Raw genomic sequence first — 72,089 nt, forward strand, 5'->3', positions numbered from 1 at the left:
AATTACGGATGGAGGGCCACAATTCATAGGCCATAAGATCACTGCAACATTAAAGAATTATCATATCACGCATAGAATCATCACTCCATACCATCCATAGGCGAATGGCCAGGTAGAAAGCACCAATGAAGTGATTGAGGCAATACTCACAAAGACAGTTGCATCACATAAACGTGACTAGGCTACCTAATTTCCAGAATCAATGTGGGCATACATATGACATGGAGAAACACCACGGGATATTCCCCATACCAATTAGTGTTTGGCAAAGAAGCTATCTTCCCAATTGAATTTGAAATCTAGACATTGAGGATAGCTCAGGAGGTAGGCTTGGACTTAAACGAGGCATAGACTAATAGGCTACATGAAATTAATGAATTGGATGAAATCCGACTATTAGCTCCTCAAAAAACTGCATTAATTCAGCAACAAAGAGCAAAATGGCATGATGCCCTTGTTAAAAGATCTTGCAAGAAGGAGATTGGGCACTCCTGTATGATACTAGGTTCTAGGATTTCCTCGAAAAACTCCAAACTAGGTGGTTAGGACCTTATGAGATACAAAGGTGCATGATAATGGCACCATCACATTAGCCACCATTGATGGGTTTAGCTATTCTTTTAAAGTGAATGGACATCGAGTAAGACTTTATCACAAACTTCTTATCGGGGAGTCCTTTTGCCAACAGTTATGGGAAAATTCCACCATACAAATTATCACTGAGGAGGACAACCCATCGTCAACATTGACCCAGTAAATAATTCTTTTGTTTTTGAATTTTGTATATAAATTGTTGTATCTATTTTTGATTGAATTTTCTTGTATAAACTGTAAATAAACTCTTTTTTTTATTTTTGTTGTTCCTCCTAAGGAACAACAATTTTGTGTATAGATTTTCACGTTGTTCCATATAAGGAATAGTTGATGTTCCCTCTATGGAATAGTCGTTGTTCCCTTTAAGGAGCAACAATTCCTTGTGTGCTTACTTTTGTTGTTCCATTTAAGGAATAACTATTGTTCCCTCTAAGGAACAACTGCCATTCCATTTAAGGAACAACAGCCTTCTTTCTATTTGATTTTTGTGCTGTTCCATTTAAGGAACAACTGTTGTTCCCTCTACTTAACAGTTGTTGTTCCCTTTAAGGAACAATAGTTCCGTGTGTACTTGTTGTTGATGTCCCATTTAAGGAACAACTATTGTTCCCTCTAAAGAACAATTGTCGTTCCATTTAAGGAACAACAGTCTCCTGTCTATATGATTGTCGTGTTGTTCCATTTAAGGAACAGTTGTTGTTGCCTCTACAAAACAGTTGTTGTTTCCTTTAAGGACCAACAGTTTTGTGTGTACTTGTTTTTGTTGTTCCATTTAAGGAACAACCATTCTTCCCCCTAAGGAATAGCAATCATTCCATCTAAGTAATAGCAGTTCCCTATATATTCGACTTTTTGTTGTTGTTTCCTTTAAGTAACAGTTGTTGTTCCCTTTAAGGAATAGCAGTCGTTCCCTCTAAGGAACAACAGTGTTGTGTGCGTTTTCTTTTTGTTGTTCCCTTTAAGGAGTAGTTGTTGTTCCATTTAAGGAACAATAGTCGTTCCCTCTAAGGAACAACAGTGTCATGTGCATTTGTCTTTTGTTGTTCCCTTTAAGGAACAATTGTTGTTCCATTTAAGGAACAACAACCATTCCCTCTAAGGAACAACAGTGTGGTATGCATTTGCTTTTTGATGTTCCCTTTAAGGAACAGTTGTTGTTCCCTTTAAGGAACAGTTTTTGTTCCATTTAAGGAACAATAGTGTTGTGTGTGTTTGTATTTTTCTCTTCCCTTTAAGGAACAGTTGTTGTTCCCTCTAAGGAACAACAGTTCTTCCCTCTAAGGAATAGCAGTGTCGTGTGTGTTTGTTGTTCACTTTAAGGAACAGTTGTTGTTCCCTCTAAGGAACAATAGTGGTTCCCTCTAAGTAACAACAACCATTCCCTCTAAGTAACAACACTCTCTTATGTATTTTATTTTTTGTTGTTCCCTTTAAGGAACATCTGTCGCTGCCTCTAAGGAACAATAGTTTCATCCGTATCTGCTTTGTTGTTCCCTCTAAGGAACAACAGTTTCGTTTAGGTTTGTTTTAATGGTGTTCCCTCTCAGGAACAACAATTTCATTTCTTTCTGTTTCTCCACTATTCCATCTAAGGAACAGATGTTGTTCCCTTTAAGATAAAACAATTTTGCGTCCAATTATTTCTTTCTTTTCATTGTTCCTTATAAGGAACAACTGCTGCTCCCTCTAAGGAACAACAGTTTCGGTGTGTGGTTTTGATTCCTTTTTGTTGTTCCTCCTAATGACCAGTTGTTTTTCCCTTTAAGGAACAACACCTTTTTCGTGTGTTTTTCTTGTTGTTCCCTATAAGGAAAAACACTTTTTGCATAAGGTTTTCTCTAAAAAATAAGCACCTTGTGAATACTATTTCACTCTCTATGATCCTCTAAAGGGCAAAAATACAAACATATATGTAAAGATACAAAATTTCAAGGTTACTGGAACAAGCAAATCAAATATTATCATATTTAAAGAGATCGCTTTGTATTTATTAAAAATGGGAAGGGCACAACCATATATATCACTTTGTTATCCTTATATTCACTATAAATCAAATGTATTGATTATTTGTACGATGTTAGTTCTTCCTTAACCCCTATAATTCTCTCTATTCATTATCATTAAATAAGAGTAATGGCATATTGTTTTCTACTGGTATGTTCAAACTTCTTCCACCATCCCTACCCTTAAGGAGTTTTGAGCCACCCTCTATATATAAATAGGAACTACTATCTAAAAAAAAAAAAAGTAAAGGAAAAGAAACAAACATACATATGTTTACTAAAATTTCTATGATTTGTCAGATGGAGGATAGGGGGTCTCATCATGAACCAACCTACCATGATCATAAGGGAGCCGTGAAGTGGCATTCGCACTATGGCCACCACACCAGGGATATGATTCAATGGATGCATCAGAAAAATAAAGTCCTTGGAACAGGAGGTCTCACCACAAGCTGACCTGCTCACTTTTCGCTCCACCTTAGTGAATGGCATTGTGATTCATCGGTTACCAAGCCTGCGCAATGGCCTCCATTTCTGGCATCATAAGGCACTTTCCTACTTATACATAAAGGATTGTGGTTCCAAAGGATGAAAAAGCAACTTTGTCAAGGTTATAAACAGTTGTGGGCAACAGAAGCTCTACTGATGGTATTGGAGTCATATTTTCAACAACAATAGTAATTATAACTCCCTTTTCTTAATCTTTATCTTTATTATATAATTTTTATGCTCCTAATTTATTTGAACCTTTATGCAAGAGATATCTTCTATAAAAAAAGTCAATCATAATGGTTTAAGTGGAATAATGACCGTAAAGCATCTTTCCCGTGTTAGATGTCCTTTATCCCTTTTCGAATCATTCGACGACATCTCCACATTTATTCATAATTTTCATCCTATGCATCGTTTTCAACACCCCGATATTTTTTGTGATCCTATCATAAATATGTATATCTTGCCATCTGTACCACTTCTGTACATCTCCTTTAGTACATCATTCCTTTATTTAACTGGTCAAAGGTGACCTATCATTTTAAGGGGGGCAAGGGTGACTCCCAAAGCACTTATGCATGCATGTCAGTCCTTTATTTGGTTATATCGGAATATAAGATATTCCACAATAGCAAGTCTTTAATGGTGTCTATGCTGAAAACGTATTATCCGATATTAACAGCTTGTTGTTCCATTGATGGCTTTGTCTATTTTTATCTTACCTGTGTTAAGACTAACAGTGTGTAGAATTCAGGAAAAATGGGAGGAGGAATAGTGCATAAAGAGCCATTGATACTAGTTGTTTCTGATGTTTCTAAAAAGATTCTAGTCCAAGCCAGATGGGTTGCATATTTCACATGACTATAGGAACCCAATGAAGCCATTGCTATCGAATTATTACAAAATTTACAGAAAGAACAATCTACGGTAAGAGGAAGGCAAATTAGAGTGATAGAAACAGTAATAGCTAAAGTGTCCAGATTACCAGCAGTCGGACCCATATGGACTCGTAAAAAATTGAGGTTTCAGGACACTATTGCAGTCTTTCAGGATGAGAGACAGAATCTGATTGTCAAAGACAAAGGAGTTCAACCTTCATTCCTTGGAGAATAATGGAAAAATGCTGGTCAAAGTCATTCAGAGCTATATCACATGTGATGGAAGAAAAGATGTGGTAAGGCCATGTCACCTTAAATTACTAGCATTTATGAAACAAAAATGTTTTGTAAACTTGCCTGCGTATTTGAATTTCTTATTGCATGATATTGCTCGAAGCTTAAAAAAATCCCAGCATATAGAGACTTTCGTGAGTCATCATTGCTTAATTAGGCTCATAGTAAGCTAAAACATTGCCTAGCAACACACAAGTTGGGAAGAATTAGTATATACCATAGAAGGGGGGTTAGCTTTACCTACTCCTAATACTATTCCAAAAAGGAAGAGAACTACCAGCATAACAAAGATTCCACAAAAATGTAGACACTCTTCCAGATTAAAAACAATCCTTGGCATAGCTGAAAATCCCTAGGGTAGCAACAGCCAACCGATAGAACTATCTAGTCCAGAAAATGGGCAATATTTACAGCTAGAAGAATGAGATGACCGAAAGTCATAACTTGAGGAGGAAACAGAGCACTCTAGTGAGAAAGACAGAAATGAAATGGAACTCCCCTTGGCATCTAGCACAAGTCCTCCGCGAGACTTATTACATGATATTGAATTGGCCCAGATTTTGGCCAATATGAATGAATATATACAACCCAGAAGCCCGCTCAAATTTAATGTCGAAGCAACAGAATTGGAACAAAACTCTTCCAATAATAGGAGTATATAAAAAGATGTAATCAGTGAAGAAGAAATAGGGGCAAAAGTCACTCAGGAAGAGGCAGACCAAACTAATAACACACCTCTAGAAGAACCCAGTTGGGTCAGTTTAAATATAGAAGATGTCGGCCAAACAGGAGAAATAGGAACATGGTTGGGTAAGGACATAACTCTGGTAGAACAAAGCCCAGTTGAGCAATTGAGCTCACTAAGAACAGAAACAATGGGTGGAATAGTTGTTCCTTCTGAAAAGAAGAAAAAAAAATAAAACGCTTTGAAAGAAACAACAGAGACTGCAGAAACTAGTAAAAAGACTCAGGGAAAAGATAAGGACATTAGCAAAGGGGAAAGTTTTAGGAAAAATCTCAGAAACAATAGATGCAGCCAATCAAATTGAATTTCATGATACAAAGGATAATGGGACTCAAACTGAGCCTATTTTCACCAAAATTGCTAAGGAAAAACATACAACTGTTGCAGAAGTAGTTGCCCAAATAGAGAGTGTACATTTTTGTAACATAGCTATTCAAACGAAGATGATACCCTCCTACAGCATGACCACCCAGACAGAAAGGCCGACTTCCCATAATAAAAATACACAAACTATAAGTATTCAGTTCCATAATAAGGACACACAGACGGTAAAGGTCCCCTCTCATAGCAAGAACACACAGACATATATGCAAGCCAAAGATATTATGGCAAGCAGCGACCCTAGTATAGTAAATCTTCAAGAAAATCTAGCACATGATCGAGTTACCATAAAACAACTTGAGGAAGAAAGTATCCCCCAACATAGATACTAGGAATTACAAAAGTAGCTTTGGGACATGAAAATCTCAGAAACTGAGGCATTTGATCAATACATAAAGGCAGAAGAGAGCACTGAGAAAATAAAGCTCAGATTGGAAAAGACCAGGAGACAAATGCATACTATTTGCTCCTTATATACTGACATATTACCATGCAGATCTCCTGCCAATTACTATGCCCTATGCTTGATGGAAAGATACTTACAATTAAATATTAAAGTTGTCAAGGCTGGAAAACCGATAGAGTTGAAAACAATTTATGATTTTATAAACTGTTGTAAGCATTATGGGATAAAAGTACAAAGGTTGTTGTCTAATTTTTTTACACGATTTTATATTAGAAGAAGAAATTGAAAAACAACCCCATTCCTTTTATAGGAGATGTGTAGTTCTAGGCTTTCATTTCATTTGCTATTAATCAATTTAAATGGTTCAAGGCTCATAACACTTTCCAAAGGTTAGAAAATGGACTAGACCTGTGGGTCAAAGGTGAACCAAGGCACCCATTACAAATGTTGGCGAGTCACAGAAATCTGATGAAGAAGGAAGGAGTTATCAAAATCTTGGGGCCCATTCACAAAGAGATTGTCCAGAAGGGAGTAGAATACTTCCTCTCTATTAAGGAAAACTCCTTGGCTACAGCCAAGTTTAGATGCACAGTTTCTAATAGCAATGTTATCTTAAGGCAGGGTCCTTATTGGCTGGCTATCAGTTTCGTATCCCTATTGTTTTGTACCCTGGTGAAGGTTATAAGGGTTATATGAATTACCTGAAGGGTAGACATGGCCCATCCTTGACCTCTTGGCCAAAATTCATGGTTTGAGACCACTCAATGACATTCCTTATCCAGATTATCCCTTGAATTCTCTGCACACAAACTACATGGTTTTCATGAGGACATGAAAAAGGGTAAGAAGGGGAATATGTTGAGTCATGGAAAAGGTATGCATATGTTATTTATTTCATCATCATTTTCCTTTAGTTATATCCCGTTTATATCCTAAAACGTTAATATATTAAAGGATCATGCTAAGAATGAGGAAAATATCCGTAATCACAATTTAGCAGATTGTTATCCTTCTTTGTGTATGAAAAAGACGAAAAGGGACAATTGTTGTTCCCTAACCAAGGAACAATAAAATATCATCAAGCCAAGGAAGGAGCACGAAAGTTATAGATAAAGACAAAACAGATCACAGGGAATAGCACAAGAAGGGAAAGATGACTGACATGGAAAATTGCGCGAATCCCTCAAGATTTCTTGATCCTGCGGGATCGTTGTTACTATTTATATTTTTACCTCTTTGCCATTATAAAAGACAATGATTATAAGCAGAGTATATGAAAAATATTAGAGGATATTGAGAAATTGTAACCTTGATCATCAACTCTCATTGTTGAAGCAGAGCACGAACTTGCTATAACGATTATGCGATAATTAATATATAAAGACAGTTGTTATTCCTTTGCATATACTGAAGTAATCTGGCAGTGTTCACTGGCGGCTAAGGGCCTGGCCCTGGTGGATTCACTTGTTGTTCCTGTATCATTCATTTATGATTCTTACCATGTGATGGTTTGATTGATTTCTTACTTTCTACAATTGTATCGCTTTGTTGTTTCTTCTTTTCCAATCTTAACAGAATCATTCTGCTTTGTATAAATTCGTAGTAGTGTTGTTGATTCATATTATTGTTATTTCACATTCAGTTGCTTAATTACATATTCTGTTTGAGATCATCAACTGTAAAGAGTACTAACTACTATTTTCAAAGCTCTCAACTTGAGATCATCTACTGCTCATATTAAGAATTGTGTTTGATTGAGAAGAAATCAGTTAAAAGAGGAATGGGTTATTATTGCTATATTCTTGACTCATGATTGTTGTTACTTTTATGAATGTCTGATTTGATTTCATTAGAGGATTGAGTTTTTTTTTAACTGCAATTAGAGTTTACTTGTAGCATCCATTTACTCTTGTATTTGAAAAAATTGTACTACAAGTTAGAAGCATTACTCTTTGAGTTAAATAGCCGCCACATACTGTGTACACTCTTGAAATAGAAAGACTTGTCCGGATTGATAATTAATGTGAAAATAATTAGGAGTTAAAAAGACACCTTTTATCACTCAATAGCATGATAGTCTTAAATACATTTTAGAAAAAAATTATCTTCATAAGAGCAGCAAAAATGGGTCATAAAGTTGCTGGGCTATGACTTTGAAATCATCTATAAAAAAGGGAAGGAAAATGTTGTGGCAGATGCACTCTCAAGGAGGGATGAGGATGTGGAAACATTTCTTTGTGCCATTTCTATTATCCAACCAGATTGTACACAAAGCAAAGGATAAATGGAAGAATGTTGAGGAAGTGTTAGCACTCATTCAAAATCTACAACAACATCCCAGTGCATCTGATACATTTAGCTGGAAAATGATTCGTTATGGTACAAGGATTGGTTATACCTATGTAAGAATTCCTAAATCAAACAAAATATTCTTAGGGAATTGCACACCTCTCCCTTAGGAGTTCACTCAAGATTTTTAAAAACCTACAACAGGTTTAAGAAGAAATATTTTTATGATGGCCTTAAATTGGACATTCAAAATTTTGTGGTTGATAGGCCAACGTTGGCAGGAGGTTTCAATGGACTTTATCATAGGTTTATTCATGTCCAAAGGAAAGAGTGTTATCATGGTGGTAGTTGACATACTTACCAAGTATGCACACTTTTGTGCATTATCGTATCCACTTAAAGCGAGTACCATTTCTACCATTTATGGAAACAATTAAAAAGCTACATGGAAACCCAAACATTATTGTAAGTGACAAAGATCCCATTTTCACTAGAAATTGTTGGGTAGAATTATTTTCTTGTCCTGGTACTCATTTAGCTCATAACTCATCTTATCATCCTCAATCCAATGGGGGAACTGAGATAGTAAACAAATGTTTGGAAGGATATATTCATTGCTTTGTATCTGATAAACAGACATAATGGGTCGAATGGTTGCCTCTAGCTGAATGGTGATATAACGCTTCCTTCCATGCTGCAACAAAATAATAACACATCTATGTCACTTTATTGATATCATCCACCATACATCACATCATATATAAGAGAAACTTATCAGGTTCAAGTAGTGGAATATCACATCGAGCATTAGCAACAAGTTCTCCAACTCTTAAAAGATAACCTCACCTTGGCACAAAAGAGAATGAAACATCAGGCAGGTCAACATCACAACAAAACAAGTTTTGATGTAGGTGATTGGGTATTCCTACGGCTACAACCATATAAAAAAAAGTCCATCAAGAAAGAAAATAAGGATAATAAATTATCACCAAAGTATTATGGTTTGTACAAGGTGTTCCAATAGATAGGTACTATGGCATACAAATTGGAGCTTCCTACAGCTTCCCGAGTGCAACCAATTTTCCATGTTTCATGCTTAAAGAGGGTTATAGGCAATAATTTTCCAGTTCAAACAATATTTCCAGAAAATGATAACGAAGGGAAAATCATATTGGAACCTCAAGCAGTTAAAGAAACAAGAACTTGATAGCTACCAAACTGATCAATTTCAGAGTATCTAATTAAGTGGAAGAACTTACCCGTTCAAGATTCCACATGGGAGGATGAGAATCTTGTACAGAAGCATCCAGAACTACTCAAGCATTGAGGACAACAATTTTTTGAAGGGGAGGGGCATGTTAGGTCCCTATAATACTAGTGATTCCCCTATTACTATTTTCATTGTATCCCTTATTATTATTATTGTGCACCATAAAATCCCACTATTGTTAATTTTGTTCCTTTATATTATTATTGTTATGTTGGCTTGGTTATATTGTGATCCCTTCGACTCCTATATATAGAAAGGAGTTTTTCTCACTTGTATCACCCAAGAATTCTTCATTTGTGTAACGTAAAGGAGGTTTCCCCCTCGAAGAGGCTAAATTCTAAGGCGTTGATCTTTTTTTTCTCTTTTTGTGTGCTGGTTTCATAACATAAGATTTCTCGAGTAAGATTTTTTATCAAACTCATCCGTGATGAGGCTCCTTAGATCAACAAATTTAGGCACATACTTTATATTTTTGAATAGTAGTGTACTATCATCACTGAGTCATAGCTCTTGCAAAAAAATCCTTCTATTTCATTATTCCATCATTTCTTCACATTTTGGTAGTGGTCATCGTGAGGTAATTTCTCTTTAATACTTTTAGTGATCTCAATTGTGGAAGTTTCGAAGGTTTCATAGTGGTCCTCTTATAGATCAAAACTAATTTTCTAGCTTATTTTTTTTCCCTTGATGTGTTTTATCCCAAAATAAAATTTGTTGATCAAAGTCAACATCTACCTTGTTTCAAATTTAACTTAGGGTAATCAAACAAATATCTGAATCCCCCATGGTTTCTCATCAACAAAAAAAATTCCACAGTAAATAATGCCTCCACATTCTTAAAATGTGCATTATTCTCTCAAGTTCTAAATCATGGGTTAACATGCTTTTTCTTTGTCTGTAGTTTTCTTCCGGAGTTCTTGCATCCATGATTGTTTGAATCGACATTTCGAGCCATCCACTGTGGCTCATCATTAGTATAGATCAATAATTGTGTAAAATAAATCTCATTAGATAGAATAAATAGGGTTAAGAGATGCAAAGGGACTGGAAGCCAACCTTAACATTTTCATTATTATTATTATTTTTTTACATACTTAATTATAAGGTTCTCATTTATTTTTATTTTTATTTTATTTATAATTAATTAATTAATTGGTATTTGTTTTTATTTTATTTTATTAATTTTATTTAGTTTTTGTATTGTGTTAACATGTTTTTTCTCATTTTCATTTATATTACTTGATTTCATATTAAATAACAAGTATTTTTTGTATTAGAACTCCTTTGAGCACTTCCTTACATTCACCCATTCAAACTACATAGTCTTTTGTTGCATGTGATATTTTTAAGATAGGTGCATGTGTGATTAGTTTCTTAATTTGCTCACAACTAGTTGTAGAATCTAGAATTGGGAGGAAGTTTGAATGGATTTTATTATTTGGAATCGTGATTTCCATTAGACAAAAATCAACTGGTGTTACTCAATGACCACATCACTAGAGATGTTACATAGATCCTGAAGATTATCTTTTATTAGCTAAAAAACATTCCTCATAATGTCATCATTATAGGTGCTAGCCTCCTGTTGCAATAGGGTATCATCTTTCATGATTGACATTTTTACATGCCAAATATGTCATACTTTGCAGGCTACAGTGTTCCATATTTCCACGAGGTGCCATGAAGTATGCTTAGTCCAAATGCACTGCTGTATTCCAATTTTTGATGAGTAGTTCCAGTTTTTGAAGAGTTTTCATTTAAGGGAGGTCCAAACAGTTTAATCTTGGTCTCTCTAGGTTCCAATTTCCTGTTTTAAAATATAGAGAATGATATCTGTCCAAACAGTTTAATCTTGGCAGATTTGTAGATAGGTAGAGAATCAAAGGGACCCAACTGTTTAATCTAGGCCCTGGCAGAAATAAGTGCAGAAATAAGGGTTTGCAAGTCTAAGTGCACCCAATTCAAAAGAACAAAAAATGCTAGGAAGGTAGGCTGGGTAGGTAGCTGTGTGGTTGCAGAAAGGAAATTTATGATCAATTTTGTGCTACAAAGTGATTTATCTTTAGAGATCACAGTATAGGAAGTTTTCATGCAAGGGAGCTCAAAGGTGGACATAACTAACTCCCCCTTCTTTTAATTCCCCAAGTCACTTACTAACTTCCCAAAGAGGTCAAGATCTGCTTGATTCCTCTTAGTTTCATCATCATCCATATCAGTTGCCTTGGTGAAGATCTGCTTCGCTCAAGGATTTTATTTCTTTTCAAACTATTTTCCCCAAAATTAGCCTAAGGTCCCTGACCTTGGCACCTTCTTATCATCTTCATATTAACTACTAACAAGTATTATATAACTCCCTATCAATTTTCCCCTTTCCCCTACTAAAACTTTGTATATAAAATTCCCCCATGTAACTATCCCCTCCCTGGAAATATAGCCATATTCTTTCTAAGTCAGGGAAAGAAGAGTCTATCTGGCACTGCTTTTAGCCCATCCGTGTCCAAGAAGGGATTAATCTGACACCTGGCCAGATTAATAACCTCTTCCCTCGCCCTAAAAACCCTCAAAAACACACTTTTTTCCCCCTTATCCTAAGTTTCGGGCATAAATTGCTAAACCCGCACGCAAAAACCCATGTTCTACCCCTTTTCCTAAGTCCTAACTGTAAATACATTAACCTGCATTCGTATTAACCCCCAAAACCCACTAAACCTAAGTTTAAAACCCCACCTCCGCGCGTTATTAAATTTGGAATATTCTGCGCATATTCCCCGCCCATATACCCCGCCGACTCGCCATCGCCGCCAGCTGTTGGATCATCCACCCCGCAGATCTACGGCTGACAGGCCCTCCCATCCCCGAACTGCCTAAGCTTTAGCGTTTGGGAGATGGGCGGTATTACCGTCGTACTCCCGCCACACGTCAAGCTCTGGGGTGTGGCGGAGCCCCTGCGCCCAAAACCGCCCAAGCAGTAAGGCGGTGCGCCCAAAACTGCTTACCGCCCTCCCCTGTGACGTAAGCCCCACGTCACCTGCCGAGTCACTTTCCACGTGGCCTCCTGCCACCGTACCCTGCCACTTTACATGCCACGTCACCGTCCGTACATGATGATGTCACCCGCTGACGTCATCCCGCCACGTCATCATGCTGAAATCATCGTTGACATCACCCACCGTAGGAAGTCACATCTACTCACGTCGTGCTGACGTCATCACCACTTTTTGGCGCGAAGGGAAAAAATCGTACTTCGGAGCCCCGAAATTAGTTTCTGAGGCAGTTTTTGATGAGCGATTTGCGCCTAGCACAAATCACTCATTGCTAGATTTTTTGGGCCATAATGGGGAATCTTTTCATTCTGCAGCCCCCAAGAAGCTCGAAAGGCGTGAAATGAACCATTTTTCTTCGCGAAGCACTCAGAAAGGAGAAGAAAGCAGTTTTGAAGAAAACAGAGGCCGAACAACGGCCATTAAATGATGATTTAACACACAACATATCAAAACAGCATCAGTTTATTGCCAAAGAGTATTAGAGGAAGATGAAGAGCCAAAGAGTATCAGCCGAAGATGTTTTAGGGGCTCGAAGCACCTGAACATTGATGAGCCCCCCCAAAAAGTCAAATCAAGAGGCGTAAGCCCATCCTTGCCCTCAAATCACAGTTAAAGCTTTAAATGCAGATAGACAGCAGAGATGTAGAAACCCATACACATTTATTTCAGAAAACACTGCATCAAGCCACGAAGGACAACATCATTTACTTAGTTTTTGATACGGCGGCCCTGAGCGCAGCCTGAGATATTTTCGCATTTATTTCTGGATAGGATTAGGTTAAGTAGTCATCTTTCTTTCATACCTGATTAGGTCAAGATGTAATAAAGGAACTCTGTAGATAGTTTTGCCTGATATATACCGCCCTCTACATTGTTACAAGGGTTGGTTGATTGAGAATTTTCACTAGAGACTCGCATTGTATACCTGAGTTTTTCTATAATCAAAGATTGTTGAAAGCTTGGAGAGCAAACTAACTGTTGTAAATGAATGTTTTTGGAGATATGAAGATGGAATTCTTGTGCTGCAGCATGAAGCAATAAGTGCATCTTACCTTTGTTTATTGTTTACCACTATCTAAATAATAGAAAGAAAGAATAACTTAGAATTTGTTTAAATACTCTCTATGCTCAATTTCTGCAATTTCTTTATGTTTTCCTCTTATTGAATTGGTTATGAATATGAATTCTTTGTAGGAATTTACAGGGTAAGTTCCTCAGAAAGAATACCAAGAGGACACCGCTCACAACCAGATCTCAAATCAATACACCAGTATTTTTGACGTGGTTAAAACCCTCAGAGTGCAAGGAGGGAAACAGTCCACGGCCTGTCCCAACGTGGGTACAGACAATTTATTAGTCAAAGAATGAAAATTTACATAAGCTTCTCTCATGCACGGATTACCCGAACAATGACCCTCCATGCGCTTTAAATAGAACTCATGGACCAATCGGGTGTCAAGCCACGGATCAAGTGTCGGTAATACCGAGGTGAGAGTGAACCGTCGGATCACTACATATCGTGACCGTCGGATTGTAAGTTACAAAATGTACAACGGTAAAGAAACACACTTTACCTAACTCTAACCTAACTCTATACTAGACCAAGTTGAACTTAACTATATCCTATGTGTCGGAATATCCTAACATCCCCCCTTAAGAACAACTTGGGATAGGATTGAAGGATTTACAAATATGACACAATAGGAGAAGGAAGGAGGCACTAGAGCCTATCCCCCCTTAGTGACAACTTCCTGAACTCCAAGCATATATCGAAGTTTAGTGAACTTCGCCTCTGTGAGAGCCTTTGTGAAGATGTCTGCAACCTGATCATCTGTTGGACAATATTGCACTTCAAGAACATGGTCATGAATGAGCTTTCTGATGAAGTGCATGTGTAGTTCAATCTGTTTGCTGCGCTGATGCTGGACTGGATCTTTGCATAGCTGAATGGCACTTTGATTATCACACCAAAGTGTGGTTGGATGCTGCTGCTCAAAGCCAAACTCTGATAGGATCTGACGAAGCCACAAGGCTTCCTTACTAGCTTCCACGGCACCACGATACTCTGCTTCTGCTGATGAAAGAGAAATGGCAGCCTGTTTCTTACAAGCCCATGTAATAGGTCCTGAACCAAGAGTGAAGACATAACCGGCAGTAGACTTCCGATCATCAAGGTCACCAGCCCAATCAGAATCAGTGAAACCAACTAACAGAGGAGCTGCTTTGGCACTGTAATGAATCCCAAACTGTACTGTACCTCGAACATAACGAAGTATTCTTTTAGCTGCTTTCCAATGACTTTCACGGGGGTTTTGCATAAAACGAGCAACAAGGCCAACAGCAAAGGAAAGATCAGGACGAGTATGGGTTAAATACAAGAGTTTTCCGACAAGTTGACGGTATAAGGTAGCATCAACTTCAGGAGAAGTACAAGAGACTGAAAGTTTGACTCCAGACTGAAAGGGAGAAGTGGCTGGCTTACAGTCTTCCATGTGAAAATGACGAAGAATATCACAAGCATACTTGGGCTGGGAAAGGAAAATACCCTCTTGGGATTGCAAGACTTGAAGACCGAGAAAATAGTGTAAGTGTCCTAAGTCTGTCATTTCAAATTTCTTTTTAAGGCTGGACTTCAAATGGTTTATAAGGTTGGGATCACTACCAGTAAGAATAAGATCATCAACATAAAGAACAAGGATGATGAGAGAGTTGCCCACTTTCTTGGTGTAGACAGTATTGTCAGAATGACACCTAGAAAAGCCAGATTCTAAAAGAAAGCTATCCATTTTGGCATACCAAGCTCGAGGAGCTTGCTTGAGGCCATAAAGGGATTTCTTAAGTCGACAAACGAGGCTGGAGTCTGTTTGTATGAAGCCAATGGGTTGTTCCATATAGATTTCTTCCTGCAAGTCACCATGCAAGAAGGCAGATTTAACATCCATTTGATGGACTTCCCATTTTAAAGAGGCAGCAAGGGAAAGAACAAGGCGGATAGAGTTCATTTTGGCAACTGGAGAGAAGGTTTCAGTGTAGTCAATGCCTTCAACCTGTGAAAAGCCCTTAGCAACTAGACGAGCTTTATGTTTATCAACTTTCCCATCTGGTCCATACTTGGTTCTGTAAACCCATTTGCATCTAACAAGTTTGCGTCCCTTTGGTAGAGGAACAAGATCCCATGTATCATTTGTCATCAATGAATGATATTCTTCATTCATAGCTGTTTCCCAATGTGGATGGCCTGAAGCTTCTGCAAAAGTGTCAGGATCATGATTTACTGGAGCTTGAGCCAGTAAAGAAGAGGCTCTTTCAAACTGAGAACGTGTACGTCGCTGATCTGTAGGATCACCGGCAAGATCACCTGCTGCATCCCGAGTAGCACGGACCCATCTTGGAAGTTGAGGATCCTGAGAAGGTGGGGAAGGATTATCATCCTCGCTTTCATCATCAGAAGAAGAAATGTTTTCAAAGATAGAAGAGATAGGAAGAGGTGGCACATCCGCCGGACTAGGCTCGCAGGCCGATTTATTTTCATCAAATTTTACATCTCTTCTAATGATAACATTTTTGGACTTAAATGGAATAAGTCTATAGCCTTTTACATCTTCAGAATATCCAACAAAAGTACATTTCTCACTCTTAGGTTCTAAGGCTTTATGCTTTTCATCTGGAATATGGGCCCATGCTTCACTTCCAAACACACGAAAGTGACTTACATCTGGTTTAATGGAACTCCAGGCTTCTTCTGGAGTGATATTCTCTAGAACCTTAGTAGGAGTGCGATTGATTATATAATTTGCACAATTAATTGCTTCGGCCCAAAAACTAAGACTGAGTCCTTTAGATTGCAGCATACAATTAGCCATTTCCTTTAAGGTGCGATTTTTCCTTTCAGCTACACCATTTTGTTGTGGAGTGTATGGAACAGTATGTTGCATTTGAATTCCATTTTCGGTGCAAAAGTTGATGAATGCATTTTTAACATATTCTCCACCATTATCAGTTCTTAGCTTAAGAATTTGATGTCCAGATTGTTTTTCAACGAATGCTTTGAAGGCCAAAAAGGTGGTAAATACTTCGCTCTTGAGTTTTAAGAAGTATACCCAAGTGCGTCTGGAGAAATCATCAATGAAAGTTAAGAAGTACTTGCAGCCAGAGAATGAAGCAACAGGAAGAGGACCACATAAATCACTGTGCACAAGCTGTAAAGGGGCTGAGGCGTGCCAAGAGGCACGTTTGTCAAAACTGTCCCGATGATGTTTTCCGAGTACACATCCGGAACAAACACCATCTTTGCAAGATACCATAGGAAGACCTGTCACCATGTTTTCTTTACATAGATGCTGAAGGGAGCGATAGTTTAAGTGACCATACCGCTCATGCCAAAGTTTGCTCACTTCATCATTATGAGCAACAAATACTGAGGGAAGATGGGATGACCCAAAGTTGTGAAACTTATATAACCTTTTGGAATCATCAGCAAGACCAGTAGCTAGAATCTGTTTAGGATCTTTTAGATCCTTGATTACAACATCATGAGGTGAAAATTCAACAATTTTACCTTCACCTGAATGAGTTATCTGATAGACAGATAGAAGGTTGCAGGATAAGTTTGGAACACATAATACATCATTGAACTGACCATTGTCTAGATGAACAGTTCCAGTCCCTACAACATTAAGAGATCTATCATCACCAACATATATATTTTTGGTGTTACAATCATTTAAAGAAGAAAACATGGCTTGGTTTTTGGCCATGTGACAAGAGGCTCCAGAATCAATGAGCCACTCATGAGAATGAGAAGAAGAAGAAGATACATTTAATGCATAACCAGACTGAGATGATTGACGATGACATGCAGAAAATGCCGTTCCGGAAGTTGAAGTTGAAGTAGGCTCCAGATGGATGTTATGTTTCTTCATTGCGGCTTCCAAGGCTTCCATCTTCTTAAAGCATTTAGATTCTAAGTGGCCATCTCGATTACAAAAGTTACAATGTCTGTCAGTCTTCTTCCATTTGTTTTTATTGGTCTTGTCATATTGCTGAAATGATCTTTCATCTTGAGGCTGAGTTGGTTTAGGACCATTCCTTTGAGGATAAGACTTCTTAGGATTCTTTGAATTTGGTTGCTGCTGGGCGGCTAACGCTTTCGAGGAAGAGTTTCCAAGATTAAGAAGACCAAGGTGTAAGAGTTTTTCTTGTTCTCTTATTAAGGAATCACAAAAGGAGTCAAAGGAAGGGGGCTTGTAGTCTTTGCCTTGACAAATGAAAGCTTCCCTGGTAGAATGGAAAGTGGAAACAAATACAGAGTAGGCTGGTCCCAACTTAGTAAGGATGGAATAAATAAGGTTACCATCTTCTTTCTTAACTTTAACACCTTCCAAGAGATATCTAAGGGTCTTGAATTTGGACAAGAAATCTTCAATGCAAGAAAAATTATTAGGATCCAAAGTAAGCAACTCATTCTCAAGTTGATGGGCTCTAATTTCATTTTTAATCCCAAAAACTTTAGCAAGTTTTTCTAATGCTTCATGAGGAGTTTCAATTTCTGCAATGTGGAATCTAAGATCAGGAGAAACAGACATTCCTATCAAACCACGTGCTTGATCTTGTCGATTTTCCCATTTTTCGGCCTTGTCTTCATCTTTGGGTTTCTTCTCTTGGTCTGTGGCTATTCTGAAGAGACCTTTACTTCTAAGTAAATCTCCCATGTAGGCTACCCATTGGAAGTAGTTAGTGCTGTCAAGAATGACTTGGCATGGACTTTCCATTTTTTGAAAAACAACTGAAGCTGAAGATGCTGAAAGTAAGTGGTCCAATGGATAGATCTCGAAAAAATAGGCGGTTTTAAAAAAAACGGCTCTGAAAAAGGCTTCCGGATGAAGAAGTTATGGCTTTTTGAAAAAAAATTGTTGACGTTGCCGGCAAAGTGCGCGAATGTGCGGGAATGAAAAAATCCGCCCCCACAAAATGGAGACTTGAACCCAAGACCTCTACTCTCTTAAAAGGTCTTTGAACCAATTGATCTATACAAAATATTTGAGAGAGAGAGAGAGAGAGAGAGAGAGAGAGAGAGAGAGAGAGGGGGGGGCTCGATTTGCGTGCTTGCCTTGGGAAGACTCTTTTCCCCTACAAAACACAAAACACAAAACCCAACACGAATATCCAAAGAAAAACGAACCTTACGGCTCGAAGTTAGCTTTAGCCAAAAAACTAGAAATTTTAAAAAAAAATCTCAAAGTTAGCTTTTAGCCGAAAAACTAAATATTTTTCTCAATGTTTCTGATTTTCCGAGATCACACTAAGGTGCAGGGAAAAGAGCATACGCATGAGAAAAATCCTTTCTTTCTGTTTCTGATTTGCCCAGATCGCACAGAGTCGCAGGGCAAAGAGCATACGCAGAAATGAAAGGTATAGATCCGGAAAAAAAAGGCTAAATAAACCGAAACCGAAATAAGTAGAGAGAAAATGACAGTAAACTGCAAAAAAAACACTGTATACCTCCCGATCTGAAAAATGACGCAGCTAGGGCTACCGGAAACCTTTTCGCGTGAAACGAAAGGGGTTCCTCACTGAAACAGATGCTCCGAACGCAACAGAGCAGTCCTCTCGGCCCGAAAGCAGTCAGAAACAGCAGATCTAGGAAACGACAGCCGCATGCAGTTCTACCGGCTTCAGATTTGGATCACCAACGGACGCGGCCCTCAAATAGCTCTGATACCATGTAGGAATTTACAGGGTAAGTTCCTCAGAAAGAATACCAAGAGGACACCGCTCACAACCAGATCTCAAATCAATACACCAGTATTTTTGACGTGGTTAAAACCCTCAGAGTGCAAGGAGGGAAACAGTCCACGGCCTGTCCCAACGTGGGTACAGACAATTTATTAGTCAAAGAATGAAAATTTACATAAGCTTCTCTCATGCACGGATTACCCGAACAATGACCCTCCATGCGCTTTAAATAGAACTCATGGACCAATCGGGTGTCAAGCCACGGATCAAGTGTCGGTAATACCGAGGTGAGAGTGAACCGTCGGATCACTACATATCGTGACCGTCGGATTGTAAGTTACAAAATGTACAACGGTAAAGAAACACACTTTACCTAACTCTAACCTAACTCTATACTAGACCAAGTTGAACTTAACTATATCCTATGTGTCGGAATATCCTAACATTCTTCCTCACTCATGTTTACCCTGATTCACTTGTGTTGGCCAATTATCTAGGGATTCTTCACTGCCCCTAGGTAGAGCTCTGTTACCTCCATCTATTAAGTTGATTGAGAGATTCTTAACTGCCTCTCATTACTTAGCATTCTTCCCATCATTTAAACCGGAAATATTGTTTCATGCTTAGCTATCTTGCTCCATTTGACCTCTCTTATGACCGAAGAAATGCACCAGCAATTCTCCTCCTCAAATCCACGCCCAATGGTTTGAAACTTCCAGACTATGCCTTTCCTCTCTATCTGAAAACATCAATTTTCCCACCAAAAACAAACAAAACCCCGTGAACTCAAAACCTAGCCTAAAATCCTTTTCAACAAAGCTAAATCATAAAGAGAGAGCCCTCTCTGATTGCAGGTTGGCTAGAACCTGCAGTCCAAAGTTGGTGTGTGGTTACCTCGACTGTATCCTTTTCCGGAGCTTAAGGAAAACCTGAGTGATAACATAATGGCGACTCCACTGGGGAACTTCCTCAGATAGTTTCACGAAGAAGGTAAGAAAGCTCCGCTGAGACCATAAATCAAATTTTCCAACTCCTGTTTATCTCGTAAAACTATAGATGAAACCTGAATGTCAGCCAGGAAGCCTTTGAAACTATTTTTTGCTTTGCATTAACAGGAGTAAATAAATGCTGCTTTAGTCAATCTTCATGCTAGTTTTAAGTTACAAACAAGCTGTCCCACATTTTAATTAGTCCCTTGTTGATTACAAAAATATTCCCAGGAAAAATACCCAAAAAACAATTCGGAAGCTGGCTCCCAAGAAAAATCCACGATATACCAGATCAAATCCAGATCCCAACCCTCCAGCTATTTTTGAAAACCCTAACATAATCTCGAAAAACCTTAGGAAGTAATAAAGATAGGAAAATTTTGCTGATTTGAGCCCTGAAACAGCTTACCCTAGCAGTATTCCGACTCCTGTCAAGGTTTTGTTCCAGTCAACCCCAATTTCCCTTAGTTCATCATCTACATCTCGTAGTACTTCTTCCACACCTTCATTCACTGTACATACTAACACTACTGTTGTTTCCAACATTCCAGTTACTCCTGTGATCCCCGTTACTCCAGTTGTTCCACTTATCCCCGTTGTTCCACTTATACTTGCCAATATGGCTAATAGATATGCACCCCTGCAATTACCTGCTAATGCTGGGGCTTTACCTCAAGAGTATCAATCGAAAATCACATATTTTGATTCCACCAGCCCTTTCACAGCCCTTCAGCACACCAAAAAGATGCAAGACTATTTTGAAAACTACGAAATAGATGATGATAGTGTGAGGATGAGAATTTTTGTTCAGAGTTTAACAAGTGATGTAAGAACTTGGTTCACATCACTTGCTGCAAATTCCATAACCACCCCAGATGAGCTTTACCAATCCTTTATCAACAGATGGGAGAAAAAGAAAGACCCCTTGCACATACTAGCAGAATATGATACGATCAAACGAGGTCCTCAAGAGATTGTTTTGGAGTACTGTGTAAGATTCAATAATGTATATAACACAATACCACATAACCTAAGGCCTCCACCTGACCTTGACTTGTACAAATTTCCCAATGGATTCGACCCGGATATGGCATACAAGTTAAAAGAAAGAGCTCCTCAAAGTGTTGCGGACATGCAAAATGTTGTTGTTAGCGTAGAAGCCAATTTAATTGCCAAAATAAATAGAGCTAGAATGGAAAGAAGAACCACCTCTAAGGAAGAACCCTCAGCTTTTGATCAAAAGCTTGATGCTATCATCAGTGGCCTACAAAGGCTGGGAGAAAGAGTAGAAAATGTTGAGAAAAAAGCATCATGGGAAGGACAACAGTCTAATAACATAAGGAACCCAAATTTTAGAAAAACATAGAACACAAATGCTAGTAGGCCTAACCAAGACCATGATATAAGACCCCCTTTCCAAGATAATTATGTCGAAGGATCTACTTCTAGTGAACCCATAGAGGACACTCACATGAACTTAATGGATCTACAGGGTGAGCACCAAACTGTCCTGTCCCAAGAAGACCAAAATGAGCTTGATTACAATCAGTTTTGGACTAGGTCTGGCGAGTCTTTTTATTTTAAACAAGGTTATGACACCGCTGTGTATGAAGTACAAAAACAATATAATATGAGAACTAGGACCATTGACATTTCCGAACCTAGTAAAACGAAGGGTAGCAAATAGCCCAACAAGATCAAAGGCAAGGTTGTCATAACAAAACCAGCTGATATACCTATTCCAAACCCGCGTCAAGTGACTGTAGAAGACATAACAGAAATACAGTCTTCCAAATATCAGCGTTTTCCACCTTCTTCCTCAAAAGAAAGCTCGAACATGGTCCCAAAAAACTTTCCTGAAGTTGAGAAACCGCAAGCAAAAACTTCCCATAACACGGATAAACAAGAGCAAAACGCAGACAATTCCAATGAAACAGAAAAAACTGCCATTATCAACACCAAGACTCCACTGGAAAAGCCATTTAACTTAGAGACATAAATAGCTAAGTTAAAAATATCCATTCCCCTCTCAGAACTTGCAAAACACGATGTATATAGGCAGCAAATTCAAAGATCACTTCAAATGCCAGAGGTTAAGGGTGATGTAAATGTTTTAGATGACACCCCAGAGCTACTATTTGGCCCAGAAGTTAATGGAAAATCAACACATGGACCTGTCCCACCCTTTTATGTCAGTTTGCATATACACGACAAAGTTTTGCACAATGCTATGTTTGACTCAGGGGCATCACACAATCTTATTCCCAAAGCAGTTATGGAAAAACTGAATCTTGATGTTACAAGACCTTACAAAGATTTATACTCATTTGACTCAAGTCAAGTGAAATGTCTAGGCCTCATCAAAGACTTGTGTGTTTCCTTAGTCCAATATCCCAACAAGACCATCCTCATGGATGTAGTGGTTGCTGACATTCCACCAAAGTACAGTATGCTCATGTCAAAATCATGGGGAGAAAAGCTCCAAGGATCCCTTCAATTAGACCTTTCCTATCCCACCATTTCAGTCTTTGGGCAACCAAAGAGACTGTATAGAGAAACGCTCATGAAATATGTGGTAAGTAGTGAGAGCAAGCCTGAAAATTTTCCCATTTACTCAATCCACTCTGATATGGATTCCTTTATTTTGTTTAATAATGATACAAATGTTCCAATTGATAACGAGCCCTTCACTTTAGAGCAACAAGCACACATCAACGAAGAATCAGTTGCACACACTGACAAAACTTGCACAGCAGTTGATGCAACCAGTCTACCGAAAGAAGTTCCCCAAATAGAAATTTTATATATGCCCAATCCTAAAACAGCTCAATCTCTTGATACTAACCATAAGCAAGAAATCATATGGTATTTAGAGTTTGATGGCTCTGTTAACAAGTTAGGAGCAGGGGCAGGTGTCTGGATTCACAACACATATAACAACCATGCAGAAGGTCATGCCTACAGACTGAATTTTAAATGCACAAACAACATGGCAGAATATGAGGCTCTGCTTTTAGGCCTTAAACTCCTCAGAGCTCTGGGAGCTGCAAAAGTGTCTATTTTAGGAGACTCTGACTTAATCATACAATAGATGAAAGGAAATTTCGTAACCAATGACAACAGAATGAGAGCCTATAGGACCGCTGCTACTAATATACTCCAGGCATTCACTGAATTCAAGCTTGACAAGATTTCCAGAAATCACAACATTCATGCACATAGCCTAGCCACCTTTGCTAGTACATGAAAGCTTCCTTTTGACCCAAACCATCACTTCACAGCTGAAATAAAACATAGGCCCGCTGTCCTAAATAACATTAAAGATTGGCAAGTATTCGAAAACGATGCCCAGATTAATAATTTCCTCACCCTTGAGCATGAGTTTTCGAATATTAACATCGACATGGATGCTATGAAAGATCCAAAAAACCAAATAACTGAAAATCATCAAGATCTAACAGCTGCAACAGCCAAGCAAATCTTGAAACCAACTATTTTTGACAAAGACAACATAGAACAGCTAAAACAAATACACTTGGAAGATATAGCCAAAACAAAGGCAGACATCATTGACTTAAAGGATAACTTTCTGCCTGCTGGCCTAACCCCATTAGAAGACATGTTTGATGCTAATGACGTGCCAAGAAAGCAAAAACTGTAGCCTATAAACACTGATATAGAGGAACATAACATTGGGACAACAGAAAAGCCAAAAATGGTCAAACTATCCATAAATTTGCCACCTGATCAAAAGCCCAAGTACATTGACTTATTCAAAGAGTTCCAAGATGTATTTGCTTGGAGCTATGAGGATCTGAAATCCTATGACACCTTGGTGATCCAACATACCATTCCTTTAAAACCAAACCAGAAACCCTTCAAGAAGAAACTTAGAAGAATTAACCCTATGCTTCTTCCCCCGATTGAGAAGGAAGTAAGGAGGATGTTTGAAGCAGGCATCATAGCACCCATCATATTTTCTGAATGGGTGTCCAATCTTGTTCCTACGAGAAAAAAGACAAGCGAAATCAGACTTTGTGTAGATCTTAGAAATTTAAATCAAGTCTCCCTAAAAGTTCATTACCCTTTGCCTAAAATGGACCACATCTTGCAAAGAGTAGTGGGATCATCTAGAATCTCTTTGCTAGATGGTTTTTCAGGTTTTTACCAAATACTTGTTCACCCGGACGACCAAGACAAAACAACTTTTACTACACCTTGGGGAACATTCAAATATGTAAAGATTCCATTTGGTCTTAAAAACGCTGGTGCTACCTTTCAACATGCAATGGATATTGCTTTTGCCAAAGAAAAACATGACTTCCTAGTTGTCTACCTTGATGACTTAACCCCGTTTTCCAAATCTGATGAAGAACACCTCAAGCATCTCAGGAAAATTTTCATGACATGTAGGAAATATGGCATTTCCTTGAACCCCAAGAAGTCTCTGTTTGGCCTTGAAGAAGGCAAATTACTTGGCCACATCATATCAAAGGATGGGATCAGAATTGATCCTGAAAGAATACAAGCCATCCTCCAAATCCCATTTCCAAGAAACGTTAAGGAGCTACAAGCATTCCTTGGGAAAATCAACTTCTTGAGAAGATTTATTCTAAATCTAGCTGAGCTGATAAGATTGTTAAGAAACATGTTCAAGAAGGATGCCAAGGTAAAATGGTCTCTTGAAACCAAGCAAGCATTTGAGAGTATCAAATCGGCCTTAACGCAAACCCCTGTCCTAAATAGCCCACAGTTTGACAAAGATTTTATCATATTTTCGTTTGCATCTGATCACACTATAGTCGCTGTCCTTTTGCAAAAGGATGAACAGGGAGCTAAAAGGCCAATTGCTTTTTTCAGCCGAGCTCTAAGAGACGCCCCTTTGAAGTACCCAATAATGGAAAAGCAGGCCTACGCACTTGTTAAGGCCATCAAGGATTTCAGAGTGTACATATTATATTCACACGTGATTGCCTATGTCCCACGTGATGCTGTAAAGGACATATTGACTCAAGAAGGATTAGAAGGAAAAAGAGGCAAGTGGATTGCAAATATCCTTGAATATGACATAGAAATAAAACCAACCAAGCTGATAAAGGGACAAGGTTTAGCTAAACTGATGTCTGAAACAAATTTTCAAGCCTTAGAGATTAACCAGCTGGACAATGAACCGGAGCTGGCGACTCCACAGATCAGTGAAATATTTTTACAATCCCCATGGTACGCTGATATATGCTTTGTATTGTTAAACCTGTGTGCTCCCCCAGGATTGTCCAGAACCAAGAAAAGATTTTTGACAATGAAGGATTTAAAGTTTTGTGTTATAGATGGTGCATTATTTTGGAGAAATCATGAAGGTATATTTCTTGATTGTTTAATCATGAATGAAACTAACAATGTCATGAAAGAATTCCATGCAAGTGACTGTGGAGGAAATCTATATTGGAAGTCCACTGCTGATAAAATTTTAAGGGATGGTTTTTATTGGCCCTCCCTTTTTGCAGATGTAAAGAAGTTTGCCATGTCATGTCACAAATGCCAAATTTTTGAGGGCAAGAGAAAGTTATTTCCCTGCCCCTTAAACCCATCTCAACCGAAAAACCTTTTCAACAATGGGGTCTTGACTTCATTGGAGAAATCAATCCCTCTTCCTCAGGCCAGCACAAATGGATCCTAACAGCCACCAACTATTTCACTAAGTGGGTTGAAGCCATTCCCTGCAGACAAGCCAACGACACCATCATTATCCAATTCCTTGAGTGGAATATTCTTTCCAGATTTGACTGCCCTGAGAAAATCATCACTGACAATGCTGCTGCCTTTAAGTCCAAAAAGATGATCAATTTTTGCCACAGATTTCATATTACCTTGGGCCACTCCACAGCCTATTACCCTCAAGGTAATGGCTTGGCCGAGTCATCTAACAAAAGCCTCATCAACATCATAAAGAAAGTGCTGGAAGAAAACAAGAAGAACTGGCACAAAAAACTGGTAAATGCCCTATGGGCAGACAGACATTCAAGTAAAAGATCAATTGGGATGAGCCCTTATGAGCTAGTATATGGCATGGAGGCCAAATTTCCTTCATCCCTAGGCATTCCTACTATCAAGCTGTTACAAGAGATTCAAGCTGAACCGAATGACATTCAAAGAAGAATCAACCAGACCATCCATCTGCAGCAAACCAGAGAACAAGTTTATGACAGAGCTCAAATTGTGCAAGAAAAGCTCAAAAAGATGTTTGATAAGAGAGCTAAGGCTGAGGATTTCAATGTTGGTGACAAAGTTCTAAGATGGGACTCAAGAAGAGAAGACAAGGGCAAACATACCAAGTTTGATTTTCTATGGAGAGGTCCATTGGTTATTTCTGCTGTTCAGGGAAATAACACTTATTTTATCATATCCGTGGAGGATTGTTCTACTGAAGAAGGCCCTGTCAATGGCCGTATATTAAAGCATTACCATGACCCCTTTTAAAGGGACACAATGCAGTTTTGTATATATCTTTATACAGTCTTATTTGTATATATCAGTACTTTGTTTTCATTTTTATAAGCAAGCCGATTGTTTAAGAAGCAACGGTAAATCTGTGAAGATCCAGCCGATGCAAGTAGTCCAGTTTTAAAGGCCCTGTCTCCGCACTAATTTTAGCACAACAGCGAAGAATAGCACAGACACATCACAATATATGATGGTAAAGGCAAGCTGTTGCAGATTATAATCTTCAGCCAAAAGAATGTTGACAAGCAAGAAGAAATTGGTAAGTAACTGTTCAGGACTAGAGTCAGAGGAGATACATCAGTTTTGGCCCACGATTTTCAGACGCATAATGCTCAAACAATGTTGTACATAATTATCAAGCACGCAGAAGAAAGCAAGCGATGCTGTACAGTTCACAGTAATTCAGTTGAGGAGGAGGTTGTTCATAGTTCAAAGCTTATATTTTCAGCAGCCAGAACAAAGAAGCGTTTTCAGTCTATAGCAACAAATAGAAAATCAAGGCAGTCTGACATGCTGTTCTTGGCTTTTCACAAGGAAAGGCCATCTCCAAGTGGAGCCACTGTTAGCCTCCTATTGCAACAGGGTATCATCTTTCATGATTGACATTTTTACATGCCAAATATGTCATACTTTGCAGGGTACAGTGTTCCATATTTCCACGAGGTGCCATGAAGTATGCTTAGTCCAAATGCACTGCTGTATTCCAATTTTTGATGAGTAGTTCCAGTTTTTGAAGAGTTTTCATTTAAGGGAGGTCCAAACAATTTAATCTTGGTCTCCCTAGGTTTCAATTTCCTATTTTAGAATATAGAGAATGATATCTGTCCAAACAGTTTAATCTTGGCAGATTTGTAGATAGGTAGAGAATCAAAGGGACCCAACTGTTTAATCTGGGCCCTGGCAGAAATAAGTGTAGATTTAGATAGGAAAAATTCAAAAGAAAATTTACAAATCTGGGTTTCCAAGTCTAAGTGCACCCAATTCAAAAGAAGAAAAATGTTAGGAAGTTAGGCTGGGTAGGTAGCTGTGTGGTTGCAAAAAGGCAATTTATGATCAATTTTGTGTTACAAAGTGCTTTATTTTTACAGATCACAGTACAGGTAGTTTTCATGCAAGGGAGCTCAATGGTGGACATAACTAACTCCCCCTTCTTCTAATTCCCCAAGTCACTTACTAACTTCCCAAAGAGGTCAAGATCTGCTTGATTCCTCTTAGTTTCATCATCATCCATATCCGTTTCCTTGGTGAAGATCTGCTTCACTCAAGCATTTTATTTCTTTTCAAACTCTTTTCCCCAAAATTAGCCCAAGGTCCCTGACCTTGGCGCCTGCTTATCATCTTCATATTAACTACTAACAAGTATTATATAACTCCCCATCAATTTTCCCCTTTCCCCTACTAAAACTTTGTATATAAAATTCCCCTATGTAAATATCCCCTCCCTGGCAATATAGCCATATTCTTTCTAAGTCAGGGAAAGAACAGTCCATCTGGGGCTGCTTTTAGCCCATCCGTGTCCAAGCAGGGATTAATCTGACACCTGGCCAGATTAATAACCTCTTCCCTAGCCCTAAAAACACTCAAAAACCCACTTTTTGCCCCCTTATCCTATGTTTCGGGCATAAATTGCTAAACCTGCGTGCAAAAACCCATGTTCTACCCCTTCTCCTAAGTCCTAACTGTAAATACATTAACCTGTTCTCGTATTAACGCCCCAAAACCACTAAACCTAAGTTTCAAACACCACCTGAGCACGTTATTAAATTTGGAATATTCTGTGCATATTCCCTACCCATATACCTCCGCCGACTCGCCATCGCCGCCAGCCGTTGGATCATCCACCCCGCAGATCTACGGCTGACGGGCCCTCCCATCCCCAAACTGCCCGAGCTTTAGCATCCGGGAGATGGGCGGTATTACTGTCGTACTCCCACCGCGTGTCAAGCTCTGGGGTGTGGCGGAGCCCCTGCGCCCAAAACCGCCCAGGCGCTAAGGCGGTGCGCCCAAAACCGCTTACCGCCCTCCCCTGTGATGTAAGCCCCATGTCACCTGCCGAGTCACCTGCCGAGTCACCTGCCGAGTCACTTGCTGAGTCACCTGCCACGTGACCTCCTCCCACCGTACCTTGCAACTGTACATGCCACGTCACCGTCCGTACATGATGACGTCACCCGCTGATGTCATCCCACCACGTCATCATGCTGACATCATCGCTGACATCACTCGTCGTACGAAGTCACATCTGTTGACGTCATGCTGACGTCATCAGCAGTTTTTGGCGCGAAGGGCAAAAATCGCACTTCGGAGCCCCGGAATCAGTTTCTCAGGCAGTTTTTGATGAGCGATTTGCGCCTCATCGCTAGATTTTTTGGGCCAGAATGGGGAATCGTCAGGGAACCTTTTCATTCTACAGCCCCGAGGAAGCCCGAAGGGCACCGAATGAACCATTTTTCTTCGCGAAGCACTCAGAAAGGAGCAGAAAGAAGTTTTGAAGAAAACAGAGGCCGAACAGCGGCCATTAAATGATGATTTAACACACAGCACGTCACAACAGCATTGGTTTATGGCCAAAGAGTATTAGAGGAAGATGAAGAGCCAAAGAGTATCAGCCGAAGATTTTTTAGGGGCTCGAAGCACCTGAACATTGATGAGGCCCCCCAGAAAGTCAAATCAAGAGGCGTAAGCCCATCCTTGCCCTCAAATCACAGTTAAAGCTTTAAATGCAGACAAACAGTAGAGATGCAGAAACCCATACACATTTATTTTAGAAAACACTGCAGCAAGCCACGAAGGACAACATCATTTACTCAGTTTTTGATACGGCGGCCCTGAGTGCAGCCCGAGATATTTTTGCATTTATTTCTGGATAGAATTAGGTTAAGTAGTCATCTTTCTTTCATACATGATTAGGTCATGATGTAATAAAGGAAATCTGTAGATAGTTTTCCCCTATATATACCACCCTCTACATTGTTACAAGGGTTGGTTGATTGAGAATTTTCATTAGAGACTCGCATTGTATACCTGAGTTTTTCTATAATCAAAGATTGCTGAAAGCTTGGAGAGCAAACTGACTGTTGTAAATGAATGTTTTTGGAGATATGAAGATGGAATTCTTGTGCTACAGCTTGAAGGAATAAGTGCATCTTGCCTCTGTTTATTGTTTACCACTATCTAAATAACAGAAATAAAGAATAGCTTAGAATTTGTTTAAATACTCTCTATGCTCAATTTCTGCTATTTCTTTATGTTTTCCTCTGATTGAATTGGTTATGAATATGAATTCCTCCTGGCTCATGTTTACCTCGATTCACTTGTGTTGGCCAATTATCTAGGGATTCTTCACTGCCCCTAGGTAGAGCTCTCTTACCTCCATCTGTTAAGCTGATTGAGAGATTCTTAACTGCCTCTCATTACTTAGCATTCTTCCCATCATTTAAACCGGAAATATTGTTTCATGCTCAGCTATCTTGCTCCATTTGACCTCTCTTGTGACCGAAGAAACGCACCAGCAGTTCTCCTCCTCGACTCCACGCCCAATGGTTTGAAACTTCCAGACTATGCCTTGCCTCTCTGTCTGAAAACATCAATTTTCCCACCAAAAACAAACAAAACCCCGTGAACTCAAAACCTAGCCTAAAATCCTTTTCAACAAAGCTAAATCATAAGGAGAGAGCCCTCTCTGATTGCAGGTTGGCTAGAACCTGTAGTCCAAAGTTGGTCTGTGGTTACCTCGGCCGTATCCATTTCCGGAGCTTAAGGACAACCTGAGTGATAACAATAGGGAAGCATAATTGAACTTATTCTAATAATCTCATCGAGACAAGAGGCTGCTATAAGTTTCACCCCTTCAGAACGGTGTTCCATGAATCTTAATTGACTCAAAGCAATCATTTTTGGTTTGAGCACCGTATTTAGGACCCTTAAATCTGATTGGATTACTTTAGAAAGGTGTGAATCTAGCTTCTCGAGATTAAGGAAAGTACTTGTGGTAATATTTAGGTTATTTAAATCATATTCAATTGCAAAGGTCCAATTCCCTACCTCCCTCTCCTTGTGCAAATCCCTTATTTTCTCCAATCATATGATGCCATTCACCTCCTTTGGAAAGGCCCTTTTTTTCTCTTTGATACAAGGAAGGATTATAGCCCCAAACACAATCTATAAGTGATTTCTCAAATTGTTATTAGTACCGACTTATTTCGAAGTCATTAAATGTTTTTTCTGAGACTTTCAGAAGCGTCATCAAACCCCTTCATCTTGCAGCAAGAGTGTCAATGTTGTACATAATCTCAATCAGCCTCTACTCATCTTTGCATGACATCAATAATCAACATACCTTGACTATAACTATATCATGCACATAATAGTGGAGGGTTTCTAAAACATACCAATATAATCATTCAACTAACACATGCAACCTCACATTGCTCACAACAATACTCTACCCTAATAGATAAATCTGGCTATAGAAAATAAATTGGGCTCTAGTAAATAAATTTGGCTTGAGAAAATAAATTGGGCTCTAAAATAATTTTGACCCTCCAAGTGAAATTCGGCACAACAAATTAAATTTGGCCCACCAAAAACTTCCGTCCTAGAAAAATAGCCTAAATAATTAATTCACATTGCTCATAGATTCTGTTGTTTCTGTTAAATATGAAATGGTGTTTCTACCCTCAATACTACCCCAAAAATTTTGAGAATTTAATTTGAGGCTTCTCAGACAAAACCCATAAAAAATTACAAATGGTTTGGCTTGCCTCCAAGCTAAGACCAAGCCCACTAAGTGGTGTGAATTACCACATTTACTCATAAAATCAGTATTGAAAGAATTTTGTTTTTTCATCTCCAATAATGCCCAAAAAATTCTAAAATTTTAACGACAAACTTTTCATATAAAATTCATAAAAATCTTGGGAAGATTCAAGCCGCTCCAAAAAGCCCCCATTTAGTGCGAGTTTCGGAGTTCTAATTTAAATTTTTCTTTGATGCATTTTTTCAAGAAATTTATGAGGAAACATATATTGGAACACTTTGAAAAGAGGATTATAAAATTGAAGGGAAGTATTAGTCTCATAAAAAAAATACAAGAAATATATCAAATCAAGAACCTTGATGTTGTCCTCAAGATTACCTATCAACTAGTGGCTCAACAACACATAAAATTCTAATGCCAATAATAAATAAATCATCTCTAATTCAGCGTTTGAGATGATAATCGAACCTCCTTCTTGGAATAATTATTTTTTCCTTCATGTATTGATGATTAAACTTGACCCCGATAGATAATCTCAACACGATAGATAAATTCGCGTTTTGGCCTTGTAAGAAAATGGATTTTGGCCCAACAAATCAACCTGCTATTTTTTTTCTTAGCTCTGCCAAAATTCTCTATCTCTAGCGATTGCAATAATTATTCTGTAACAAATATATTGAAAATTTTAAACCACAAACTTATTTTCCAAGAACCATATGGAAATATATCAACCTTCGTTTTAAACCACAGTTGGGAAAAATTTGGGCTCCAAATTTATAAAAATATCCTTCTCCAACAAATTGTCGTAACAATAGTGAATTCAAAATTGACCTACATAATAATAAAATCTAGAAAATAGAATATGGGACCAAAATAAACCCTTGAACAATCTATAATTGAAATTGAAACCCTCTAGGCTCACAAGAAGAACCAACTCGGATACCACTATATTGTCCCAAATACAATTTTTTTAGAAATTTTCTTCAAAAAATTATGAGGTTAATTTTTCCCAAAAATATCATGATAATCCACCAAAGTATACAAGAGGAATTATTGTTATAAAACCTACAAGTTAGTCTCTCTTGCTACCCCTCAATTGTTTTGATCTAGATTTAGAGTCTCAAATTGGAATTGCACTGACGCCCAAATTGAGAATTTGCGTGATCCTCACTCCAATCTTCAGATATGTTGTATATCTCATCTCCAGTAACATTCTTGAAGCTCTATTAGTTTTCTAGGTGAATTATCCTCAATGGTGGGTTGGATTTTCATCCAAATCGTAATCAATGGAAGCCAAAGGGTTTTTACCATAGGGCTGTTGTTGAAGTTGAGAACTCCAATTTTTCCAAACCTCTCCACAAGAAAATATCACAACTGAAGGATGTCCCAAATGATATCCTCCTCCTCCTTCTAAATACTCCATAGATGGATCTCCAAGTCTCTAGAAGCATCTTATATTCATTATTTTAATATTATTCTAGAAACTCCTTTCTGACTCCATGTAAGTAACTTAGTTTTATTTTATTTCATTAAGTCACTTTTCACCATTTTTTCTTCTATTAGTTATTTTCCCCTTTTTTAATTTAATTAACTGACTAATTAAAGCCACCTTTAATCTATAAAATTGTCAACCACCACCATACTCTCTTTAGCCACTGAAAGTCACTTGTAAGCATCCCATTGTATAGAACTTCTCATTCTCATTCCAATGAGATATTACACTCATGTATTCCATCAAATATTCCTACCGGAATCCCATTTGAAGCGTAAATAATTACGTCAGAACCATTATTAACTCTTTTTTTTAAGTTGTCTAAATGCAATGGAATGAAAGGAAAATTGTGAAAATCATGATGAAGTGATGTGAATTCCATCCAGTACCATAAAAATCCCTCAAAACTCCTCTAAAATGCCTGATGACATAATCCTGCCCCTACGAACTCACCATCACATACCTTGGAAACCCATCATGGCTATACTATAGATGAAAATAAGAATGGGGACATGATAACAAACCTTCAAAGGAAGCCTTCACTTCCTTTGTATACAAATATAAAAAGTTTTCCAAGAGCTCCAGTGGTCGAAATTGAGATACCTCTACTGGGAGGCCAGATTACTCTCGGGGATGAAGGTGTCATTTGTGTGAAGTTCCTCACATGATATTTCACAACTCGGGAAGAGACGGGTATCGAGCAACATTGTTCTTCCATTTTCGCATTCGAGGAAAATTAGAAAGAGAATGTTTTGGTAGTGCAAAATCAAAATTCCTATGCTCTGCAAGCTTAGGTTGTGTTGACTTTGATGTTGTTATTGTCTCCACTAATATTACTCTCTCCATTATTGTTACATTGGTTGTTCCAATGTATTCCTACAAATTCTCTTGCTCTTTCAATTCTTATGCTTTCTATTTGATATGTACTACCTAAACTACAAGTTCTTGTGTAGCAATAATATCATCGAAAGGGTTCCTATGTATCATCACTTTTATTCCCATTAGGCCACTCTCCTTCAACTACTTGTTCATGTTTCATATTAGTATTGTTAGCAAGTTCTTGTGGTGCAACCAAGACTCCTCAGACTACTCTAATTAAACTATTGGTTCTTGTGTTTCTGTAACATCTTTTGCAGACTCTTGTGGTGCAACATGAAATTTCACACTCTACACTTCAAATTCTATTTGTACTCCCACTGAAGAATTCATTAGATTATGAATTTATTCCTTTGCGTGACTTTTCATAATGGTTTCCAAATTAAACTAGTCCCAAACAATGTATCTAGCATTTCCTCTACGCCAACTAGGGTTTCCAAGCCTAATTGTTTCTTAAATTGAATTATCTCCTTCAAGATAGAAAGTTTATTTCTTAAATTTTCATTCTATTTTCTAAAATAATTAATTTGTTGAGATAGCCAATCAAATTCAAATTTAACAGGTGGGGGGGCTATCCTCTTATTTTTTCCAAAGTTCATCATCTTTCTCCTCTCTTCCCTAATCCTATCACCTTTTTAATTCTTTTTGAATAGCGAAGATACTAGGTGATGGATCAAATGATGATGTAACAACAATTTCAAGACTTATCCTTGGGAATTTTCTCCCAAAATATTTCTTCATTGGCTTTTTATTCACCTTATTTTTAAGGGGTTTTTATTCCTCTGTAGGGTATGCTGCATATTTAGAACCTCCAAACTGTCCACTGACAACATCCACTAGTGTTCCAGCATGCATTTCTCTTTTAGTGTAGAAGTCATAAGTTGGTGCATCAATAAGAGAGCTTTTTGCAGGGACATCCTCCTGAGGCCTTAGTTTCATCAGAAGAAAAGCTCCCTCTACTCAAATCTGCCTTCTCTATTTCATTACCTTCATCTTCATCCTCAGCCTTACTCTCTTCTACCTCTCTTCTACCTCTTCCAAGGCTAGACTAGAACTCTCAATCCTATCGACAACCTTGCCCTTGCACTCCCTTGTTGTTCCAGTGAATCAACAATAATTAACACATAATTTGTCACACATTTTTTTTGGATATTTGGAATATTAAAAAACATCGACCATGGATTGTAATGATTTCATAAGATATTAGCACATGTTTACTAATTTCATGTTATGTAGGTGTTCGAATAACTTGAAATGATAATTAAAAACAATTCCAAAGGATCCTTCACAAGTCAGAAACTTTGAAATAAAGTAAGCTAAATATTCCTACGGTCATGAAAGGGAAGTACTATCCACTCCTCTCCCTTTGTAGCTAATCTCATCACCTTAATGTAAAAATGTAGCTTTCGTCACTTGAACTACAATTTTCCTACTAAACCATTACCAACTCCTCTAAGGTAGGGTTGTTACTTTGGCACCAGCACCCTTTGTAGTAGAAATTTTTACTCCTCTTAGCACCAAGCCCTATGCATTCTAGTTTTTTTCAAAACATAAAGCAATTTCCTCATTTAAAACTTGAAACATATTAAGATATACTAGCCATCCGTCAATTTAAATATCATGTAAGATCTTGGGTAATCCATGAATAAATCATTGTAGTTTGTTTCATGTTGGACTACTACTTTTCCCATGGCTTTGACAATCAAATAAATGGTTACATCTACAAAACATGTTCATGTATATTCTTGTTGAAAGGATAATGTGGAGCTTAGTTGATCGACCTATATACTTTTAATAAAGAGATAGTGTCCTAGTACAATTCCCTTGTTCATCATCATATAAAACTTTTCAATGCTCAAAGAGAGATGGGTCTGTTTAAAACACTTAAGTACCTTTTCAAGATTATTTAAATATTCATCAAACTCATCATCATAAGGCATGAAATCATCTATGGATATCTTTACACAATCATTAACCTAAAAAAAAACATTCCTAACACGCACGTTGGAAGATTGTTGGTGCATTATAGAGTTTAGATGGGAGGACTCTATAGGAAAATGTACCCCATGGGCATATGAAGGTAGTATTGTCTTGATCTTTAGTAGTAATTTGAATTTGATTATAGCTACTAAACCTATCATTAAATGATAATTTTTTTTACAACACATGCCATCAAAGACTTGGTCAGTGGAAAGTAATGGAAATTGATCCCTTTGAGTGGATTTATTAAGCATGTTATAGTCAACATAGATTTTCCACTTTCCATTATTTTTAGGAACTACAACAAGTAGAGACACCCATTAACTATATAAAATTTGGTAGATGAAATTTACATTCAATATTTTCTGAGGTTCTTCCTTAACAACATCTTTCAAGGCATGGTTCATTCTTTGCTGAGGTTGTTTTACATGCTTGGAAAATTCCTTCAAATAAATATGGTGAGTGCATAGACCATCGAGAATACCCTTTATTTCATTATAGTACCATGTAATACATGCTTTATACTTTCGCAACAATTGTACCATCTTATATTTTTGCATAGGCAATAGGCTGGGATTAAATATTCATGGCCTTTCAAAGATTTATTTCAGTTGGAATACTATTAAGACAAGGAGAAATATTTATTTCTTCCATAATAGGATCTTTAGTAGTTTCTTCCTCACTCGATTTACCACTGTAAAACTCACTAACTGATATAATGGTTGTGTAACAATAGAGGGATCATTAATAAAGCTAAGAATGACATCATCATTCTCATTTTTGAAATGTAACGCTTTTGTAATAGTGAAAAGTGGATCTATATCGTCTTCTTATGGTTCAAATTCAGACCATAAAGGATTCTGACATTCAATAATTGGATTATCTAGGGGGTAGAGAACAAAATTATTGGTAGTAGTCTCATCAAATATGGTCATAAACCCAAATATACAACTAAGAAAATAATTTGTGGTGGTTATCCAAAGTCTTCCTACAATCAAAGGATTCCCTCCAAGTCATGCCTCTGGCTGCAACTCTACAAATCCACTAGGTACTCAAAGGAATGAGCTAAAATCTATTATTCCTTTAGATAAGATTATAGACCTTTCGACTAATCCTAGCATAAAAGGGGTCATTATTAAATTGGCAAATGAATCATTTCAAAAATATCCCTACTCATCATATTAATTGTACCTCCCAAATCAAGAACGGTACTTTGAATGGTTAGTGCCCCAACATGGAAAATCACGTTAGGATCTTAGGATCCTCATATTTGGTAGGTGGAACCTCTCCTAACATTAGTTCTGATATTTTATCTACCACATGCATAGCCAAGTGGATCTGGAGTTTTCCTACCAGGTTCTTCGACACACAATTCCCTTACTATTTTTACTTAAATTGTATCATTTAATTGCTTAAAGTAGCAAGATACAGACATATGCATTTTTCATATTTTTTTTTAATTAGACTTAGGTTGGGGGTAGCCTTGAATATAGTTAATCACTCCGGATATGGTATGTGTAAAGTGGTCTAAATACTGACCATAATTCTAATTGTTGTAGGCCCTGAATTAGTAGTGACACTAATTGTTTCAAAAGATTCAAATGTTACAGTGATACTAGTTATTACAGTGGTATCAACTATAGAATTAGTATTATTGGCTACAATGGAGGGTTCAACATATTTTTCAAATCACCCTTGAATCATAGTTTCTTCCTTAAGAAAATTGATTTCTTTATTTTTTATGATAATAGTGGAGATTCTCTGATTTACTATTCTCCCTGATCATAGTCTTACCTTGTTACATTCCACATGAGAGATAAAATAAGTGAGGATAATTGATGTTTCAATTTTTTATTCTACTTTATTACTAGTATTCAGGTTAGCTTGTACAAGTAAATAAGGTCACATAAGAGGACCTCTTACCGATTCATTTTTATGAAGTTACAATTGTTGTTGTTGCATTAGTAACTGTACATGTAGATGATTAGGGAAAGTGGTTTCTTGACATGATTAAGGACATAAACATGATTGTTTAGAGGAGAAGCCCATTAGGGCCATGAAATTGGATATTGACCTAAAGGAGGATTAGGAGGGTACCATGGAGTTAAATGGTATTATATTTGTTGAGAAATTTGTTATGGATAATACATAGTAGATCAATAATTAAAACAAGAGAAAGAACTTTGGACCATACCTAGTGGTTAAAGTTTCCACTGATTCTTGGAACCAATTAAAATATTTCAGCCTCTTATCCTAATTCCTTAAAAAATTCCTTTGGTCCTAGAAATGGTGGGGATTGTGCAGTAGAATTTTCTCATTCAAAATTGTTACATGTTTTTATAATATTATGTGGGAATTCCCTGAGAGGAATCCTTTTTCTGCTTCTAGCCAAGGATATATAATAAGCTTTATTTCCTTCAATGAGCCTTTTTTTTTTCTTGTAACACATCAATCAAAGAAAATAGGCAACATATCCTAACATTAGTTCTGATATTTTATCTACAACATTCATAGCCAAGTGGATCTCGAGGATTCCTACTAAGTTCCTTGAAACACAATTCCCTTACTACTTTCACTTAAATTGTAACATATTTAATTGGTTGGAGTAGCGAGATTCAGACATATACATTTTTCAATTATTTTTTAAAATTACACATAGGCTAAGCGGTAGCCTTGAATATAGTTCATCATTCAGGATATGCTATGTGTAAATAGGTCTCAATACTGAGGACAACTCCAACTATTACACGCTTTGAATCAGTAGTGACACCAATTGTTTCAAAACATTCAATTGTTATAGTAGTAATATTTGTCATAGTGGTATTAGTTGTTACAAATATACTAGTTTTTATGTTCGTATCAACTATATAATTAGTATTATTTGCTAAAATAGAGGGTTCAACATTTTGTTTTTCATATCACCCTTGCTCTAGAAAATTGTTTTCCTTGTTTTTTATGATAACAAGGGAAACTCTCTAATATACTATTCTCTATGATAATAGTCATACCTCATTACATTCCACATGAGAGATACAATAAGTGGAGAGAATTCATGTTTCAATTTTTTGTGCTACCTTATTATTAGGATTAGGGTTAGGCTTTACAGGTAACTGAGGTCGCTAAAGAGGACCACTTACTGTTACACTTTAAGTAAGTTACAACTTTTGTTGTTGCATTTGTAACTATATAGGTAGCCAATTAGGGAAAGTGGTTGTCTACCATGTTTAAAGCCATGAAAGTGATTGATTTGCAAGAGAAGGCCATTGAGGCCATGAAATTGGATATTGAGCTAGACGAGAGTTAGGAGGCTACCATGGAGTTACAGGGTATTGGATTTGTTGAGAAATTTCTTATGGATTATACATAACAGATAAATAATTAAAACGAGAGAAAGAACTTTGGACCATACATAGTGCTTGATCTTTCCATGGCTTCTTGGACCATACATAGTGCTTTATCCTCTTATCCTAATTCCTTATAAACTTCCTTTGGTCCTGGAAATGATGGGGATTGTTCTGTAGAATTTTATCATTAAAAAATGTTACAAGTTTATATACTATTATGTGGGAATTCCTGGAGAAAATTCCTCTTCCTTATTCTAGGAGAGAATATAGATAAACATTTTTTTCCTTTAGTGTTCCTTTGTTTTTCTTGTAACACATCAATCTAAGAAGATAGGGAACTCATAACATCAACCTTAAAGTGCTCTAAGCAATTTTCAGTTTCTTCTCTTTTTACCGCACCATTGACTGACATTTATATCATGGTAGAGGAATCTTGTGTTGAAAGTTTACTTCTTCTTGATCCTTTGGAGTTTCTCAAGCAAATTCAAGCAATTTTATGGAGTCCAATTTTAGGCACCTACTAGCCATGACAGGCATTTCATCAAAATGTCATAAACATGAAAGATACATGTCTTAATAGAAGAATTGCACATAAGGGTCTCATAGTTATCTAAGAATCACTAAGAAACATTGATGCCTCAACACATTAGTTGTTTTTTCATCTATTAGGACATAAACACATTGTTCATTCATTTACAAGTCAAAACATGATATCATCCAATCATCATGATAGTCATAAAACATATTCATCACCAACATATAAACATTAGAGATTCTAAGCATAGAAAAACCATACAAGCCACATAACAATAATCATATTTACCTACAATACGATAAGAAAGAGATTTTATTTCCACAAGAAAAATGTAGCCAATTTTGGGACTTCCACGTATAACCTGACCATATACATGGCTGAGTTGAATCTCTCTTTCGCCTATCACCCCCATGCCATATTCCAAACATGAATGTGGGGTCTCATGGAATAGTCCATCAAAACAAAACCAGGGCTTTGAGAGGCCAAACAACCTCAACCCATCAAAAGTTGATTCCACCTCATAGTCATACATCACAAAACATCACTAGAATGGTCTCTACCCAAGGCTTCCAGGTCTTCAAAGCATTTGTTCCAACTAAGGCTTATAGGACTAGTAACTCAACTCACACCTATCATTGGGCTTGCAGAGAATTTTTCCAACTAAGGCTTCCAGGACTAGTAATTGAACCCATGTTGTTATAGGGCTTGCAGAGACTTTGCTCAACCAAGGCTTCCAGGAACTACTAACTCAACCCAAGTTAAAGGAAACATGAGAACCAACTATAAAAACAAATAAATGAACCCAAAACACTGTATCTATGCCAAAAATGGAAAGGCTAGGAAAATTCTCTGTCAATCTAGGAAGTACTCCATGTCAATGACATATCATGACCAATAAACCACATTCATATGCCATGCATCCCAAAACTAGTGAGAAAAATGTGCATGTAACTTGGGACTTGGAATAAAAGCTCATTGTAGTTATTGATCCTAGTGTCCTCTTGCACTTTCCCACGCTTCCTTTTCCTTAGTTCTCGAAGCATCCAAGTATACCACACATTCCAAGAGTTCTCCAAGGAATCTCTAAGTATCTAAGAGTACGAGAGAGAGAGAGAATATAATGAGAGCTTCAAAACTGAACTAACAAAAAGCTACACTAATTAAACCTACCAACTTATTGTCAAAAGCCTTTTTGTTAACGAGGCCTCTATTTTCCTCATTTTCCATTATTTTCCTTCAATTTCGTCTTCACATGCAACCTATGACCTTTCACCTTCCTTTTCTCCTAATGTCCATTATTTTCATAAATAAATGTGCCAAAAATACCATTTTTCCTTTCGAAAGACTTCTCCATTTCCTTTGCCACATTATTTTAGCCATAATAAATGAAATGAGCACCCACTAGGATGTTTTACCCACCACTCAACTTGGAAAATGTGTCCCATGACCATGGTCTTATATATTTATTTTCATGAATTTTTAACCAAGGTTGTCACAGAACCCTCCCCCTTAGGGGGACAACATCCTTCGTGTTTAATCACATCTATAAACCAACAAATTGCTGAAAACAAAACATACTTCCCATGGACCTAAATAACACAGATTTTTGCACTATTTACAATGATCACTACTAAATATATGACAATCATATTGTTTATTGGAGCTTTATAACACAACTCATTATGGTATTTACAATAATAACCACATATATTTGGACACATTTCCTTTAGCCAGAAAATAATCATACTATCTATGGAGCTTTATAAATCTAGCTAAATATATTATTTACAATTATATACACATATGCACATTTTCTCATCCATCAAATAAAAATATATGATGCATGTATCAATCAACAAGGGAATCCAGAGGCTCACACCTCCACCCTCAAAAGTTGTATCGGGATTCATGTCCTTCTCAGGAAGTCCAGAATCCACTATAAGGTCAAATCTGTATCTAATTTCCAATGCTACACCCTAGTGCCACTTATCCTCTCAGTGAACAGTTACCATCTCATTGTTCTAAGGCACAATCTCAATGTGCATCTCATTCCATCTGACAATGCTAATGACCAAGAAAAATCCATCCACGACCTTCCCTTATCTGATACACAGTCCCTCGATAAATCTGGTTAGCCCCTTCCTTATAGTCACACACCTTCCAAGTTCCACTGGCACCCCCATCCTGGTCATTCCATCCCTCAACAAGGTTTCCTAACATTGGAAGGTACAAAAACCAAGGAATTTCTCTACCTCAAACCATCGTACTAGCCATAGCATCCTCATGGAAATCAATGGACGCTATTGGATAATAGTGTCCCATAATGACCCTTCTCCTAAACACTTTACCAACATATTGTTGCATGTTCTAATTCCTTTTGTTGTTCTTTCTAATTATTTTCTTCAGTTTTCACCACCCAACTAGACATTTCATGCTTTCCTTTACTAAGCATGCATAATTTCCATTAAGTTCTAAATAAATTTAATAACTTCAAATCATACCTCCTTGGTGGCTCATCAAAAAGGTACACTTGCATTTTTTCTCACTTCCTCCCACAACAAGTCAAACTAGGAATTTTGACCAAATCATCATGTATAAACATATCCCATTAGGTTAGCTCAAAACACAACCATCATAAGTCAAAATCATAAATCACATCTAACCATCATAAAAAAGAATCATATATCACACGTAATCATCATAGACTATAATCATAAATGACATGCATTTAAAACTACAATAAAATATTGGTACTTATCTTTTAATCAATCCTTACCTTGTACCTTTCTCCTTATTTTGTACACACACCATCTCTGTTTCAACAAACAACCAACACCCAATTCTTCATCCTCAATCATGTTCACATACACATAGTGTGCATCACACACATACAACCACGCATGACATACAACACCATTCAATACATGCACCTACAGCTCACATACAACACATACACTTACACCTAGTGTACAAAACAAAAAAAATCATATGCCTACATTTGGTGTAAGTCACCACACAATACATACATCTACAGCCGACGTACATCACAATACATATGCATACACATAGTACAACACAATGAATACACATGTCATGATACCACAACTACACAATGCACATACTTAGTACCGCATTCCCACAACACAACATTATGACATGCACACAGTACCACGTGTACATATGTACCATATGTACAACATGTACACAGTACCACCTGTACACAACACCATCTACACAATGTATGCACATCACATGTACATGACACAACCTGCACAACATGTACATAGTGCCATATGCATACCACACCACCTGTACAATGTATGCACAATACCATATGTACACAACACCACATGCACAAAATGTACATGAAACCACATGCACACAACTCTACATTCACATGATGCACACAACGCCACCTACACACAACACCACATGTACAAAATGTACACAACACTATGTGCACACAACACCACACGTACAGTCATGCACACAACACCACATATCAAACATGCACATAATATGATATGCACACAACACCGCATATCCAACATGTACATAAGACAATATATACCTAGCTTTCAATATCTAATATACACACGACACCATATATACAATAGGCATACAACATCATATTTACACAATACTACATATACAACATTACACATCACCATAGGTACAATCATTGAATATACAACATGCACAACATATACACAACAATAGCACTACACATCCAAAACCACACTGTCTCTACAAAGCAACCTTTCTTCCAGTGTCACTCCACCATCCATGCTTCTCTTAGCATTTCATCAATTATTTTATTTTGATTCCATTGATGTATCTCTCAGCATAACCTATCACAGCATAAATATAGGCATAGTATAATCAAATAATTTCAAGTCATATCCACATGATACTAACCTCAAAGGTATTTCAGGGCTACTCTTCCCACTTTACTCCTCAAATACCGTGAACCTCTTCATGGAATTCACCTCCAAAAACAAAAATTACTCCAGAAGAATGATCCCTGGTGACTCCCTTAGAAAATGACATGTATACATACATGTATACAAATAAACATCAACATAAAAGAATCCTAATCCCTGATGACCTTGTATATATATATATATATATATATATAACATTTACAACATTGAGAACAATGATTCCCAACATAACCAAGGCATCTAAAACCTAAAATCTATTTACTTTAACTTTCTTGATTACTTTTCTCATGATTATCTTTCTATATTTCATTTACACAAATGGACCAACCAATTCGATTGGTTGTCATAATATTTCCTTCAACTTCCATTATACATGTATTGAGATCTATTCGGGCCTTACATTCCCTGTTAGGTTTCACTCAACTCTCCCCGAGCTCCACAAACATTCATTTGTTACCAACCAATTCACAAGACACTCAAACATAAAAGGAAATAACAAGAAATGAGAAAGAAGCAAACCATGGAAACCAATAACAATATGACACCACAAAAAAAGTGGCAAGGCCTTCAACTAGAGATAACCAAAACCACAAATGAATATCAACAAATAACAAAACACTTAAAGCACAAGACTAGAAACCGACACCAAGGCCCCATCTCCATGGGTTTCCAATGGTTCCAAGTGAAATCTCAACCCAAGCATTCTTTAAGATTTCATGCAAATATATTTTCACATGCAATCCCCTCCATCGTACTGCCATAAACACATAACTGTCAATGCTTAAGTGAACATAAAATTACACCGATTACCTTACCTTGTTGAATCAATCATGTTTCCTTGCAACTACTCACACATGTTGACCACATATTCCAAGGATCAAGGCAACATATCTACTAATTTGAAATCAACCTTTACCATTACTAAAAATCATGACCTAATCCATAGTCAACTCATAGTTATTAGACATAATGCTACAACTATTACCTACTTACACTCAGGTACATATCAAATGTCTCAACATATATGTGTCAGTAAAACCATATTAAAACAAGATCATTTCTTGATTCAATCTTGTAGACACATACTCATATCATGCAATTAATAAAACATTCAACAATAGATAGATGACGTAATAGACACCAACACTCAAACAAGAAATAGACGTCATAATCAATCATTCACACATAAGGTAGATGCCATAATAAATGTCATGCCTTAATGTATCTCAGGGAAGGCTACCTTGTCTGCATAATCAATCTAGTCAGCATGGTATAAGTTCACAACATATTAGGTCAAACCAAAATAAGGTCATGATATCCATAACAATGACTACCTCACATGTTCACATCATAAACTAGTAAACATTTGTCATTCATACATAAAAATCACATACGTACAATCAGTCTAGATTAGTACAACATAATATCAAAAATAAGTTGACTCATACTTTAATGTCATAACCTTAACCATTTGGATATTCCAATCATGATACATATAACATCAAGACATTAATGCTATAACCTTAATTGTGAAGTTAACTAACATAAAGCAGCAACGACAATGCATACAACCATAGGTTAATATCATTCATGACTAATTGACATGTCTATATGACTACACTAATCAACTAGCATTAATAATATATGTAACTATAATCATAATACAATGAAAAAAATATAAGTAACCCTAATGCTTACAAAAACCATGAATCACATAACTAGATGCCAAACATACAAACTTGTATGGCAGTCTTGTCTTACCCCAATGTCTAGTGTTGTAAACTCGCTCTAATAGTCTGCATTTCCTACTTTACCTTATTCAATAGATTAGCTTAATAACATACCAATAGCATGAGGATGAAATAATTACATACAATTACCTCACACTACATGTTTGGCCTTACATACATGCGTGGACATAACCATGACAATGCATGCATCAAAACATATAGACATTGGCATGCATAAAGAATGAATATATAACCCACATGCATTCATGAAAAATGCATCCGAACAACAACATCGTCAACTCCTACATGGAAGAACAATTGTAATAATGACCACTACGATGCATACATAACATGGACATATACAACCTACATGCATGTGGGAAAAACACATTTTTCCCATCCAATCCAAGTGTTGAACAATGCTATTATACCACTTTGTGGTATCATATATTAGACAGAGAGAATTGGAACTAGTCATCACCTAAAGAGAATGAAATCAGGTTCTCATACCACTCTGTGGTATTGGATATCACATAAGGAGATCAGAAACTAGACACCACCCAAAGAGAATGGAACCATGCTTTGATTGCACATTTTGGTACTAGATATTACCAAAGGATAGTGAAGTCATGGTCCCAGACCACTCTTTAACACCCTCCTCACACATCAACCCAAGTAACCAGTCAACCAGGGTAAACATTTGAAGAGAAGTTACTATGATATGATTCAACTCCTTATGTGTTAGCTTAGGAAGTGGAACTAGCAGAATACATCCCATAGACATTACATATCAACAACAAAATTCCCAAGAGCCATCTCCACCACTTTGGTAACCAACCCCTAAGACCAATTGACGTTTTATTGCATCAAACACCTAGATTTTCGCTTGATTTGGAGAAGGGTGAATCTGGGAGGCTCTAGAAGCTCCCACAACAAGGGAAAGGAAGCATTCAATGACATCTTTCCCTAGCGTTGTGTGTGCGACACTAGGATTTCTGCCACTTTTTTATGACCAGATCCCAGGTCATTGCCAAGAACTCAATGATAGGTTTAAAAGTGAAATTTCACAGTGAAAAAAAGATACATGTACAAAAAAATTGACAAGGACTAGATTGGACCCCTACTAGCCTTTACAGGAATTTTGTTAAACATTTCACAAACATGAAAGATATAGGTCTTAACAACAGAACTAAGCATAGGGGTCTCATACTTATCTAAGAATCACTAAGAAGCATTGACTCCTCAACACATTAACTACTATTTCATCTATTAGGACATATATACATTGTTCATACATTCACAAGTAAAAAAATGATATGAACCAAACATCATGGCAATAATAAAACTAATTGATAACCAACATATAAACATTAGACATGATATGCATAGAACAACCATACAATCCAGATAACAATAAGCATATTTATGCATCAATACCATAGGAAGGAGCTTTTATTTCCACAAGAAAAATGAAACAAAGTTTGGGACTTCCACGTACCACCCAACCACAGACATGGCTGAGAAAAATCTCTCTTTTGCTAGTCATCTCCATGCCATATTCCAAAAATGAATGTGGGATCTCATGGAATAATCCATCAAAACCAAACCACGACTTTGAGAGGCAAAACGACCTCAACCCATAAAATAGTGATTCTACCTCATAGGCGGATATTAGAACCATCTCCAGATTGGTCTCTATCCAAGCCTTTTAGGGCTCTAGAATGTTTTTTCCAAACAAGGCTTCCAAGACTAGTAACTCAACCCACACCTGTTGTTGTGCTTCTAGAGAATCTATCCAACCAGGGTTGCCAATCCTAATAACTCAATCCACCAAAGGTGTCCAAAATGTTTTTCCAACCAAGGCCTCTAGGTCTAGTAACTCAACCGAATTTGTTGCGGGCTTTTAGAGTGTTTGTCTAACCAATGCTTCTAGGCCCTAATAACACAACCGAAGCTAAAGGAAACATGAGAATGAACCATAAAAAAAAAAAATGAAATGAATCCACAACACCATGGCTATCACGAAAATGGCAATGCTAGGAAGATACATTATCAATCGAGGCAATCTTCCATGCCAATGATAGATCATGACCAATAAACCACATTCATATGTCATGCATGCCAAAACTAGTGAGGAAAATATACATGCAACTCAATACCTATAAGTAAAACCTATTGTAGTTGCTGATCCCATTCTCATGTTTTGTATTCCTACTCTTCCTTTTCCATCATTTTCAAAGCATCCATGTATGCCACACTCTCAAAGAGTTCTCCAAGAAAAATATAAGTGTCCAAGGGTACGAGAGAGAGAGAATAGAATGACAACTCAAAAACTAAACTTACAAAAAGCTACACTGGTCAAGCTTGCCAACTGATGATCATAAGCCTTTTTAATTAATGAGGTATCTTTTCTCTTCATTTTCCATTATTTGACCTTTCACCTTCCTTTTCTCCTAATTTCCATTATTTTCATAAATAAATGTGGCAAAAATGACATTTTTCATTTCCAAATCCTTTTCCATTTCCTTTAGCCATAATAACCTATATAAACACCCACTACGTTGTTTTACCCACCATTCAACTTGGAATATTTGTTCCATGACCATGATATTATATATTTTTTTACATGAATTTTTATCCATGGCTTTTACACTATATATAACATTTAACACACACACACACACGCACACATATATATATATAAAAGAATGATATATATTTAACTATTATAACTATAACATTACATAGCTATATATAATAACTATATATAACATAACAAAACATAATTCAATAACTACTTAACGTAGCATATACATACCAACCTAGATCCATATTAACTTAGGATCTACTCACTGAAGGGATCAAATATCTCTTCACTTTAAAAGAGCTTGGTATATCAAGAAATTTTATGCCTCTCATTGGTAGATGCAAAGCTAAGATGGATCTAGGGTGGTTTAATTATTATTTATAATTAATTATAGCTATAGCTATAAATATAATTATTATTTTATTCTTTCCAACTCAAAACATTAAATATCACAACATATCTACCATACAGAGATCAAATGTTTACATAGGATCTTAGTTTACTTATGTACCTCAAATGTAAAGTATTGTTTTAATAATAATTGAATTTTACAATATTATATGTCACCCAATACTTTTTACCATCCCTACCGGATATATAGTACTATATCTTACCTAGCATAACGTAGAAAAAGTGGATATAGGTAGGAAAAAATATTAGATAAAATGTAATAATTACATTTTTCCCTAATATTTCCCCCACCTCAAATTATAACCACACAAATGCCCAGTTGGAACATATCCATAAAAAAGTTTTTCCATAAAAAAGTTTTACCTTTACAGGTTAGATGGATTCAACATCATTTTCTATAGCTAATTATGTATCTAAATATAACATCACACATAGATGGATCGAGGCTAGTTTAATTTCCCCCTTAAATAGGTTATATTTCATATGAATACCATTGGTCAATACCATTCATTCTTAAAACTATGGGTCATTTTTATTTTTTTATTATTTAATATTTATAGGGTTATTTTTAATTCGTTAATTTGTTATTTTTATTTTATTTTCACGAAGTCAAAATATTTACATTAGGTTATGTTAGTACTATAGCCATTATTTCCGACCTCAATGAAGGAATTACATATATCCCTCATACTAGAAAGTATTTTTATTTTTTTTAATTACCATGTCTCACTATATAAAGTCTTGTGTAAAATAAAGGTGAAAACTGAAGTATATTTTATGTATGATATTGATTTTTAAGGTAATCTTATCATTTTTTTTTAATAGCATCACACAATCTCTTGCATACATATATATTTTTTAGTTTTTTAATGAAACTTTATGTGACAACATTACCCTCATGTATTGGGTTGTACCCTCATATACTAGGTTGTAGAGCACCTCTTAGTGGAATAACATATTAATATATAACTATATATAAAAGTTCAGTTTCAACCATGCCATGATGAAAAGTGCATTTAAAGTGAATAAATAATTTTAAATCTTTTCTAATTTATACCATATGGTTTCATTATCTACTATGATGGACTAGAAATATTGTCTTCGTGTTCTTGCACCTAGTCCATGTCATGTGACAAAATCAAACATTTAAAGAACTTACAACCTTATGGATTATTTGGTTGGTAAGAAATTTTATTGGTTGGCATGAAATTTTACTGCTTTTGCGAGTACTTTTACCCGAAATTTTTACATATATATTTACATATTTATCCTCTATGAAAAAAGTGCATCATTTAGAAATGATCAAAAGTGTAAAAGTAGATTTGGTCATCACTTTCAATTGTGTTTACATGGAACTCAATACTTTTGTTGATAAATAATAATAAAAAGTGACTCTAAAGTTTAGGACTTTAGCAAACATTATTCTACGAGTTTAGAAATGGTTTTCTTGCCAACATTATTTTTCAGTCTAACATTTTTTTCTTGGATTAGTTTATATGTATGATATGTAATAGTTTTGTAGTATCCATGATAGTTTAGTCAACATTTTTTTTTGTATTTGTTTATTTGTATTATATATAATATGTAGAAAAATCTTTGATATGACCCCAATCGCAGGGTGTTGGAGTGTGATGAGAACTATTATACATCGCGAGGATCATGAGAGATCACATAGCCCAACTAGAGTTCATGTTCCACTTGTAAACATTGGCTCCAACGTTAGTTGAAGTCTCAAATATAGAGTTTCTATCTTTGTTGATGTTCAAGTTACATAGAGTGGATGATCTTCACCTAATATAGGTTAATTTTAAAATTATCTTCAAATTTTATGTGTATATGTCTCCAAATTGTCTTTAATTTTTAATTCTTCTTCAAGTGATGTGTTTGAATTTAACGTATATGTTATTATGCTTCTAGTTTCTTAGATATATGTGCAAATATGTTTATGATTTGTGGACCCTTAGTAGGGTAAAGGTGAAGATCACAATGCAGTGTTGATTCCTCCATGGGACAATGCTACTACTAGAATCACACTAGAGGATGTTAGGGCCTAGCATACATGGATCACATGAGACTTGGGTAAAATATATGGTAGTTCGCCTAATTCGCATAGCTTATCTTTGATGTTGGATATCATCGCTAGGTTGAATGAATTATGAGACATACCAGAGGGTGGGCCCAAAAGGTCACCACCTACATTCTATCAAGGATTAGGAGGCAGGAGGTGTAACAACCTCGGGTTAAAGTTCATGTAATAAATTTAATAAAGGAAAAAATAGACCAATGTCATGGGACACATATTCGAACTGAAAGTTGGATAAAACATCTTAGTGGATGTTCATTTTGGTTTTCTTTGGCTAAGGAAACTAGAAATGGAAAAGAGGCATTAATTGATATTTTATTTATGAAAATAAAGGAAAATAGGAGAAAAGGGAGGTGAAATGTCACATAATTGCATGAGAAGAAAATTGAAGGAAAAAATAAAGAAAAATGAAGAAAATATAGGTGATCTGAACTTAAATAGGAATGCAACAAATTACAGATATAATCATAAACACCGAGATGTAGCATAAAAACACTTCATCTCATTAATAGGGAAATGCAAAACTATTCTTACAAACAAAATGAAAATAAGATTGTTCAGCCGATGGTAGCTTATCTCTGAGAAGAGATGTGGTAGCTACATGCCTCTGAACTGTGTTGCAATGTGGCTCAAGGGCCTAGTTATTACTGGAAAACATGATAAAACCCTTCACAACCAAAACTCTAAACCCAGAGGATATAACACCAAGAGTTTGTGGGCCTCATTGGGGATTGTTGGGCAACCAACTTCCCAGGGTCGTAACTTGGTCATATTATCTCCACTTCCCACGTACGATACCTTGTTGGATTGGTCTCTCTGAGTACTGCAGATTTCGCTATAGGTCTCTATATATGGCTATGGGCCTCCTGCGGACCACAAAAAAATGTTGTTTAGGGGATCAAAACTACTTCGAAAATTCAGGACCCGAAAATCTGTTAAAAATAATAAACATTGAAATGAACAAGCAAACAAATGAAAGTGACTGGGGGGTCAAGGTCGAAGAGGCTGGTGGCCACCAATATCCACCTAGATAATTACTCCCCCCTTAGGAAGCAATGGTTTCCATTGTGTGCAGAGCCTCCATGAGGTAAGGAAATATTTGTTGAACGTCGTCCCTGGTGAGCCACTTTCGCTAGTGAAGGAGTTGGACTACTTTGACAAATCACTTTAGATATATCCTCTATTGGTGAGTTTCCAAAATATCATTGACCTTTTGGAGCATGTATTGGATACATCCAATGAAGCTATTGTCCATTTCAACTTCGAATTGAAGGTGAGATGAGTCTACCTGAGTGGATGCAAGTGGTATGGCCACATCATTGGGGCATAATGGATGAAATCCTGGCCCTACTTGGAAGGGTTCATGTCTTGCTGAGGTGTGGAGAACTTTTTTGTAGATGTGTTAGACATAGGGGATACTTTCATCCTACTAGTGTGTATTCTTTAAGTTATACATGCGCAGAATGTGTATGATCATCTTGTTGACAACCTTTGTTTGGCCATCAGTGTGGGGATACAAACCCGTGGACTTAGTAAGTTTTTCATCCAGAATCAACTAGAGAGTTGAAAAAAATTCACTCAGAAATATATTGTCCCAATCTTAGACAATGAACTATGGAATCCCAAATTGTAGAGATACTCACTCAAAGAAGAGGCTAGTAGTGGCCTTTGTTGTGATACTCTTCTTGCAAGTAAACATGACGGATACCTTAGAGAATCTGTTGACGACCATGAAAATGTAATAATTTTCATGGTTAGTAGAGGGAAGGCCTGACATGTAATCCATGGAGATAGATTCCCAAGCTTCGCTAGAAGTAGGTAGAGGAGTATACATGCCTTGCTTCTTAATGGTTGGTTTGGTAATCGCATACACGGTGTGGGATCTAATGTACTTCCCAACATCTTGACAAAGTTTCACCCAATAAAAATAATTTTGTAATAGTGCCACTATTTTCTCTACTCTGAAATTCCCAATGACCTACCTCCCAACTCATCTTGGCAGACTCATTCGAAGGAACACCAATGTGTCCCAGGTGGAATAGTAGTGCATCCTAAAGGTGAAAATTTGGAATTTTCTTCCCTTCCACGAGCGTCTGGTATATGATGTCGACTTTGGGATCACTCTTGTAAAGATGCAGCGACCTGGATGTCTCATGCCCACAAGAGTCGAGCACAGTGATCAATGCCATGACTGGTAGTTGATTGAGGCAATCAAAAAAAATATTTGTGCTTCCACTCTTATACTTAATGTCAATTGGAATTGTTACAAATAGTTGGACCATTTGTGATGACGATTTTTCTGCAGTTTCCCTTGTATCTGTATAAACTATACAGGTTGGTGGTTTGTGTGGATGATTGTTTCCTTACCTAGAATATAATGATTCCATTCACGAAAGACCTACATAATGGAATACATTTATTTGAAATAATTAGTGTACTTTTGGAATGTGTCTAAAAGTTTCTCACTATGGTAATCCACTAGATGTCCATGATGTGTAAGAACCGTACTAATAACATAATCGGAGGCACCTATCTTAATCTCAAATGGTTGTTGTAGGTTTAGTAATGTGAACACCGGTGTAGAATAGAGGTGATTCTTCAACTCGGAGAATGCTTGTTGTTGGGTTTCTGACCAAAAAAGTTTGATTTTTCTCTGCCCTTGGTGACTTAACTTAAAGGTCAAGTGATATCATAGAACCCTAACACAAAATTATGGTGGAAATTTCCAAGACCCAAAAAGATGCAGAGCTCTGATAGAGTGGTTGGGGCTAGCCAATATCGAATGAATTATATCTTGGATGCATCCACATGTACACCCTTCTCACCAATGATGTACCCCAAACATTGAACATGTGTCATGCCAAAGGTGCATTTCTCCAAGTTAGCACATAAGTTATGTTGGTGTAGGGTCTGAAGGACTTTTTGAATATGGTGGAGGTGCTCTTCCCAACTCTGGCTAAATATCAAGATGTCAACTAAATACACCACCATGAATGCATTGGTGAAGGGTCACAAGAAGTCTTCCATCAGTCTCATGAAGGTTGCAAGTGAATTCGTCAATTTGAACGGAATGACCAACCATTTGAAAATACCCTCCTTGGGTTTGAAGGTAGTCTTCCACACATTAGAGGGTTCGATAACCACCTGTTGATAAATTGAGTTAAATTCAATCTTGTAGAAATATTTCCCCCCCTTGCACTTCTCCATAAGTTCATAAATCAGTGGGATTAGGTATCGATTCCTGACAATGATCTTGTTCAGCACCTGATAGTAAATACAAAGCCTCCAGGTCCTATCTTTATTTTTTACCAATAAAATCAGCCTCCCACATGGTGATGAGCTTGACCTGATGTGCCCTTTATTCAATAGTTCCTGAATATAACTCTTGATCTCATAATTCTCCATAATAAAGCATCGATAGATCAGTCCATTGGGTAGTGACGCACCTGCAGTTAGATCGATGCAGTGATTGACCTGAGAGTGTAGAGGTAACCCTATGGATGGGGTACAAATATCCATGTACTCTTGCATGACCCTATCCATATGTTGCTGTTGTGCAGAGGATCGCTGACTGGAAGCGTGTCCACAACCTTCTCCCTTCCCTGGGGGTGAATCATAAGGAAAGCAAATTTCCTAGTCTGGGAAATGATCTTACTACATTTCTTTGTAGTGATCAAAGAGATGGCAGTAGGTGGGGCTACATGTAGTACCTTGTATAGATTATTAGGCAAAGAAATAATCACAAAGCAAGGTCTAGATTAATATAAAACATGTCGCTTACATGTCACTTCCACAGATATTGTTTTTGTAACAATACATCACAAACTTCAAGAGTACCAATGTTACAGAATACCTCATTCGTGAAGGGGTTAATGTTGTAGTCAAGGTGGCATTACTGGCGGACATGACGATCTCATCCATGGTGAAGCCACCTAAATGTGTAGGATTGTGGATGTGAAATAGTGTTTAGGCCTACCTGCTTCATGACCTCTGCTAAAATAAGGTTCTTTTGGCTCCCGTTGTCGAAAAATAACTTCACCAGAGAACCCTTGACCCACATCTAGGAGTGGAAGAGGCATTCCCCCTCATCTGGATCTTCAAGCTCAATCTTCTGTATCTTGGTGGTCGACACAGTGGAATTGGGATCCATAGTAGTGATTTTCTTCCCTTTTTCAGTTCCCTTATCAGGTTATGATTTAGAGTTGGGACCTATGTCTTATTCAGAAGCCTTAAGCTTTGGCACTAGTGACTACTTTACCCAACGCTCATTGGTATTGTGAGTGGAGCTCTTATGCAACTAACACCATTTTAATGTGTCCTTCTTCGTGTTTGGGGTGCTTTCCTTGGCTTGCAACTTCGGTGGGCTATCTTGGGTAGCGCAACCTTGGCTTGGCCCTTTGTTTTGTGGTTTGGGGGTGCCTTTTCCTCGCTTTGGATTTTGAGATCCAAAGTCCTGCTTCCGTGGTTTAAACTTCTACTAAATGTTGACAGTGTAATGATACACTGTACCAAGTGAGGAGATGTTCATAAAATCCATCTTTTCTTGAATGTACTTGTGTAGACACTCATGGTACTTGAGCATTAAATTCCACTCACTATCCTTGATACCCATTGTTGTGTGAAGGGTGTGGAAAGTATTTGTGAACTACGGCACATCTTGGTCCCTTCCCTACCATAGCATGGTCCACTTTATGTTTTTTTCTACATAGCTCCTAACAGGGTAATATTGTTCATTGATGGTGTCTCAGAAATAATTCGAGGTGGGTGCGGATGTGTTTCTAGGAAAACTAGTTTCACTATTTGATCTGCTAGTCCCACTAAGATGGGTAGCTATCTTAGAAACAAACAATTCAAAGTAACTTGCGTTTTCCTTTATGGATGGTAGATAAGAGAGAAGCAGAGAGCACCAACCTCAATCCTTTACTTGGCTCCTTCCTTGTTTCCTCTCTCCTTTGATAGAGTTCGCCCCTCTTTTCTCACTTGTCCCACTTCAAACAACACCTATAGATGCAAAGAAGCAAAATACCACCAAAGCATAGAGATCTATAATACCATAAACAATGCAGAATCAGAAGTACATTAACCATACAATTGCATCCACAAATACAAGATCTTACAAGTACACAAGTATATGGAGAAAAACTCAAATAGCTTTATTGATAGTAGAAGTAGAAGAGAGGATTACAACCCAAGTGTTTGATCCATCATGAAAGCCATCTTCACCTCATGAAAAGCAAGATCACCCAACAATACAATGTCTCAAAGAGAAACCAACAACACTTCCTTACAAATTACAAAATTCTAGCCTCTCGATCTCTAGGATGAGGGATCCATTTATAGATATTTGTAGAGGGGTGAGTCAGCTTCCACGTTTCTTGATTAGTGTCATTTCACTGATAGTTCTTGGTTCCACTTGGAGATTTCATGATCTCTTACTCATCCCTGGGCGCATTTAGAGAGGCAAGTGTCATATGAGTAGTTTCTATAAGATTCTCTAAGTTTCCACCTAGCAAACTAGCTCTGCCATTTGTCTTCTCTCACTCATTGCACCCTACAGAAGGGATTTTTAGTATGCATCGCACCCCTTCTGTGTAACAGGTGAGATGTAGTGCACCGTCAACATGGAACAGTCTGTATGGTCCATTTTTTACCAATTCTCAGTAGTTTTACAGGGAGAACTTCTAGGAAATGATGTAATTAGTTGACCTTGATCCTTTAGGGTTTGAAACAACACTTTTAGGGGTTTAAGAGCCCTTGGTTTATCAACATATGTGGTTGGGGTTACAGTGCTAAAATATTTCTATAACAGGATGAAAACACTGAGGGTTCACTCTCGTCCTTTTTTTCATAGTAGGTTTCCCACCAATCCTTGATGTGTGGGGTGGATTTAAGAAGTGCAAAAGTAATATTTTCCCAATTGGAAAAGTCATGAACTCAAAAATATGCTTCCAATATATATAACCATTTATCTATGATGCCTGGATCTATTAGGCCTTAGAATATGGGAATATCAATGTTAACTTGTACATTAAAAGGATTGGCACCTCTAGAGTGGTTGCTGGATGAAGATGCATTGCCTTTGGGTAGCCATCGAAGGATCTGGGTAAAGTTATCCATCATTGTGTCCCTCTTTCACACGAGGGTTTCCTTAAGAAAGTTTTTAAAAGGATCTCTTGCCCACTGGTATTTTTTTCTTCCACTATCATAAGTTGTCGAGTTTTGCAAGGCTTACCTTGCAATGTTCAACCAGATCAAGCCCTAACTACTTATACCCTGACCTCATTGGGGACATGCAAAGAAAAGAAAAGAGAGAGCATAATGTTCTGATACCAGTGATCCAAACTTAAAAAGGAATTCAACAACTTATATAAATAATCATAAACACTGAGATGTAGTAGAGAAACCCTTCATTTCATTAATAGAAAAATATTGAACTATCCTTACAAGAAAAATGGAAATAAGATAGATCGTGTGGTGGTAACTTTTCTTTGAGAAGAGATGTGGTGGCTACTTGCCTCTCAATTGTGTTACAGTGATGCTCAGGGGCCTATTTGGTATTTGAAAACATGAAAAAACCATAAACAGTGAATCCATAACCCCAAAAGATGCGAAACCAAGTGTTTTTCAGCTCCGTTGGGGTTTGTTGGGCAGCCAACTTTCCAGGGTCGTAACTTGGTCATATTTTCTTCATTTGGCACGTATGATACCTTGTTGGAGAGGTATCTTGTATTAATATATATTTTTTCACAAGCCCCTACTTATGGCTATGGGCCTAGTTTGAACCCAAAAAAACCACCATTTAGGGGGCCAAAACTTATTCAAAAGTTTAGGACCCACAAAACTTCTAAAAATAGTAAATGTTTAAATGAACAGGGAAAAAGATGAAACTAACTTAGGAGTCTAGATGGAAGAGGCAGGTGGCCACCGATATCCACTTGGATCATTACTTCCCCCTTATGAAGCAATGGTCCCCATTACGTACAGAGTCTCCATGAGGTGCATAAATTTATGTTGAACTTGGTCCCTAGCAGACCACTTTCCCATGTGTAGCAGTTGGCCTGATTTGAAAACTTGATATAGCTATATCCTTTGTTGGTGACTGTTTTTTTATATATGTTTCCTTGACTTGATTAGCAGTGGCATGTTCCATGTAGTCTGAGCTGAGCTATGTTGATGTGAGTTGTTTTGTAATGTTAGATGTGCCTAGCAATGTTGGAAAGTATGGCCAAAGGCCATCTATATTGAACACTAGGTGCAGACCAAGGAATGGTGGTTTGATGAGCTCGAAGTAAATATCACCGATGACCTTGGCGATGTTGTATGGACCATATCGGAGTAGGTGAAGCTTTCGGTGGGCTCCAATAAGATGATCCTTCAGCAAATGTAGCCAAAATTTGTTGCCAACATGGAGCTTATGTGAGACTCAATGTTGATCATGGTGTTAGTTGTACATAATATTAGCTTTGTCCAATATATCATGGACTTGTTGTAGAATTTATTGAATTCTCTTAATGAAGCTGTTAGCCCTTTCAAATTTCCACTAAACATGAGCTGAATATACCTGAGTGGGTGCAAATGGTATGGCCACATCAATGGGGCATAATGGTTGAAATCGAAGCCCTAACTAAAAGGGGTTGTGGCATGTTGAGTTGTGGAGAGCTATGTCATAGCTGTGTTTGACATAGGGGAGATTTTAATCCCACGTGCATGGATTCTTCGAGTTTTACATGCACATAATGTGTACGATCATCTTGGTGACAACCTCTCTTTGGTCATTATTTTTGGGTGGAAACCCATGGACTTAGTAGGTTTTGTATCCAGAATCGAATAGAAACTTGACCAAAATTCACTGAGGAATCTGTTGTCCAAATCTAAGAAAATGAACTGTGGGAGGCCAAATCTACTCAAAGAAGAGCTTAGAATTGCCCTTTGTTGTGATACTCTTCTTATAGGCTACCATGATGGTCATCTTAGAGAATGTGTCAATGTCCATGAAAATACCATCATTGTTATGCTTACTAGAAGGAAGGCCATACATGTAATCCATGGAGACATATTCCTAAGGCCAATTAGGAGTAGGTTTATGAGTATATAGGCCTTGATTCTTGATGGTTGGTTTCTAAATGCCATAGGTGGTGCAGTATCTAATGTACTCCCCAACATTGTAATGAAGTTTCATCCAATAAAAATACTTATGTAATACCACCACTGTTTTCCCTACTCTGAAATGTCCAGCGACCTAATTGTAGTGTGCCTCCTAAATCATCTTGGCACGCTCACTTGAGGGAACATAGATGTGTCCAAACTAGCATAACAATGAATCCTCCAGGTGAAAATTTTGAATTTGCTTCGCAAGGAGCGTCTAGTATATGTTGTCGAATTCTGGGTTTCTCTTGTAAATACGCAGCCACCCCAATGTCGTGTACCCACAAGAGTCGAGCATAGTGATCAGTGCCATTACCGATGGTCACTTGAGGCAATCAAAAACATTATTGGTGCTGTCATTCTTATAATTAATGTTCAAATGGAACTAAAATAGGTGGACCATTTCTGATGGCAATCATTCTGCAACTTCTCTTGTGTCTATATGAACTGTAGAGGTCAGTGATTTGTGTGGATGGTTGTTTCCTTCAATGGAATGTAATGCTTCCATTGATGGAAGGATTGTATAATGGAGTACATATCTTTATTGTATGTGGGGTAGTTACAAACAATGTCTAAAAGTGACTCAATATGATAAGCCACTAGAATTCCATGTTGTGTAAGAACCGCACCAATAGCATAGTCGGATGCATCTATTTCAATCTCAAATGGTTTTTGTGGGTCTGGTAATGTGATCACTAATGAAAAACATATGAAATTTGTCAACTCAGAGAATTCTTATTGTTGGGTTTCCGATCAAAGAAAAATTCTTTCGCTATGTTGATTATGACTTGACTTCAAGGCAAAGTGATATGAGAGAACCCCAACACGAACCTACAATATAAATTGGCAAGAGCTGAAAATATGGGGAGATCTATAAGAGTGGTTGGGGCTAGCCAATCCTGAATGAATTTTATCTTGGATAGGTCCACATGTAGAACCTACTCATCAATGATGTACCCTAGATATTGAACCTAGGTCAGGCGAAAGGTTCATTTTTCCGTTTTGTCATACAACTTATTTTGGTGTAGGGTTTGAAGGATCTGTCAAATATGGTGGAGGTGCTCTTCCCAACTCTGGTTGAGCATCGATATTTCATCTAAATACAACACCATGAATGCATTGGTGAATGGTTGCAGCATGTCATCCATCAGTCTAATGAATTTTGCAGGGTGGTTCATCAATCCGAACCGCATGACCAACCATTCGAAAAGGACCTCGGATTTGAAGGCAGTCTTCCACACATCGAAGGGTTCGATAGGAACCTCATGATAAACTGAGTTTACGTCAATCTTGCTAGCATATTTGGCGCCCTTCAGTTGGTCTAGAATGTCATCAATTTGTAGGATTGGGTATGGATTATGAACAGTGATCTTGTTCAATGCCCGATAGTCAATACAGAGCCTCCAGGTCCCATCCTTCTTCTATACCAATATAATCAGGCTCGCACAAGGTTATGAGCTTGTCTTGATATACCCTTTCCGCAATATTTCCTGAATCTTCCTCTTGATCTCATCATTCTCCTGTATAAAGTGTTGATAGATCGGTCCATTGGGCAGTGGCACAGCTGAAGTTAGATCGATGGAGTGCTTGACATGATAGTGTGGATTTACATATGTGGGTGAGGAAAATATATCCATCTACTCCTCCATGACCGTGTCTATCTACTGCTGTTGTGCAGAGGATCCCTCCCTTGAGGCTGTGCCCACAAACTTCTTCTTGTCTTGGAGGAAAATCATAGGAAAACAAATTTCCTAGTTTGGGAAAAGATCTTATTGCATTTCTTTTCAGTGATCAAAGAGATGGAAGTAGGTGGAGCTACCTCCGATATCTTGTACAACTTATTAGCTAAAGTAATAATCATAGGGTGAGGTCTAGACTCATATACAACATATCGCTTCCAAAAGAATGGTTTTCCTAACAATATATCACAAACTTCAAGAGGAGCAACGTCACAGTGTACTTCATCCGTGAACAACTTGATTTTGTAGAGAAGGTGACGTTGCTGGCTAACAAGAAGATATAATCCTTGGTGAAGCCACCTGATGTTGTACAGTTGTAAATGTGCAACATTATTTAGGCCCAGCCTCTTCATGACCTCTGGTAAAATGAGGCTCTTTTTGGTAACATTATCGATATTGAACTGTAGTGGAGAACCCTTCACCAACATCTCTAAGTGGAAGAGGTGTTCCCCATCCTCTAGATCTTGAGGCTCAATCCTTTGGATCCGCATCAATGATATACTTCCCTTTGCCAGTTCCCTTATCAGGTTCTGATTTAGAGTCGAAACCAATGTATGATACAAAAGCCTTTAGCTTAGGCACTAGTGACTTCTTAGCCCAAAACTCACTTGTATTATGAGTGGAGCTCTTATGCAACTGACACCATTTTCATGTGTCCTTCTTCATTTTTGGTGTGTTGTTCTTTGCTTACGACTTTGGTAGGCTATCCTACATAGTTTTTTCTTTGCTTGGTCCTTTGTTCTATGGTTTTGGGGTGTGTTTTCCTTGCTTTTGATTCAGAGATCCAAAGTTCCGCTTCTTTGGATTAAACTTCTTCTCAATCTTGACAGTGTACTGATATGTCATGTTGAGCAAGGAAATGTCTAGGCACTCCATATCATCCTAGATGTACTTGTGTAGATAGTCGTGATACTTGAGCACCAAATTCCGTTGAGTATCCTTGATGCCTAGCTTTGTGCGAAGGGAATGGAAAGTATTTGTGAACTCTGGCACATCTTGGTCCCTTCACTCCAATAGCATCGTCCACTTTATGTATTTGTCTTCATAGCTCCTAACAGGGTAGTATTGTTCCTTGATGGTGTCTCAGAAATAATTCAAGGTGGGTGCAGCTAAAAATTGCGAGGGTTGACTCTCATCCTTTTGTTCACAGTAAGTTTCCCACCAACCCTTGACGTGTGGGGTGGCTTTAAGAAGTGAAAAAGTAATCTTTTCTCGATTGGGAAGTTCATGAACTAAAAAATATCCTTCCAATAAATTTAACCATTTATATATTGTGTCTACATCTATCAGGCCTTCAAATATGGGAATATCAATGTTAAGTTGTACCTTAAAAGGAGTGGTGCCTACAAATTTGTTGCTCAATGAAGATGCATTCTCTATGAGTAACCATTGAATGATTTTGGAAAGTTATCTATCATTGTGTCCCTCTGTCGCTTGATATTTTCCTCGAGAAATTTTTTGAAAGGATCTCCTACTCCCTCATCTTTGTTTTCTTCCACCATGGGAGGTCATCAGGTTTTTCAAGGCTCATCTTGCAATGGTTCAACCATATCAAGTCGTAACTCCTAATAGTCTGACCTCGTCGGGGACAAGAAATGTAAAATAGAGAACGAGAAGACCACTCTAATACCACTGATCTGAAATTCAACATGAATGCAATAACTTACATATATAATCACAAACACTGAGATGTAGAAGAAAAACACTTCATTTCATTAATAGAAAAATATTTAACTATGCTAAGAAATAGAACGGAAATAAGATAGCTTGGGAAATGGTAGCTTATCTATGAGAAGACATGTGGCAGTTACATGGCTCTAAAGTGTGTTACAATGAAGCTCAAGGGCCTATTTATTATTATCAAACATGAGAAAACCCTAAGCAACCAAAACCCTAACCCAAGAAATGTAACACTAAGAGTTTGAGGGCCGTGTTCATGTTAGTTGGGTAACCAACTTCCTAGGGTGGTAAACTGGTCATGTTATCTCTCTTCGGCGCATACGATACCTTGCTCTAAAAGTGTCTCTATGTACAAAAAATTTCACTATATGCCTCTTCCTGTGGCAGTGGAAATGTTGTGGACCCCAAAAGACATTGTTTAGGGTGTCAAAACAACTCCAAAAGTTTAGGACCCAAAAAACTGCTAAAAATAGTAAATGATGAAATGAAAAGGAAACAAATGAGACTAATTGGGGGGCCTAGGTGGAATATATACGTAGCCACCAATATCCACCTGGATCATTACTCCCCCCTTAGGAAGCAATCGTCCCCATTACATGTAGAGCCTCCATGAGGTGAGGAAATTTCTATTGAACATGGTCCCTGGTGAACCACTTGCCTTGGTGTAGGAGTTGGCCTATGTTGACAACTCAATATAATTGTATCCTTTGTTGGTGAGTGTTCTTGATCTATGTGTCCATGATATGATCAGTTGTGGCCTATTCCATGCAATCTAGATTTAGCTCTATTGTTGTGAGTTGTTCTCAAATGTAAGACGTGTCCAACAATGGTGGAAATTATAGCCAAAGGTGATCTACATTGAACAGTAGGGGCAAAAAAATAATGGTGGGATACTGAGCTCGAGGGCATTGTGATCAACAACATTGATGATGGTGTACGGCCCATATCAGAGTAGGAAAATGTTGCAGTGCAGTCCAGTAAAGTGCTCAATCTGAAAATGTAGCCAAACTTTGTCGACCACCTAGAAATTTTGTAGCACTCAATGCTGATAATGGCACTGCTTATACTTAGCATTAGCTTTATCCAATATATCATGGACCTGTTGGTGAATGTGTTGAATTATCTTAATGAAGTTTGTTAGTGCTTTCAGGCTTGGACTTAATGTGAGCTAAATCTACTTGAGTGGCTACAAATGGTATGGCCACATCAATGGGACATAATGGTTGAAATACCAACCCTACCCAAAAGGGGTTATGGGCCATTGAGGTGTGGAGAGGTTTGTTGTAGTTGTATTGGACATAGGGGATACTTTCACCCAATTTGCATGGATTATTTTAGTTTTACATGCGCAGAATGTGTACGATCATCTTGTTGACAACCTCTTTTTGGTCATCAGTTTGGGGATGGAATCTTGTGAACTTAGTAAGTTTTGTATCCATCATCGACCAAAGACTTGACGAAAATGCACTCAGTAATTTGTTGTCTCGATCTAAGACAATGGACTGTGGGATCCAAAAGTGTGCCCATACTCGCTCAAAGAGGAGCTTAGAACTGGCATTTTTTGTGATACTCTTCTTACAAGCCACTATGATGGCCATCTTGGAGAATGTGTTGATGACCATGAAAATTTAGTCCTTGCCATGCTTAGTAGAAGGAAAGCTCGACATGTAATCCATGGAGACAGACTCCCAAGGCCGTCTAGGAGTAGGTAGAGGAGTATAAAAGCATTTCTTATTGATGGTTGGCTTTCCAATGGTGTAAGCGGCGTGGGATCTAATGTACTTCTCAACATCCTCACAAAGTTTTGGCCAATAAAAATACTTTTGCAATACTACCATTTTTTTCTCTACTCCAAAATTTCTAGTGACCTGACTATAGTGTAGATTGCAAATCATCATGGGATGCTCACTTGAAGGAACATAGATGTGTCCCACGTGGCATAACAATGCATCCTGAAGGTGAAAATTTGGAACTTCTTTTCATTCTAGGAGTTCCTAGTATACTCTGTTCAGTTCTGGATCCCTCTTGGAAAGATGTGGCCACCCCGATGTCTCATGCCCATAGGAATCAAGCATACTAATCGGAACTTTGACTAATGGTCAGCTAAGGAAATCAACAACATTATTGTTGTTGCACTTCTTATAATTAATGCTCAAATGAAACCGTTGCAAATAGGTGGACCATTTTTAATGGCAATCGTTCTGCAAATTCCCTTATGTCTGTATGAATTGTAGAGGTTGGTGGTCTATGTGGATGACCATTTCCTTCCCTAGAATGTAATTCTTCCATTGACAACAGGCCTATAGAATGGAATACATTTCTATGCCTTAAGTGGGGTACTTTCAGACTGTGTTTGAATGTGTCCCATTGTGGTAAGCCACTAGATGTCCATGTGGTGTAATAACCACATCAATAGCATAGTCAGTGGCATATCCCTCAATCTCAAATGTATGTTGTAGGTTTGGTAATGTGAGCAATAGTGAAAAACAAAAGGAGATTATTCAACTCACAAAATTCTTGTTTTTTGGTTTCTAACCAAACAAATTTGCTTTTTCTTCGCTATTGGTGAATTAACTTAAAGGCCAAGTGATATGAGAGAACCCCAACACAGACCGATGGTAGAAGTTGGCAAGACCTATAAAGTTGCGAAGGTCTGTTACAGTGGTTGGGGTTGGCCAATCTCAAATGACTTGTATCTTGGATGTGTCCACTTGTAAACCCTTCTCATTAGTGATGTATGCCAAATATTGAACCTGGGTTAGGCTGAAGGTCCGTTTATCCAATTTACCACATAGCTTGTGTTGGCATAGGGTTTGATGGACCTATCGAATATGGTGGAGGTGCTCTTCTAAACATTAATTGGACATCACGATGTCATCTAAATACACCACCATGAATGCATTGGGGAAGGGTCAAAAGATTTTTTCCATTAGTCTCATGTAGGTTTCAAGGGTGTTCATCAATCCAAACAGCATGACCAACCATTCGAAAAGGCCCTCCTTGGATTTGAAGGTAGTCTTCCGCACATAAAATGGTTCGTTAGGCACGTGGTGATAACATGACTTCAATTCAATGTTGCTAAAATATTTGGCCCCCTTGAGCTAGTCCACGAGGTCATCAATCCATAGGATTGGTTACCAAATCTCGATAATGATATTATTCAACACCCAATAGTTAGTACGGAGCCTCGAAGTCTCATCCTTCTTCTGTACCAAGAGAATTAGGCTTCCACAAGGTGATGAGCTTGTCGTCATCTTCCCTTTCTATAATATTTCATGAATATTCCTGTTGATCTCATAGTTCCCATAATAAAGCTTCGATAGGTCAATCCATTAGGAAGTGGAATGCCCAAGGTCAGAAAAATGGAGTGCTTGAACTAATAGTACAAAGGTATCCCTATAGGTGAGGCAATAATAGCCTTATACTCCTCCATGACCTTATCCATTTTCTACTGCTATGTAGAGGAGCCCTTCATAGAATTCATGGCCATAACCTTCTTCTTTGCCTCGGGGAAAATCATAAGGAAAATAAATTTCCTAGTCTAGGAAATGATCTTACTACATTTCTTTACAGTGATCAAAGAGATGGAAGTAAGTGGGGCTACCTTTGGTCTCTTGTATAACTTATTAGCGAAAGTAATAATCACAGAGTGAGGTCTAGAGTCATATAAAACGTGTCACTTCCACAAGTATGGTTCTACTAACAATATATCAAAAACTTCAAGAGGAACAATATCACACAATATCTCATCCGTGAAGTGCTTGATGCTGTAGGTAAGGCAACACTGTCGGTTGACACCAAGATCTCATCCTTCGTGAAGACACTTGATGGTGTATGTTTGTGGATGTGCTATTGTCTTTAGGCCTAGTAGCATCATGAGCTTCACTAAAATGAGGCTCTTTTAGCTCCCACTGTCCACAATGAGCTAAAACATAGAACCCTTCACCCACATCTCTAAGTAGAAGAGGCATTCCTCCTCCTCTGGATCTTTTGGCTCAATCTTATAGATCTTGGTGGTGTCCACGGCAGCATTGGGCTACACATCAATTATTTTCTTCCCTTTCTTAGTTACATTATAATGTTCTTATTTAGATTCAAAACCTACGTCTAATTTGGAAGCCTTCAGCTCTAGCGTCAGTCATTCCTTGGCTCGAAACTCACTTCTATTGTGAGTGGAGCTCTTATGGAACTCACACCATATTCTCCTGTCCTTCTTTTTCTTTGAGGTGTTGTTCTTTACTTGCAACTTTGGAAAGTTCTACTGGGTAGCAGCCCCATGGGTTGGTACTTTATTCAGTGGTTTGGGGACACCTTTTACTTGCTTTGGATTCCCATATCCAAAGTCTCGATTCTTATGTTTAAACTTCTTATAAATCTTGAAAACGTACCGATATGTTTTGCTGAGGGAGGAAACGTCCAGGAACTCCATACATCCTGGATCTACATGTGTAGACAGCTACAATACTTGAGCACCAAATTTCACTCAGTATCCTTGATACCCAGCTTCATGCATACGTCATGGAATGTATTTGTGAACTCTGGCACATCTTGCTCCCTTCCTTGCCATAGCATGGTCAACTTTTTTTTTTTTTTTCATAGCTCACAACATGGTAATATTCTTCCTTTGTGGCGTCTTAGAAATAATTCTAGGTGAATGCAGATGAAAACAGTGAGGTTTCACTCTTGTTCTTTTTTTCATAGTAGGTTCCCCACCAATCCTTCATGTGTAGGGAAACTTTAAGAAGTGTAAAAGTAATATTTTCTTGATTGGAGAAGCCTTAAACTGAAAAATATCATTCCAATAGATTTAACCATTTATCTGCAACATCTGCATATATTAGGCCTTCAAATATGGGAATATGAAATTTAACTTGTACCTTAAAAGGAGTGGCACCTCCACATTGGCTGTTGGATGAAGATGCATCGCGTTTAGGTAGATATCGAAGGATCTGGGGAAAGTTATACATCATTGTGTCCCTCTATCCTTGGAGGGCTTCCTTGAGAAACAATTTGAAAGGATCTCTTATCCGCTTGTCTTTCTCTTCTTCCTCCATGGGAAGTTATTAGGTTTTGCAAGGTTGGTCTTCCAATGGGTCAACCAGATCCAGCCCTAACTCCTTATACCCTGACCTCATTGGGGACATGCAAAGAGAAACACAAAAAGAGCAGACCACCCTGATACCATTGATCCGAAATTAAATAGGAATGCAATAACTCACAGATATAATCATAAGCACTAAGATGCGATAGAAAAACACTTCATTTCAATAATAAAAAACTACTGAACTATGCTTACAAATAGAATGGAAGTAACATAGCTCACGCGATTGTAGCTTATCTCTGAGAATCGATTTGGTGGCTACATGCCTCTAAACTATGTCACAATGAGGCTCAAGGGCATATTTATTATTCAAAAACATGAGAAAATCATGAACAACAAAAACCCTAACTGCAAGAGATGTAACACCAAAAGTTTTTGGGCCCCATTAGGTCTAGTTGGGTAGGAAACTTCCCAAGGTCGTAACTTGGCCGCATTATCTCCATTTGGTGTGTACGATACCTTTTCCAAAAGGTGTCTCTAAGTACTACATATAGGCCCATGCCTATAGCTATGGGCCTATTGTGGACCCCAAAATAACACCGTTTAAGGGGTCAAAACTATTCTAGAATTTCAAGACTCGAAAAAATGCTAAAAATAGTAAATGTTGAAACGAACAAGGAAACATATGAAACTGACTGGGCCTCTAGGTGGAATGGGCGGGTGGCCACCAAAATCCACCTGGATCAATAGGACTTAATAATAAAAATGGTTCTAAGGATTAGTTCACAACCTTTTGTCAGATCAATTTTGGAGCTCTATCTATTTTCTCATACTTTTGCACACTTACACCATCCTTGGAGAACTTCGTCATTGTAAGAAGAAAGGAAATGGAAGGATAAGAAATAAAAAAAAGCAAGGAAAATTTGGATCAAACAACTTCAACAAGAATACTTGCAAGTAACAAGTTGCATGTGTGATTTCCTAGCTAGTTTTTGAATTCGTGATACATGCATGTGAGTCTTTGGTTCTCTTGTTATCATGGGAACTAGATTTAACAAGTATGATAGTGGTTTCATCCTTTCTTGCCATTTTGTGAGAACCATGGTCTGATGGGGTTCTCTTATTTTGTTGAGCTTCAGATTTCCATATGGCTTTGCAACTAGGTGAGGTGGTCTAAGGAAAATTTTCAAGGGCATAGGAATCCCTTGACTGGTTTTGGCAAGATTGCAGTAATGCCTGGGGGTGGAGACAAGGAAATTCCTCAAGATATTGGTGAATAAAGCCTGAGGCATCCAAGATTTTTTTTGGCCTAGTAATCTATTCACTAGGTTTTTCAGGATTGAGGTAAATCTTGAAGGTCAAGATGGTTTAATATTTTTGAATACCTAGTTGTTTATGTTCACGCATTAGGCCTAGTGATCCCTTGACTGACTTTGGAAATATTTCACTAAAGCTTAAGGGTGGAGGTTGTTTAATCTCTGGGAAGCCCTGATTTTTTTTCTTGAGTCCCATATTCATGCTTGGAACATGGAATTGGGGTGATTGGCTGAAAGAAGGGTTTGGTTCAGTCTAATCTATGGTTGGACAGTACGTGGAAGTCCCTCAATTGGTTGGATTTTCCATATGTTAATAAGAGCTCTTCTCCTCTTGCATTTCATGGGTACTTGTAATTTTTATTATGTGATTTGATGGTTATTATTCTAGTTATATGTTGGCTATAACCATGGTTTCGTAATATGTTCTAGCTATGGCTGTTGACATGTTTTGGTTAGTTGATGAATGGTTATCGAATGGATGAGATAAAAAAAGTTATTGCAACTATTAGGAGAGCGAATTAGACCTTTTTGATGATTCTTAGATAGGTATCAGACCCTTATATTTAGACATGAATTCATGACCTATAGCTTACTTGTTTCCAATATGTTTAACGAAATGATTGTCATGGTTAGGTTTGGTTAGGCCAAGTTTGTGATTGAAATTTGTAGTTTTAGCCATGTAATTGGGTGACTTATCAATTTGTAAAGTCTCAAGAACCTCTCAGTAGTGGTGTGGATACTGATGTAGAATTTAGGCTCAAAATATGGGATCGAACCCTCTCAGTTGGGGAACTTTTGTCATAAACATACCTTGCTAGGCTTGTACATGTGGTTGGAGGCTCTCAAATGCATGGGGGGCTTTCTATGCATGTGGCTGGGAGCCCAGGTCACTGAAAAAGCATTCCAGGTATGGATTTATGCATTGGGAGTGGTTGTTCATCTCCTTGGGGTCATGTATCTTCTAAGGAACATTAGTAAGGTTCCAATGTGTCAATTCCACTTCCTTAAATATATTTAGGAGGTTGATTCTTGTCATAGTAGCCCTCAACTCATGTTTACCATGAGAAGAAGGTGAAAGTGGGCGAATGTGGGAGGTGTGGGTTACAGGTTAGTATCCGAGCATGGTTCAATACTTGGACTGAATGGGAAGAATTTATTTTTGGTGCATGCATGTTAGTGTCTATATGGTTGTTATGCATGCATTTTCGTGTTTATGGTTGTCATGCATGAGGTCATTGTATGTATTTAGTATTATCATGTATGATGTCAATATATTCATATGATTATGTTAGGTCCACATAATACTAGTTTATTTCCTTGATTGTTATTCTATCCCCTATTGTTATTATTGTGCCCCTGTATCCGCCATGTTATTATTGTTGTGGCCCATAGAAGCCCACTATTTGTTTTTGTTTCCCTTACATTATTATTGTTATGTAGGCTCTAATTATAATATGACCCCTTAAACTCCTATATATACTAAGGAAGTCTTATCATATGAATCATCCAAGAATTGTTCATTTATATAGTGTAAACGAGGTTCACCCCTCAAAGTGGATAATTTTTAAGTCATTGATCTATCTTTCTTCTACTTTGTGATTTGGATACATAACATTTGGTAACAGAACTTTAGATTATAGGGGTTCACTTCTTCAAATAGATCATCTTGAAATTTTTACTATAATATTTTTTCTACGAAATTTCATAATCTAAAAGTGCAACCACATGGAGCCCAAATATTGGTAAACTTTGTGTATGAATTTTATATCTTCGTATGCTATATTTTTGGAGTTATGATCTGAGGAATTTATGGTTTTTGCACAGTCTAAAATTGCATCTCAAATAGGTGACCTAAGGAAAATTGTCATAAATTTCTCTCCAATCATCATATTTAAAGTTCATAGAAAATGGCTGAAATATCACAAACTATTTTTTTTTTGCATATCATTTCCAAGGTAGAAGGTGAAAACACTAAATCTTGGAATTCCACACAAGTTCACTCTAATGAGTGTGTCTATAATTAGGTCATCTTGGTTGATCGGGTGTAACTCTTTCTTGAAGAATCCACTGTCAGTATGACATCTGGGGTTGGAAAGAAAAATTAGAGGGATAACATAGGATGAATGTTTAGACCTTGGAGATCTGAAATTATAGAGATAAAACAATTTCAATATCAAGATCCTAAAAAGAAAGAAAACCATGTGTATCTAAAAAACAAATTACTTAAGTTTTTTTTGAAAAGAAATTGAAATGATTTAAAGAGCTTAGTCAAGCATAAATGTTGTTGTTTGATTCTGAAATGCCTTGAAACAAAAAAATGGACACACCTACTAAGAAACTAGAAATCTCTACCATGATGCATGAATAAGATGAAAAAATACAACGTGATATATCAAAATTACATGATCAAGTGCAACAAGTTTTACTCTCGCAATGAGTAACCAAAAACGAAATGGAAGCTAAGATGGATGATTTGAAGAATGTTTTAAAATTAGACATGGAAGTTTGAAGGATGGAATAAAATAACAGATGCAATGTTTGAAGGATGTATTAAAAGAAAACATAGAAGGCTTGAAGGAAGGCTTCGCAAAGTTGCCACAAAAAATTATTCGTAATGGCGAAAATGTATTCCATGAAACTCTTGATGAGAACAAAAGGAATGTTAACCATGATTTTAGAGATTCTAACTTTTGATTGAAGACTGAAACATTCCAAATATAGATATGAGGAATTTTGATGGGAAGGATCTGTTAACATGGATACTACAGATGGAGCAATATTTTGATTTGCATGATGTGCAACACACACAAAAGGTACACACTGCATCTTTATAATTACAACCTAATCGGTTTCTATGGTATTGATGGATTTCCTCTCTTAAACCACTTGGAACTTGGTCATTTTTTACGGAGGAAATGATAGAAGATTACGAGGATACAAAGAGCATGACTTATTTAGAAAATTGATAAATCTCAAACAAAAGGGATCAATGGCAGACCACGTTAAGGAATTACAAAAATTGAATATCGGGGTAACCAATATTCCAAAGGAAAATAGGATTGATGTCTTCATAGGGGATTTGAAGGATACCATCCAACATGAGGTTTGTCTTTGGGAACGTGATTCATTAGTGAAGGTATTCAGGGTCGCATAAATATTGAAGTGTTGCTGCTTGTAGCTTTCTAGAACCTACAAGATTGATGCCTCAACAATTGGAGGAAGAAAGAGCAAAAGGGTTTTGTTATAGTTGTGAAAGAAAATACACTAAAGGTCATAAGCATGCTGAAAATAAATTATTGTACATATATTGTGAAGAGAAGGAAGAAAAGTAACAAGAAATATCAAAAGAGGAGAATATACACAAGGAACTAGCCCAAGAGAAAGAATAAACGAATCCGACCATATATTGTAATGCATTGGTAGGAATTACCACTCGTCAAAATCTCAACATAGAAGGATAGATCAAGAAGAAAAAGGTAATAGTGTTGATTGATTCAGAGAGTACCCATTATTTTAATCATTATAAGATAGCCAAGAAATTGAATTTCTTTCTATATCCAACACTCGAGTGTCAACTGATGGTTTTAAATGAGGGAACTTTAAACTTCTCTATAAAGTGATATAATATCAAGCTAACCATGGGGGAATATGTATGGAATAGTCCAATGCATTCCATTCTAATGGGCAGTGATCATGTTTTACCAGTAGTCCAATGGTTACAATTTTTGGGGATGTGTTGTAGTGGCTACAGTCACCCTCCAAAATTCTGGCTTGCACTAATTTCAGAGCCTCCCTTGAGAGTTTCA

The sequence above is a fragment of the Pinus tabuliformis genome, chromosome Q (assembly GCF_031772625.1).
Source record: "Pinus tabuliformis cultivar Carrire ecotype Pingquan chromosome Q, CPIR1, whole genome shotgun sequence".
NCBI lineage: Eukaryota > Viridiplantae > Streptophyta > Pinopsida > Pinales > Pinaceae > Pinus > Pinus tabuliformis.